The sequence below is a fragment of the Lactuca virosa genome, chromosome 9 (genome assembly GCF_052849685.1).
Source record: "Lactuca virosa cultivar CGN04683 chromosome 9, Lactuca_virosa_CGN04683_v6, whole genome shotgun sequence".
In the NCBI taxonomy this organism is placed as follows: Eukaryota; Viridiplantae; Streptophyta; class Magnoliopsida; order Asterales; family Asteraceae; genus Lactuca; species Lactuca virosa.
In genome coordinates, this window is record NC_136434.1 from 22,754,716 (window position 1) to 22,826,804 (window position 72,089).

Below are 72,089 nucleotides of genomic sequence, written 5' to 3' on the forward strand. Positions count from 1 at the left end.
GGGGGGTAATGAAGCTTCAATGAATTGACAATGGAAACAGGAGGCGAGTAGAAGGAGTTTGTGCATTGGAATAAGTTGACCCGCTCGAATTAAGAATGAGGTGGATGGAACGTACATTGTTGACCCATATGTTCGTTAGTAGTTATTTTTTAAGTTTAAAATGTATGCACCATTTTCAAACAATGATTCACACGTAAGTGTGATCCATTTAAAATAACTTACGATTGTTTAAGAAAACTATGTAAAGTGTACATGTCAAGTGTACACTGAATCCTTATCGAATTGCGTTTAGTAGCACATGGAAAACAATCACATTTCATAAATGTACATCGCTAATGTCACAATTTGTCCACAATGGAGTTTGGTCGAAGACTATTTAAATGTGCGTAGGAAACAAGCACATTTGATAATACCTCACTAATCCCATACATTGCTTGCGATAATATGCGGTTGAAACTAGCTTTATACAACATTTATTAAAGATCAATACATTCATTTATGTAAACATATGTACATGTTTATACCATTTTGCTTACATGGCTATACAATCAAGTTTAAATAGATGAGGGTTTGTTATGTATCACTTACTCAATTGTTCGATATCCTCATCATTTGTCGTAAGCTACAAAATCATGAGGTTGATACAAAAATAGTGAAATCTAAAGGTGTTACTGTAACACTCATAAAATTTACGCCAATTTAAAACATTTTAATCCATTCAAAAACCATTAAGTTATTACAACTTGTTTTCAAAATAGTTTAAACATCCGAGTATCCCCAGAACCAAATCACAAAATCATGAAATATGAGGAGCGGTACGTTCACGCCTTTGCCTTGCCACGATCTCCTGATGTACGTGAAACAATAAACTGAAACTGTAAGCCCGAAAGCTTAGTGAGTTCCCCCAAAATACCCATACACACATAACCATACACATACAACAATGAACAACATACTATGGGTCCAATCAACCGTCGGGTTGGAATACCCCAGGCCCTCAACCATCGGGTTGGAATGCCAACGTACTACGAGTCCAATCATCCTCGGGATGGAATACTCTCGGCCCACAACCATCGGGTTGGAATACCCACACACCTATACATACAATAACTACTATGGGTCCAATCATCCCTGGGGATGGAATACCCCAGGCCCTCAACCATCGGGTTGGAATGCCCACCTACTATGAGTCCAATCATCCTACCGGGATGGAATACTCCTGGCCCACAACCATCAGGTTGGAATGCCCACCTACTATGAGTCCTATCATCCTACCGGGATGGAATACTCTCGGCCCACAACCATCGGGTTGGAATGCCCACATACTAGCAAACATGTGCACCTATTAAATAATCACATAACAGTTTACAGAAACGACATAACAAGGCCCTATCATCCTACCGGGATGGAATACCCTCTACTACTGCTCAAACATGTGCACATATAACAAGTAATCTCCTACCAGCATACAGACAGACAAACCAACTACAGGTCACTAAGCATAGCCACATCCAATCTACCAGGATACCGATGTAACCAACAATACTAACACATAATCATCCTTTCTACCAGAATGCCGACTAACATATCACAGCAGTAACTATCTCAAATAACAAATCAAAGGGTCGGCCTTGGTGCCTTAGACCCTTGGGTATAATGAGGATAACTCACCTTGCAATTGCCGAACTGAAGAGATGAGATCAAAACTCCCGATCACTGCCACGAACACCACCGCCTAAAACTTCATTGAAATCATAACCATCAGAGCCCAAATTACCAAAATACCCCTTTGAAGTCAAACTGGCAAATTCTTGGTCAAAGTCACGGTCCTGGTCAAAGTAAACCTTCCTGATTGACCCTACTCGCTGAGTCAACCCATTGACTCGCCGAGTTCTTAAACTCAAAAAACTCTCATATCACGACTCGACTCGTCGAGTCACCCCATGACCCGTCGAGTCCATCAATCTCCGAGTCCTATCCTGACCAACTCACTGAGTCACCACTCAACTCACTGATCTGAGTCTTAACCAAAAGCGGTTGGGGGGTTTTGCGTTTTGACTCGCCGAGTCCAAGAACAGACTCGCCGAGTCCACGACAATCTTCATCAGACTCGCCGAGTTGTTCATCCAATTCGTCGAGTCCATGCCCATGTTCATATGACTCGCCGAGTCAACCCATGAGACTCGCCGAGTCTCTTCAGTCTTTCATCCATACAGTCACTTTTTGAGCCATGCAGAGGCTCCATGCTGTAGATCCATCCTCCTAGGGCATGACTCTCACGTAAAGCTGCCAACTTTACGTGAGTACAAGGTGCAATTGGCCCAAAACAAGCTAGGGCTAGGGTTTAACGCAAGAATGCTTCACAACCAAACCAAGGGCTGCTGCTTTATGGTTTCCTGGACCAAGGCTAGTCTAGATCTGAAGTTGCAACCTCAGATCTAGACCCATAATCCGAAATGGATCTTAAACATACTAAAATGGCCCCAAATCCATCCATAAGTTGATCTAGAAAGGAAGGGATCAAGGCAACAACTTGTTACCTCAAAAATGTGCCCAAACTGAAGTAGATTATGGATCTATACGAGTCCCTTGATGCTATACACTTGATCTACAAGCCTCCTTTGCTAGAATCTCCTTCCAAAGCTTCCAAGCTTACTCCAAAGGCTCACACACGATTTTAGGGTTTTCTGACTCTCAAGGGGTAACAAGGAGGCTGAGGTGAGGAATTAAGGTCCTTTAAATAAGGTGCAAACCCTAAGACTAGGGTTTTCTCTTCCCAACACCAACTCGTCGAGTCCAGCCGCCGACTCGGCGAGTTGGTCACTTAACTCGCGACCAGAATCCGCTCCGACTCGACGAGTAATCGAACCTACTCGTCGAGTAGCTTCCTCAATTTACACTTTAAGCCCTTAGATCATATTTCTGAAGTTTGGGATGTTACAGTTATTGTGGTGTGAATGTGAAAGCTCAATTATTTAAGTCCCGGACTCCCATTTGGGATGTCTTAAATTCAAGGGTTGTGTTTAAACTCCTAGGTAGGAAGCGTAATAAAGTCAAAAAAAAAAATTCGCTACATTTCAATTTGTTTTTTTACATGACAAGATGAGAGATTGTGAATATTGCAGATAGATTGATAAGGGAATAACTGTATAAAGCTATAAAAGCTTATTTTTGAAAGATACTCAAAATTGACAAAAGTGTAAACAAAAATGATAGCTTGAAGCAGGGAGAACATAATTTTACAAGAGTGTCTTACTTAGGCTGGTGGGTGTGGTGTCACACTTGCTTCGGTCCACATCAGCGCCACATCGTATTCGCCACACTGTTTGCCACATTTGCCATTTAGAAGGTATGAGTTGCCACGCTTGTCATTTTTTTTAATTTTTTTGTAAATTAATTATATTAAATATAATTAATTTAAACAAGTTATTTTAAAACCAAAGAGTATTATAATAATTAATTTATACTTTTGGGATATAATAATAATTAACTTAAATAAAAGGGATTTTTTTAATTAATAAAGAGTATTAAACATTAAATGAAAAGAAATAAATCTAAATGTAAATTTTTATAAAGTTAAAGGGTAAATATAGTATTTTTATTTTAAGTTCAGGGTAAAAGATGTAGCAAAAAAGAATTTTCAGGGACCAATATTATAACTTTCAATTCAATTGTGTTTCTCATCGGTAGATATATACCGAGTTCTATTGCCGAATGTTGCTTGCCACGGTCGGTGTTTGCCGAAGCCATGTCAGCTTTGTCGACCTCTTTGCCGAACCACACCCACCAGCCGTTGTTTTAATTATATGATTTTCATATTGTGCATTGTAATATTTGTTTTGTTTGTAAAATTACTTATAATGACTTTTTCCATTATCCATTTATTAACAATAATGAAGTTTTGGGCTTTAATAAGGCATTTTAGTAAGTTTTGTAAGTTCATGTCAATAACTAATTGAATGCATGGATGTTTAGTTCGATAACAGCCTTTATCATATGTAGATCCTCGGCTTGTATACATAATTCCAACATGTTGGTTTGGAAAAATTCACTTAACATATTTTGGTCAGCATTTTTGGTTAAGGGCGTGTTCCGCAAAATTAACTGTTAGCGGAAAGCGGGTAACTTGTAGCGTTTTGTTAAACGCTACATGACGTAACATTTGAATTTGTAGCGTTCTGTTTAAACTAAACGCTATAAAACTCAACATTTTTATAACATTGTCATATGATTATAATAAAGTGAAATTACAAGAGTTCTCAATGAAAAGCATAAAGACTACAAAGAATAAGGCGGATATAAATACTAGCTAGACAAAACCCTAATGGGCTAAAGACTAAAGAGCACATAAACAAGTGGGCTAATAATATATAGGCTAACATCCCCACTCAAACTCACAATGCCGCAACAATAAGCATTGAGAGTTTGTCACATAAGAACCGAAACCGAGAAGCCGATAGAGCCTTCGTAAAAATATTTGCAAGCTGCAAGGTTGATGAAACAAACGGAAGCGATATGGTCCCGAGCTGCAGGTGATGACGGGTAAAATGACAATCAATCTCAATGTGCTTCTTTTGCTCATGAAAAACCGAATTATTTGCAATTTGTATCGCACTTTTGTTATCACAATGCAAAGGAGTAGATGAAGAAATATGAACTCCCATATCCGCAAGCAGCCACCGTAACCAGATAATCTCACATGTAGTTACAGCCATAGCACGATATTCAGCATCCGTGGAAGATCTTGAGACAACGTCCTGTTTCTTGCTCTTCCATGAAATGAGAGACTCTCCAAGAAATACGCAAAATCCAGTGGTGGACTTACGATCATGGCGATCACCATCCCAATCAGCATCACTATAGGCACGTAACTCAAGAGAAGACGTCGAGGGAAACAAGAGGGTCTGAAACTGAGTGCCACGAAGATATCTCAGAATACGGAGAATAACTCCCCAATGAACAGAGGTAGGGGCAGTAACAAACTGACTGACAACATGAATAGCATGAGCAATATCTGGACGAGTAACTTTGAGATAGACCAAACTGCCCACAACAGTGCGATAAAGGTTCGGATCGGACAAAGGAGCACCATCAGTAGGAGAATATCGTGCATTAGTTTCAAGAGGAGTATGAACAGTCCGATTGTCAGAGAGGCTCGCCCGTGTAAACAAGTCAGATATATATTTAGTCTGAGAAAAGAAGATACCCTTTCTTAGACTGAGCTACCTCAATACCTAAGAAATAACGCAACAATCCTAAATCCTTCATAGCAAAACGATAAGCTAGATCATGCTTCAAAGACTCAATACTACCATGGTCATCCCCGTAATAATCATGTCATCCACATATAAGGACAGAAGAATCCGTCCTGCACTCGAACATCTAATAAACAAAGCAGAATCATGATTACTCTGGACAAATCGAATAGAGGTAATCATTGTGGAGAATTTCTCAAACCAAGCATGAGGGGCTTGCTTGAGACCATACAAATCTTTGCGAAGCCGACAAACCTCACCCAACCGGTGCTGAATTCCTGGGGGAGGAGTCATATAAACCTTTTCATGGAGGTCACCATTCAAAAAAGCATTCTTGACATCCATTTGAAAGATCTTCCATTGTCGAATGGATGCAACTGCAATCATAGTACGGGCTGTCGTCATCTTTGCAACCGGGGAAAATGTCTCCTCGTAGTCAAAACTATACTGTTGGGAATACCCTTTTGCTACAATTCTGGCCTTATACCGCTCAACAGACCCATCAACTTTTGTTTTTATCTTGTACACTCAACGACTACCTATCGTATGTTTCCCAGGAGGAAGGGAAACTAAATCCCATGTATGAGTCTGATGAAGAGCAATGAGTTCCTTAGCCATAACATTCTGCCAAAGAGGATCTAAAATAGCTTCTCTATATGATTCAGGTTCAGATAAATGATGAATACTCGCTATAAATGAAGCAAATGGTCCTGAATATGTAGAGTAAGTAAAATCTGGAAGCTTGGTGGACTTAATAGGACAAGTAGATCTCCTGAGGGGTGGGGGTGGGGGTGGAGGTGGATCCTCAATTTCAACAATCGGAGGAGCAGGCTCAGGAACAGGGGGAGTCGAGGAACTCTCTGAAGAAGTGGGTGTGTAATGAGCTGAAGGATCAGGTGGCGTAGATGGATCTCGAGCCTCTATCTCTTCATTAAAAGGATCAATATGCAGAAGATTGGACTTCGTTACATTGTGTGTTGTAGTACGAATCGAGTAGAAAGGGATATGTTCCAAAAAAGTGACATGTCGGGAAACATATAACTTCTGACTCACAGGATCATATCAACGGTATCCTTTCTGTCCAATACCATACCCCAAAAATACACAAATAGCATATTCCGGCCCCAACTTGTTCCTCTCAACATGAGGACGAAGAACAAAACAAGTACATCCAAAAACTCGTAAGGAAGAGTAGTCTGGTAGATGGCCATATAGCTTCTCGAAAGGAGACATTCCTGAATTCAATGAAGTAGGGATACGATTAATCACATACACAACAGTTAGGACTGCTTCTCCCCAAAATGCACTAGGGATCTGCGCAGACAGGAGCAATGAGCGGGCAATCTCAATAATATGACGGTGTTTTCATTCTGCCACACCGTTTTGCTGAGGTGTGTCAGTACACGAGGACTGGTGTATGGTACCGTTAGAAGCAAGTAACTGAGTGAAATCATTAGAGGTATATTCACCCCCTAAGTCACACCTGAATCACTTAATCACATCCGAATGTTGAGTTTTAACAAGAGCTCTAAAAATACTGTAAAATATCAAAGAAATCAGATCTGCGTTTCATAAGATAAACTCATGTATATCAAGTATAATCATCTATAAAAGATACATAATAGGTTGACCCACCCTTTGTGGATACTGGTGCAGGACCCTATACATCATAATGAATAATGTCAAAATGAGCAGCAGAACAAGACATACTTTTATTGAAAGGTAAAGAAGAGAATTTTGCCAGTTTACAACCACTACAATCAGAAATATCACAAGTGTATAAATGACCCAAAACACCACTAGATGCTAAAAAATTCAAACGTGATACAGACACATGTCCCAAATGAGAATGTCAAAGATAAAACTCAGACGACAAAGGACTCAAACGGAAAGAAGATAAATCAATGCTGGAGACAGCAACAACAGATACTTTGAGAACCTCCAAGACATATAGTTCCCCCACCCTACGACCGATCCCAATCACCTTCTGGTGTGTTGATCCTGTATAACACAGACATAATCAGAAAAGAACACCCATTTACCAGACTTACATAACCGACTGACTGAGGCAAGATTCAAAGTAAGTTTGGGAATGTAATAAACATTATGGAGAGTGATATGAGAAATAGAGACAGACCCAACACCCTCAACTAGCACAGATGTATCACTAGCAGACTTAACATACATAGATGACACTTGCGACAAAAAAGTAAATGATGACAAATGAGGAGTCATATGATGGATTGCACCAGAATCTAAAATCCACAAAGATGAGGGAATACCTGATGTACCAGATGAAGTAGGACCAGAATGAGACATAGATGCAGACATTACAGTGGGATTAGAGGCCAAATATTGTCTGAAACTCTCAAACACCTTGGGATCCAATGCAGATGGTGACATGTTTCCAACAGAATCTGTATCAACTGGTGGTATAGCAGCAACAACAAACTGTGGAGGACGAGGGGTCCTTGGAGGAGTACCAGAGGAACGTGGCTGAAACTTCTATTGACCAGACCTATTTTGTTGTCCCGACCGAGGTTGACCAGATTTACTCATGTTGACTAACAATGGACAATGAGCTTTCCAATGATTTTTCTGTTTGCAGAATGCACACTCATCATAAGCAACCCTTGAAGGTTGTCGAGACTGATTAGAGGAAACAACAAGCACAACAAGAGCGGGAGTAGGAATAGAGGTTGCTTTAAACCCTTTATCCGTATGAGACTTGATATGAGTCTCTTCTACAATTAACTCATGGACAACAAAATCAACTGAGGGAAGAGGAGAGCGATGAAGAATTGTTCCACATAGACCTTCAAAATCAGAACGCAAGGCCATCAAGAACTGGACCAAGCGTTGTTCTTCACTCTTAGCAATGCAAGGCTCAAAGTCTTTTAACTCTTTAGATTTAGTATGAGCCAATTGATCCCACAGATCAGACATAGCAACATAGAAATCTTGAATGCTTTGGTTATTTTGTTGAAGAACACGAATATCATATTCTAACTGGTATTGTTTAGCAAAGTTAGACTGAGTATACAACCTTTCCAAGTGATTCCAAACTTCCTTTAATATGTCATATTTAACTAACTGCATACCAATAGACTGAGTGACATAGTTATTAATCCAAGTAATTACCTTGGAGTTATCAGTCTCCCAAGCATCAAGTAACAAATCAAAATTCTCAGTTTGAGGTATTGAGGGTTTGGCTTTAGTCCCAGTGACATAGCCCCACATATTCTTCCCACGAAGGAAGTTCTTCATAACGTAACTCCAATACGTATAATTTTTTCCATCCAAACGAGTACTGATTGACTGAATGAAATCATCCTTTCCACTCATGTTGACAATGAATAAATAACCACAATGACAATATAGCAATCTGAGAATGAGAGAAGTAACAAACCAGCGGAAGCAATCAATCGGACAACAAGAAATCGAACAGCAACAACGAATCAACAGCAACATCAAACGAAATTCACCAACAAAAAAAACGCATCAACAACGAATCAACAACAACCAACAACGAATACCATCTGCTACAGTAACCCTAGAAAATTTCGATCCGCGCCACAGATGACTGCTACAAAGGCTTCTAACAACGTATCAAACCTCCGCTTTGATACCATGATAACATTGTCATATGATTATAATAAAAAGAAATTACAGGAGTTCTCAATGAAAAGCATAAAGACTACAAAGAATAAGGCGGATATAAATACTAGCTAGACAAAACCCTAATGGGCTAAAGACTAAAGAGCCCATAAACAAGTGGGCTAATAATATATAGGCTAACACATTTAACATATAAGAGGTATCACTTGCTTAATAATAAAACATCGTGAAAATTTATCCAATTATTTATCAAGAAGAAGAGGTACTTTGTAGAATAATACAAAACTCGGGAATACATGGTTGGATTACTTTATAGGGAACTAACTTATGAACTTGCTTTACATTTTCTTAAAAAAACAAAAAATAATAAGTTGTTTATATTTACACACAAGCATGGTATATTGATATTTTAAGGGGTATTGACTTGATATGGTAACACATTATGCTTTGTGTAGATATATGACCACTTTGCTTTTTTATATGATTTACCACTAATATGACACCCGTTAATTTGGGATATGCATTGCGATTCAAGCGGTCTTCAGTTAATTTGGGGTGTGTTTGGCTAGCGCAACGTGGGGTTGCCATATGTGGTGCGGTGCACCCAAGTGCTAGGCGTGGCTTGTCCTTGTTGTTGGGAAAAAATCCCATGCCTCAGGATTTGGGCCCTATTTAAAGACATTAACCTATAAGGTTTCGTCATTTATCAATCTTCAACCTTCTGGAGCAAATCCTAACCCCCATTATTGCATTTTGGAACCTTAGTGACCAATTTAACAAGTTAATCTTACCAAATGACTTATAGTCCAATGATATCAGATGTTGTCTTTCCTCCTTGAAGTTGAGGATTCAAGTCTCGTTGGAGATATAAATGGATTTATGAGTAATAGGAATAGAATAGATTTGTCACTCAAAAAAAAAAAAATCAACTTCAATCCATACTTAATCCATATATAGCAACGAAGTTGGATATTTTATGTTGTCTTCGTAAGGTTGCACCTAACACCTTTAAATAAATAATCATTAACCACTTTCTAGAAGAGTGTATAAATCAAGGCTCATTTCAATCTCCAAGATATAAGGTCTCTCCTCCTAATAGGAAATTAACGATATCAAACAAGACCAATCATTCAACCATCTCCAAATAGAAAATAACATAGCTACAACTAAGGTTCTAAATAATGAACGATCGTAGTGTGACAACCTTACAATGTTAAATCTCAAGCTTTCTTAAGACGTGACATTAGATTCAAGTGTTGAAGATATGACACATCATGACAAACTTGTTAGAACTATAACTACAACTTAAAAAAAACAATCTACTCCTTATCAAATAAAAGAAATGAAGAACAAATAAATGGCTTCAAAATATATTACAACAAACCTCTTTTTTTTTTTTTTTTTTCTATTTTGTTTTGCTTTTGTTTTTGTTTTTTTTTTTGTTTTTGTTTTTTTTTTTTTTTTTTGTTTTTGAGAAAAAAAGGAATCCAAATGAGATGATATATTCTCGGAATTTCTAAAAGATTCTTTAAGAAAAATCGGACCGGGGTTATTCATTATTCAAGCGCAGACCGTCGGATTACGAAATTAGAAATGAAACAGCAATACAGCATTGGTCATTGGTCACGCGCACCACACCGGATCACGTGCTCTCACAAGATCTCGAGACTATCGTCAACGTGATCTCTCTCGAACCATCCTGACCCTTCGTCGCTTCTTCCTTCACAAACCCTTTCGAACTCTCTGGAATCCCTAACTTTCTCCATACTTTCACTTACCCGCTTCTTCATATAAAATCCATTCGAACTTAATTCTACTTGTTGATCTTAACCCAACTATTTATCTCTTCAATTTGCTTGTTTTAGAAGAAAAAAATTGTGATTGATCTTTTTTGAGTGAAAATGGATGAGGACTTTGATATTCCGGTAGCTGATGAGATGAATGATGAATTTATGGATGATATTGAAGCTCCGGTGACGTTGAAAGTCGGAGAAGAGAAGGAAATCGGTAATCAAGGTTTGAAGAAGAAGCTGCTCAAGGAAGGTGAAGGTTGGGACACTCCTGAAAGTGGGGATGAAGTTGAAGGTATTATCGTTGATTTACGTTTTGTAATTGTACTGTTTTGTGGCTAAATCGTATGATTGTATTGATCGCGATGTGGATTTGAGTTTGTGACAGTTCATTATACTGGAACGTTGCTCGACGGGACTCAGTTTGATTCAAGTCGTGATAGGGGAACGCCATTCAAGTTCACTCTTGGTCAAGGTGAGGTTTTTTCTCAATGATGAAACTGATTACATTCATTCTTTACATTCGTGCATTCATATTGGTCATTCTACTGTTTGGATTTCCTCGTTTTTGTTAATACTGATCATTAATTTGTTGATGTCAAACATGCATAGTGTGTATTTACAACGTTCTTTCTGCATCCAAAATAGCATGTAGTGATTTGTTCATTGGTGCTTCTATTCCTGCTTGCTATGAGTGTATTAACACGCATTATACAGTATCATAACGTTACATTAGGTTATGGATCGCATAATTAACATTATTTTCTTGTATTATGTGACAACAGGGCAAGTGATCAAGGGATGGGATCTGGGTATCAAGACCATGAAGAAGGGTGAAAATGCACTTTTTACCATACCTGCTGATCTGGCTTATGGTGAAGCTGGTTCTCCTCCAACAATCCCTCCCAGTGCTACTCTACAGTTTGATGTACAACTGCTCTCATGGGTTAGTGTAAAGGATATTTGCAAGGATGGTGGGATTTTCAAAAAGATTGTAAAGGAAGGAGAGAAGTGGGAGAACCCCAAGGACCTCGATGAAGTTTTAGGTACTTTCTTTATATCCACTTTTCATGTTTAAGATTCAATTTCTGCAACTCTTTGTTCACTTCTAAACACGTCCTTTTTTTTTTTGTGTGTAAATGCAGTCAATTACGAAGTTCAACTCGAGGATGGGACTGTAGTTGCAAAATCAGATGGAGTGGAGTTCAAAGTAGAAGATGGTAACTTTAGCACATAGCTGTTTTCTCGTTTAGCTTTACAATATTTTTTGATTGTTGCTTACATATTTGGTTTTGATCAGGCCATTTCTGCCCTGCTCTGGCTAAGGCTGTAAAAACAATGAAGAAAGGGGAAAAAGTCATACTTACAGTCAAACCAGAATGTAAGTTTACTGTCATCTTTGTAAAAACTCTTGGCCTCAACAGCTACAAAGGTCGATTCACTTATAAAATTTTTTGTTGCAGATGGATTTGGAGAAAAAGGGAAACCCGAAGGCTCCATTCCTGCAAATGCTACACTACAAATCACACTAGAACTTCTGTCATGGAAGGTGGTCACAAATGTTACAGATGACAAGAAAGTTATCAAGAAAATCTTGAAAGAAGGGGAGGGGTATGAACGCCCGAATGAAGGAGCTGTTGTTCAGGGTCAGTTGGCTTATTCTATTTGATTCTTTAAATTTTTTATAACGTTATGTCTGAAGTTGCTTCTTGTTGTGATAATGAACAGTGAAGTTGATTGGTAAGCTACAAGATGGTACAGTGTTCATCAAGAAAGGTCATGATGATTCTGAGCCTTTTGAGTTCAAGGCAGATGAAGGTATATAAACCATTGGAAATTCTTTATATCTTTTATTGTTTATGACTTTATGTTATGTAATCTTATTTTCATTAATCCTCACTTTGGTATTTGCATAAACAGAGCAAGTGATCGATGGACTTGATAAAGCTGTGATGACAATGAAGAAAGGAGAAGTAGCTCTTCTGACAATTGCTCCAGAATATGCTTTTGGGTCTACTGATTCAAAGCAAGAATTAGCAGTGGTTCCCCCTAATTCCACTGTCACATATGAAATTGAGCTTGTTTCTTTTGTTAAGGTAAGTTGTGCATAAAAAGTTTAGTTTTTTATGATCATATTGTTTATTTAATGTCAACGTTTATTTATTTTCATTTTCAGGACAAAGAATCATGGGACATGACCACGACTCAAGAGAAGATTGAGGCTGCTGGGAAAAAGAAGGAAGAAGGAAATGCGTTCTTTAAAGCTGGTAAATATTTGAAAGCAGTAAAACGATATGAAAAGGTAAAGATTCAGTTTAAATAAAGCAGTGGTTTGTGTAATTGTTTATGACTAAATCTGTTTTTTTTGTTTTTAACATTTCCAGGCTGCTAAGTTTATCGAGTATGATACTAATTTTGAAGAAGATGAGAAGAAACAAGCAAAAGCATTGAAGATTACTTGCAATCTTAATAATGCAGCATGCCAGTTGAAACTCAAGGATTACAAACAGGCTGAAAAGCTTTGCACTAAGGTTATAGATACAAATAGATAATCCTACTCACAGTTTGGTTTTTCTTTTTCTTTTTTAATAAATATATGATGTTTTAAAAGGTTTTAACAAGGGTCTGGAAACATGATCTGTACAGGTTTTGGAACTTGAAAGTACAAATGTAAAGGCTTTGTACAGAAGGGCTCAAGCTTACATCAATGTAGCTGATCTGGATCTTGCAGAGATTGATGTAAAAAAAGCCCTTGAAATCGACCCTAATAACAAGTAGGAATCCTTTTTTTTTTTTTGACACTTTTGAAGCTTATAGCAAGTGATGAATATGGTTTTAATGATGATATGATTAGGGATGTGAAACATGAATATAAATTGCTCAAGGAGAAGATAAAGGAATACAATAAGAAGGATGCTAAATTTTATGGAAATATGTTTGCCAAGATGACAAAACCCTCTTCCAATGTGAGAGCTTTTTGAAAATATGTGTATCTGTTTATAAAATAAAAATCATAAAAAAAGGGGTGTAATGAATGGTGATTTGATTATGATTGTGTGCAGAAGGCAGCAGGGACAAAGGAGGCAGAAGAACCAATGAGCATAGACAGCAAGGCTTAATCAATAAAAAGATAAAAGATAAAAGATGTGTTTAATGTAATGCTGTGCCATAATAGGGGTTTTCTGGTATTTTTTTTTTTCATGGTCTAGTGATCTTATTTGGTTTTAATTCTTCAGATAGTGTGTGTGTGTGTTTGTCTGAAAAAAAAAAGGTAAAAGTTAGTGTGACGACAGTCGAGTTTTATTTACTTTCTTTTTATCTTCACATTTAGAAGTGAAGATGTAGACAAACTGTATTGGCATAACATAATCTATTAAAACTTTTAACTTTGTTTTTGGTTTTCTCTCTCTAAGTGTTATAAAACAAAAGCATATGTTCTTTTTACAGTCAAGTTAAAATGACAGAGAAAATAAGAAACTATTGTGAGAAACAAAAAAGAATGCATTGTATACTCTGGACGAAGAACATATGAAAAGCAAAAAAAAACCTCTTTCCTTCACCTTGCTCTCTTTATTTGAATGTAGAAAACATAAAAACTCCAAGAAAATGGACCACAAATTTGGATGCAAAACCTAAAATAAAATCGGAGTATACGACCATCTTCCTTATTGCACAAGATTATTGGTTTGCTGAGATTGCTATCTTTCACCTGTGATATTCCTATTTATTGTTTAAATCACATGTTTCGTGTATATTTTGAATTCTTTTTATCTTAACCTTCTTAAATTTAGAATTTTTTTTTCCTATGAAACATCATAAAGTATTTTTTTTTACTATGAATCTTAATTATCCAAATTGTGAAACAGCATAGAGTTTGAAGATTTAAAACGCCAAATAGATATGCTGAAAAAAGAGCAAAACGGAAAGTGGTGTCATGTTAGTGAAGATTGTGGAACAAATCATAGAAAAATTTCCACGTAAGCAAAAGTTTGTAAAAGGTATGATTGTCAAGAGCAAGATAAATTGTTAAACGAATAAATATAAATAAGAAAATTTGTTCAATTGTTCACGTAATTTAAATGAACCAATACCAATAGCAAATAGTTTAAATGAACCAATGCCAATAGCAAACAATTACAACTATTTCAGTCTTCAACTATGAAAAAACTTCATAAACAATAAATTAATATAATTAATTTTTTACTTTTCATATTTTTTTTATCACATGTTTGAAAACGTTTATACTTTTAATAAAAGTTTATAATTTGATAAGTTTAAGCATGTGTTTGACATACTTTTAATAAAAGTTTATAATTTGATAAGTTTTATTTAAGCATGTGTTTGACAGACTTAGTTTTTGCATTATTGAGATAGCTAAATAAAATAATAATGTTTGATAAAAATTCTTATCAAGTTAAAGGAGATATAAAATGACAGTTTAATATATAACTAAACCTGATGATAATTCAAAACAACTAGAATCGAAAACCCAAGAAAATTGAAATAACCAATCACTTAAATAAAATTCAGAAAATTCTACAAAGGAATGAAAACAAAAGACCAAGTTGTTTAAAAAAACAAAACAATGTAACTAAAAATCAAACCGTTTTAAGAAAACAAAAAAATATCGAAATTAGAGTAAATGAAAATTATTGTTAATGCTAGTAGTAATAATAATAATAATAATTTTAGTTACGATGAAGAAAGGTCCCCTCAATGTTCTTGACTTATTTCCCATCAATCCCTCGGAATCGAAAAGACGCATCCCACATCGGCTGCTACTGCAAACGAAATAGCATATATAAGAGAAGCGGAGAGAAGATGAAGCACGACCTTACTTGAACAGGATCTGTTCTATAGGCTCGTACCTCTGTATTCTTGATTCCTAAGAAGACAGAAACCCATGTCTGGTTGATGAACCACGACCATGTAACCAGAGCGTGATTAACAGAGTTTCTCATGGTTCCGGCCATGGCTCAGTAGATGATCGTTGCCAGTCCATCTTGATGGTCTTGGCATGGCTACATGGTTGTCTGACAGACAATTTAACCTTTTTTTGATACCATTTTTGAGATGCAAAGCAACCGTTTGATGAAATGTCTGAAAGGCGCAACTAAATCTTTCTTTAATTAGTTGCTCTAAAATTAAAACCTCAAGTTTATTTTCTTGTTTCATTCAACAATCTCCATGTATATCTATTAAGAAGATCTAATCTGTACTGGCTTTTACCTTGTGACCCCCTTTCTGGTCCTTTTGTTCCTGACAAAGTCTTCAAAAGGTCTTGCCCCACATCGAATACTAGATGAAGGCAAATTGCATTTTGTAGGTCTTCAGCGTTAAGGTCAAATATGGGTTCTATAAGTTGTGATTTTACATGGGAAATGTCAAAACTCAGAGATGCAAATCAAGTGTTCAATGAATTGCCTGAAGGAGATTATGTTTCTTCTTTCTTGGGTCAGCTTATGACTGACTCATCTTAATTTGATCTCCTACTACTTTTCACCCTTATCAATTTTATGTCTCCCATAATTCATAAAATATGGTCTTCAATGAAGTTGCTGAACTGAACATGTAAAGTATACTATAGTTCCAGAGAAGTCGAGTGGGTTCTTATTCGGTTCAGTCGAAAGATTGCTTCTCAGATTTCAGAAAGAAACTACTACAAAATCTTGTTGAACAAGCGAACCTTAAGCTGATGTTAGCTAATATGTAGATGCATATATTGAAGGATGCATGCCTGGTTGACATTTTGATGTATTTATATATTTGATTACATTCTTAATGATCTTTCCGTTTTTATCATATATGATCACGTTGACTGCTTATACTTAAATTCACCAAAGAAATTTCCAGGTATTTGTGACATTTGAAGACCTTCTTCTTCATCCACTAGAATATTGCACACCTTTCCCTGTTGTAATTATTTAAATTTAGGAGATATAATATTTAAACAGCAAATCTTTTGTTTAAACACTTGAATGATGTAAGCCAGTGTGTATTGGTCAACTGATTGGCTGAATCTCTTTTTATGAGTTTAATCAATAAAAGGAGAAAAGAGCAAAGCTTATTTTTCATATTTGCAGCAGCAACATGAGCATTTTTTACCATTCAATAATGAAGATAAGTAGCAGGGAGAGAACACACCTTTCATCTTTAATGTTGATGTTGCTCTGCTTGCAGATATATACAAAAGCTCAAGAAGATTTAGCCTACAAGGAGATCCCAGTGGGAGTGATTCTAGATATGGGATCATCATATCCATATTCATATTCTGGGGTTGGAAAGGCTGTTCATAGCTGCATCACCATGGCAGTGTCTGAGTTTTACATGGTCAACCCTCACTTCCAAACAAGGATAGTTCTTCACCACAGGGATACCCACTGCATGCTCTCTCTGCTGGTAGATAACTATTTCAGACTTCATTTGGAACACATCATGTAACATATGAAAGGCCTGTAGTTGTCATACAAATTTGTCAATTCACGGCTTTCACAACATGCACATTAGATGTTTCCTTTGGATATTATTTCATTGTTTTAATTCATTTGTTTATGATTGTCTTTTTTGCCCATCAGCTCTTGATCTTTTGGAGAAGCCAAAAGTGGAAGCAATCATAGGTTCAGAGTCGACAGCTGAAGGGATATCATACAAGGGGCATTGAGTCTATGCAAGGGGCAGTGGGTTTTAAATCATACATTCCACAATCAAGGGATATCCACAAATTCACTTCTAGATGGAGAAAAGAATATCATGCTAAGAACCATGTGATGGTGAAGCTCAAGGAGATTAGTACTTATGATATTTGGGCGTATGATGCAGTTTCAGCTCTAGCAATGGCTGTTGAGAGGATACAAGCTGATCAACTGAAGATTAAAGATTTTTTCAAGAGGAGTCAGTGTGACAACTAATTCAATGCATAATAGGAGGAGGATGCTACTGCTACTACAAGTAAATAAGGAAATCCTGAGAATCGGCGTTCCACCAAATGGAGTTTTTCAAGTGAAGCATGATCCTGAAACTAATTCAACAGTCGTTTCAGGGTTTTGTGTTCCAAACTGCCTTCGCTGCATTAGATCTCAACGTATCCCTTCAATTTATTCCATTCATGGATGCATATCGAAACTACAACAATCTTATACATCGAGTCTATACTGGGGTATGCATCTTTTTGTTTGATGCTCAGGAAAAGCATGATAATTAATCTGTTTTATTGCATTATGTTTGTTTGCATCAGGAATTTGATGCTGCAGTTGGAGATATAACAATCACAGCTAACAGAACTCGATACGTTGACTTTACATTACCATTCACGGATCTTGGCATTGGACTGCTGTCTCAAAATGATGATGTAAGCATGTGGATCTTTATGGAACCACTGAGTTTAGATCTGTGGCTTGTATCTGCTTGTTTCTTTATGTTACTCGGTTTTGTCGTTTGGATTCTTGAACATCGGGCGAATGAAGAGTTTCAAGGTTCACTATCAGAACAGATTGGAACAACCTTATGGTTTGCGTTTTCAACCCTTGTTTATGCTCATAGTAAGCTCCCACATCTCATTTTAGTTTAATTTTTACACAACCAAGTTCCACTTTCTAATATAATCCTATTATTATTATTATTTGGTTGGTGAATATGCCAATCTGGTGTATTACTCGGTATTGGATGTTTATTTTTCCACAATCTTATGAAACTATATTTGAGTTGGTGGTTGAAATTTGAAAATTGCAGGGCAGAAGCTGAAGAGTAATCTGTCAAGATTTGTAGTGACGGTGTGGTTGTTTGTAGTGCTGCTACTTGCTTCAAGCTACACTGCAACTTTGAGTTCACTGTTAACCATTGAACAAATTCGGTTAGCATCAAAGAGCGACTTAATAGGAAACAACTTAATTGGAAACAGAAATGGTTCCTTTCTGCCATATTCTACTTCAGAGGATTTTGCTAATGCTTTGTGTTGTAAAATACGACGGATCCAAATTGACTTAAATAATATTAGCTCAATGCGGAATGGGATCAAAAATTATCAAAGCGTAATAATCACAACGTAATACGAATAAAATAAATAGAATAGAGACACAGGAATTTACGTGGAAACCCAAATCGGGAAAAAACCACGGGCGGAGGAAGCCGAGAAACAATTCACTATAATTTGCAGTGTTTACAGGGATTATGAAAGAGATTACAAAATAGAGTGGGAGAGCTAAAATACACGGTGGTGTATCAGTATATATATGTAATGCTTTTTTATATATACTTGGATGATTTTTTGGTTGTGTTCTATTCTCTGGTTCATGGCTTAGGCTATTTATAGCCAAAAGCAATATAATATGAATTGTAGAAAAAATGTACCGTCCGAATTCCAATTGTAGGCGCCTACCAAAAATTCACCGTCCAAATCAAATTCACATATATATACTACTATTCATAGTCAAGCTATGAATAGTGAAAGATAGACGTCCAATTTCATTTCAATTAACATATATATTACTATTCATAGTCAAACTATGAATAGTAAATGATAAGTTACTGAAATAACCCCTGAACTATTTGCCACTTGCTAATTTTGGAGGCAACTTTTCCACAATCTCCACCTTGACATCAAAATTAAGCAAGTCATGCTTTACGATTAGTCAAAACCTATAGCTCACCAAACTCTAAAACTTCCATAAGAACCTGCAAATTTTATATAGAGAAAAAATTGTTTCCGAAAAATAAATAATACTTCCTCCACCTACGAGCCTTCAGGCTCAACTGCGATCAGAAACACCCACCATGTCCAAACATAATTTGAACTTGGCTATAGGAAGACTTTTAGTGAACATATCAGCGGGATTATAATCAGTATGAATCTTGTCCACAACACAATCACCTTTTTCAATGATATCCCGCACAAAATGATAACGAATATCAATATGCTTTGTTCGGTCATGAAACATTTGATCTTTACTCAAGAAGATAGCACTCTGGTTGTCACAGAAAACTGTGGTCACCTTTATTCTATCATCGAGTTCTCCAAATAACCCCTTCAACCAGATATCTTCCTTAACTGCTTCTGTAATCGCCATGTACTCTGCCTCGGTAGAAGACAGGGCAACTGTAGACTGTAACTGGGCTTTCCAACTAACAGCACAACCATTTAGAGTAAACACATACCCTGTAATTGATCTTTGTTTATCCAAATCTTTGCCATAATCTGAATCAACATATCCGAACACCCCAGTGTTAGATTTACCAAAATTTAAACACATAGAAGACGTACCGCGTAAATAACGAAAAATCCACTGTACTGCTTTCCAGTGTTCTTTCCCCGGGTTCGCCATGTATCTACTAACCATGCTAACAGCATAAGCCAAATCAGGGCGCGTGCAGATCATAGCATACATCAAAGATCCAACAGCACTAGAGTATGGAACACGTGCCATGTAAGCCATATCAGTCTCATTAGTAGGACTTAAAGCGGATGATAGCTTGAAATGAGCTGCAAAAAGTGTGTTGACAGACTTTGCTTCGTGCATACTGAAGCGTCTTAGGACTTTCTCAATATAATTTTTCCGAGAAAGATGCAAGATCCTAGACTTCCTGTCACGAATAATTTCCATACCTAAAATCTTTTTGGCAGCTCCTAAGTCCTTCATTTCAAATTCAGCTTCCAACTGGTCTTTTAACTTCTGAATCTCCTTCATATCTTTCGCTGCAATCAACATGTCATCCACGTACAAGAGTAAGTAGATCTTTGAACCATTGTCACCTTTCTTAAAATAAACGCAGCTATCATAGGTGCACCTGCTGAATTTGTGACTGGTCATGAAAGAATCGAACCTCTTGTACCATTGTCTAGGAGACTGCTTGAGGCCATAAAGAGATTTGTTCAACTTGCATACGTAGTTCTCCTTTCCAGGAACTACAAAACCTTCAGGTTGTTGCATAAAAATCTCTTCCTCAAGCTCACCATTTAGGAAAGCTGTAGTGACATCAAGTTGTTCTAACTCAAAATCGTTAGAAGCAACCAACCCCAACAACACACGAATGGAAGTATGTTTGACAACTGGGGAATAAATGTCAGTGTAATCAATACCAGGAATCTGACTGTAGCCTTTAGCTACTAACCGAGCTTTGTATCTTGGTTTATCATTTGGGTTGACAGGTTCCTTGAGCTTGTAGACCCACTTGCATTTAACTGGTCTCTTCCCTTTCGGAATAGGAACTAAATTCCAAGTACTGTTTCGCTGCAAGGATTCCATCTCATTTTACATAGCGAGCATCCAATCATTTGAGTCTTCAGATTTGATAGCCTCGTCATAATTTGCAGGCTCCGTTGCAGACTCAATATTATCAGCAACAATAAAAGCATAGGCAACCAAATCAGATTCAGCATACCTCTTCGGAGGAATAATCTGTCTTCTCGGTCTATCTCTTGCAATGCTTGGAGTAGTAGCTTGTGGTTGTGAAGGTGTTGAATCTTCACCAACAACATGCTCATCCGACGAAGAAGAATCTTGATGCTGATTTGTACTCTGATTAGTGGTGGGTGAAGTAGGAAGCTCCACCTCCATTTGAGCATTCTCTTTATTTGCTTCGGATGATACATCTGATGCATCTGTTCTTTTAGAAGAGTCAGCAACTGGTTGAAATATAGCAGACTCATCAAAAGTAACATCTCTTGAGATGATAATTTTCTTCAAATCAAAGCTCCATAACTTGTAACCCTTTACACCTTGATTGTACCCAAGAAAAACGCATTTGATTGCTCTTGGTTCTAGCTTCCCATTGTCAACCCGTGCATATGCTGGACATCCGAATGATTTTAAATCTGAATAATTTGCAGGTTTACCGGACCATAATTCAAACGGAGTTTTCTTCTCGATTGCTCGTGACGGTGATCGGTTGATAACATAGCAAGCAGTCGAAGCAGCCTCCGCCCAAAAAGACTTTGGCAATTTGGAATTAGAAAGCATACACCGGACCTTCTCCATAATGGTGCGATTCATTCTTTCAGCTACACCATTTTGTTGAGGTGAATGGACTACTGTGCGATGTCGAGTAATGCCTTCCTTTTGACAATAGACATTAAACTCTTCTGAGCAAAACTCAAGTCCATTATCCGTACGAAGATACTTTACCACCAGACCTGATTGCTTTTCAACCTGAACTTTCCAATTTCTGAAGGTAGAGAAAACGTCTCCTTTATTTTTTAAGAAGAAAGACCACACCTTCCTGGAGAAATCATCAATAATAGTGAGCATATAAATAGCTCCACCTTTTGAAGCAACTCGAGCCGGTCCCCACAAATCCGAGTGAACATAATCAAGTGGTCCTTTCGTTGTATGGATACCACTTGCAAACCTCACTCGTTTTGCCTTGCCATATACACAGTCTTCACAGAAATCCAAATCAACAATCTTTTGTTGACCAAGTAAACCTCTTCGACTCAATTCTGACATGCCTTGAAAACTCATATGGCCGAGTCGAAGGTGCCAAAGACGGGACTGATCTGGATCAGAAAAAAGCTTTGACACAACAGCAGCATCACTCGAAATTGTTTGCCCGTCAAGAAAGTAAAGATCTGAGGTTTTTCGTTCGGCTCTCAGTTTGTCGGAACCGTCTTTGAATACCCTGAGAACTCCACCTTTACCAGCAAACTCGTATCCCTTTTTGTCAAAGGAACTGAGAGATAACAAGTTTCTTCTGAGGTCAGGAACATATCTAACATCCCCCATGGTTCGAATAACTCCGTCAAACATACGGATCCTGACTGAATCATGTCCAAGAACTGGACATGTAGTATTGTTACCCATCAACACATAGCCCTGGTTAACCTTTTCAAATGTGTAAAACCAACTTTTGTTGTGACACATATGAAAAGTACAACCAGAGTCGAGTATCCAATCACCAGTGGAATCCAGTTTATCTGAATAAACTGTCAAAAGTTCTCCAATACCTTCGACCTCAGCTAGATCGGCTTCACCCGAAGTGCTAGCTTGTTTACCATTTGCTGTCGTCTTCTCTTTTTCTTTGTTCTTCAACTTGAAGCATTCTTCAAGCACATGTCCCTTCTTGTGACAATAGTTGCAAAACTTTCGTTTGCCTTTTGACTTGGATCTGGTTCTGTTGGAAGATTGAGAAGTTCTACTTCTCTCTGTTGTTCTTCCGCTGGCATTCAAACCTTCGGCTTTAGCATCACTTGAACCACCACCAGTAATATGCTTCATCTTCTCTTTTGAATCCAAAGCTGTATAGACTTCATCTAAAACTAGAGTGTCACGGCTATAGATAATAGTATCACGAAAATGGCTATAGGATTCTGGCAACGACGATAGTAAGAATAGAGCCAAGTCTTCATCTTCATACTGAACATCCATATTCTCTAAGTTATTTACTAACTCTTTAAATGTGGATATATGTTCAGTTAAAGAGCCTCCTTCAATCATCTTGAGATTGAACAACCGTTGCTTCAAATGCAACTTGTTTGGTAAGCTCTTGGTCATCAACAGTTGTTCCAACTTTAGCCATAAAGAAGCCGCTGACGTTTCTTTTAGAACATCTTGCAAGACATCGTTTGACAAGTGCAAACGAATTTGGGATAAAGCCTTCAGATCTTTCATCTCCTTTTCTTCTTCGGTCCATGTATCGGGCATCTTATTGAAAACCCAAGAGCGCCTTGTGTAAATCCATCTGAATGAGAATGTCTCTCATCTTTACTTGCCACAACGGAAATCGGGTGTTACGATCCAGTAGTGGAATATCGTATTTTACCGAAGACATGATTAATTACTTGATAAAATGATCCCAACGAGCTAATATCACAACCCGGATGCTCTGATACCAATTGTTGTAAAATACGACGGATCCAAATTGACTTAAATAATATTAGCTCAATGCAGAATGGGATCAAAAATTATCAAAGCGTAATAATCACAACATAATACGAATAAAATAAATAGAATAGAGACACAAAAATTTACGTGGAAACCCAAATCGGGAAAAAACCACGGGCGGAGGAAGCCGAGAAACAATTCACTATAATTTGCAGTGTTTACAGGGATTATGAAAGAGATTACAAAATAGAGTGGGAGAGCTAAAATACACGGTGGTGTATCAGTATATATATGTAATGCTTTTTTATATATACTTGGATGATTTTTTGGTTGTGTTCTATTCTCTGGTTCATGGCTTAGGCTATTTATAGCCAAAAGCAATATAATATGAATTGTAGAAAAAATGTGCCGTCCGAATTCCAATTGTAGGCGCCTACCAAAAATTCACCGTCCAAATCAAATTCACATATATATACTACTATTCATAGTCAAGCTATGAATAGTGAAAGATAGACGTCCAATTTCATTTCAATTAACATATATATTACTATTCATAGTCAAACTATGAATAGTAAATGATAAGTTACTGAAATAACCCCTGAACTATTTGCCACTTGTTAATTTTGGAGGCAACTTTTCCACACTTTGTCACGTGGGAGCAAGAATGGTGGTGGTGCTGATGCAATTATTGATGAAATTCCATACCTAAAGGAATTCCTTGTGCAGTATCCATCTGGCTACTCCATGGTCATGTATGAAATGATCACTAATGGTTTTGGTTTTGTGAGTGTCTTACCATTTATTTAATCTGTCATTTCAATTTATAATTTGTAACTCTACCTGTTGTTGTTGTTGTTCCTAGTTTAATGCAAGCTGTAATTGATCATTCGCAGGCAAGGTTCGCCCTTGGTCCCTGAGTTATCAAGAGAGATATCCAGACTACGAGAAGATGGGACTTTAAACATGTTGGAGAATAAGTGGTTTAAATCAGATTCACAGTCAAAGGATTCTGAGCCTGTATTGAAGATCCTAGGCCTAAAAGAGTGTCGTGGTCTTTTTCTTATAACTGGGGTTTCAATGACTCTGGCCCTTTTCCTATTCTTGCTCTATTTTATTCACGACAAACTGTATTTCACATACACAATGCTCTTCCGAGGAAAGCTTGCATTCATCATGAGGATTCTCAGCCCTAAAACTGGTGGTTGAAATTAAGAAGATAATACAAATAACAACTACAACTATATCTGGCATTTGTCTTTTCTCTATTTATTCATTCGACTGCTACTACTCTTTATTTGTTTTGCTCTTCCTAGCGTCTTGTTAATTTTGGGTTTAATGCAGATTCTCTGGTAGTTGTTATTTTTATTATTTATTTGAAAAAGTCGGTTGCTATATTATTGGTCCGTTTCCTTTTTTCTTTGTGAAAATAGTTAGGGGTAGGCTCACAGATTATCAGTAAAGTTGATTATCTCTTGTGGCCAATTTCTTCACAAAATCTTTATATGTGTAGTTTTTCAGTTTTCATCAATGGTATCATAGCTGTAAACAGCTTAAACCCACTTATGATGGGTTCAAAAATTCTCAATGTGCAACCGACAAATATGACACTGCTGGAAAGTCATACTCAAAGCAATGTGAGATACATATGACAAAAAAAAATGTCAAATGTTCTTACAAGTCATAACATGTTCATTATGCAAACAAATATGAAAAAAAAAACAATGAAAAAGATGCCTACATCCTCTCTAATAAATGAAAGTTTTTTTTGTCACTTGTCAAATTCTCAAGAGTTTTGCCACATGTAATTTTATGGGGGTTTTAGAATTATTGTTTTCCACTTGTCATTTTTTGGGAATTTCCATTTTTTAAAATAAAATTCCATAAAATTCTAACGAATTTTATAAGGAAAGAGAATCGTTATATTAATTTGATAATAAAGTCTCATAAATGTTATAAATAATATTTAATTTTTTTTATAAATATTTCAAAAGATTACATTATGTTATGTAAAAGTGCTATTTTATAAAATATTTAACGTTTAAATAATGATATTAAATTTTTATTTTTAATAAACCCGTGTACTACACGGGTCTCACACCTAGTTGTGTAAGATACCAATGAGTAATGATAATGAAGATACAGATCACCTAGTTGAAAGGTTTCCATAATCTTTTGTAAATTGTTCAAGTTTTTTAATGTAGTCCAAAGCTTATTAATATCTAATTTGAAATTAAAAATAAAAAATTATTCAACATTTTTAATATTCAATTCAAGTAATAGAAAAATAAAATAAAAAGATAGAAATAAAACTCCCCCCCCCCCCCCCCCCCCCCAAACGGTCCTAAAAAGCCCGTTCATGTCCAAAAAAAGCTAGATATAAGCATGCCTTCGTCTAAAAAATTGAATTAGTAAGCCGAATGGATTGGAAGGCCCGATTCATCTGTGCACATCTACAATCACAGTTTTTGTAACAAGGTAACAAAGACAATAATCCTACTACGAACATCTACTCATTATCCAATAGTTGTATTTTACTTATGATTTGAGCAAAATCATCTCTTTGTATCTACTGATTTGTGAAAAAATTCATGGCGAAATACATATAAGACCTAAATAAAATGAATATTTTTCTTTTTCATTCGATAACTAGGTGTGAGACCAGTATACTACGCGAGTTAATTAAAACAAAAGTTAAATATGAAGGGTACACATGTTGATTAAAACAAAAGTTAAATATAAAGGCGTAAATCTTAAACATTTTTTAAATTAAAATTTGGAAATAAAGATAGTAAGCAAAAGTAATTTATATTCAAAAGTCATTACTTGATTATAATGATTTTTATACCCTTCAACACAATGCACCAAAAGATGACAATTTGTGAACTACAACTCAAAAAACTCACTTGCTGAAGCAACTTATGATAAATTCAAGCCATCATGCTAACACTTAATAATACAAACAACCTAGTCTAAAAAAGTACTTAAACATTAATAAATGGTGTTCTAATTTGTTACTTTTTACTCATTTTTAGATGAGAAAACCTCAAAAAAAAAAAAAAAAAAAACTACCTATTATATGCCAGTCCTTAAAAAAACTTTTATATTATTTTTTAATACACTTTAACTAGGGGTGGAATTGATAGGTAACAATTCATTTTTTCACTAAACCGTGTACCGTACCAATTATACTTGGTAGAAAAAAAATTTATACCACTACTGTACCAAGTATAGTTGGTACCAACTTGTTTGGCTACCAATAAGTTCGGTTGGTACATATTGGTAATGGTATATACCAACATGTATGAGGGGTTTTGTGAATGACGATGTTCATGTTCTTGAGCATGTTGAAACTTCAATGGAGAGTTTTGTGAATAAAAGCTTTGTAAAGGTTTTGAAAAATCAATCCAAAATGATTTTATTAATTTATATCATGAGTTTATAAGTTAAAGCGGTGGATGAATATTGGACACGCTAACATAAGTTTAAAACTTTAAACTTTACTAATTCAGTAAATGCTAATATCAAAGCTCGAAAATCATAAACACCAAACATACTAAATATATATATATATATATATATATATATATATATATATATATATATATATACACACACACACACACTAAATTGGTTGGTATGGTACTACCGTGGTATTGAAAATTTGTACCACTACTGTACCATGATTTCGCAATTGGTATGGTACTACCAACCAAACATGTTGGTTAACAAACATATTGGTTACCGGTATTCTTGGTTCGGTTGGTAACATGTTGGTTTGTTTCCGTGATACATATTTGTCAGCCCTAACTTTAACCATTATTCTTTCTTACATTTCTTGTTATCATTCTTTGTAACCGGTTAGCCCTAAGCAACCTATAATATAAATGACATGGTTGTAAATAGATGATGTGGTTTTAATTCTTTCTAACATTTCTAATAGGAGCATCATCGAGATAAGACTTGAACATAAATTCAATTAGATGAAGTGAATCGAAATACAAGAACAAATCGAGATACAAGAATGAATTGAGATACAAAAACGAATGAAAGTATCCGATTAATCAAATGGAATGAAACTTGGATTCCAATAAACGGATCTATGAACAGTAAAAGATCATATAATTTGGGCTCAAGATTAGAAGAACAATGAACAATAATGGATCGAAGTTGATTAGGTTGGATCAAAAACAATTTAAGCTAATCTTTTAATTGAACTAACAAAAATGATTGGACCAACAATGGGTTAGAAAATGAAATGGATCCAATCAGAGTTAAAATGAACAAGTAATCGATCATAAGAGCACAATTCCAAAAGATTTCGAGAGATCATCGAGAGACTCACCAAAAATTGTTCATATTGTGTTGATTGTTGCCAAATCGAGAATCATTTCTTCAAAAATTACTTCAATCTTCGAAGATCCACTCTGATACCACATGTAATGAATTATGAGCATTTGATTTGACATGAGGAATTGTAAGAACACAATGAACATGGTGATTTGGATGCTAAAAGATGTATTCGATCATAGTAATGACTACAAAAATAGATCTAGAGAGGATTATTGCAATTATTACATCAAAATATTATGTGGAATTTAATAAAATAAAAAAACTCAAAAAATGACATGTGGAAAAAAAATTAATTTAAAATAACCACAAAATGACATTTGACAATTTGAATTAGAATGTGACAAATGGCAAAAAAAAATTCATTTATTAGAGAGGATTATTGCAATTATTACATTAAAATATTATGTGTTGCTAAGTTATTTTTCCTATAAATATGAGATTTTCATATCTCAGAAAAGTGTACATAAAAGAAACCTTCTTAGGTACGAAAATAACCCATTATTTCGTCCTAAAGGCAGAAGGAGTTGCAGAGGTGATATCTTGAAGAATTGTTGAATAACGTATTAGGTTTGCAATGTTTACCATACTTTTTATTTGTTTTTTATGTTTTTCTGTAAAACATGAGAGACTAAAAACATTCTCTTTCATTTAAATGTAGACGAACTAAAGTATGAAAATATCTATATACTCAATAATCATTAAAGAATGATAACTGCTAATAACATATGAACATATAAGGTCACATCTTATAGCAAGTAGAAACTTATTGATTATTTATTAAGTAATTTGATTATTAATAAACATTATCAACTATTGTATTTAATTGAAAAATTATTATTTTATGAAAATAATATTTTATAGAGAGAATAACAACAAAATGAGAAATTATTGTTTCATGGAAATAATAATAAATGAGAGCATAACTAGATATATTCATATGATATGAATATATAAGTTATGTAAATTTATTTTGGACACTTTGTAGTTCATTTGAATGTTACTAGAATATATTAGTTATAATATTGAGTAAAAGACACACCAACTCTCTCATCCTCTCTCCTAATCCCGTGGATCCCTTAAGGGATGAGAAGGTTGCTTGTTTGACATAGTCTTTCACCCCATGCTTTCTTATATATCCATACTTGTGCATTTAATTAAGGTATGGCCTTTACTACATGCATGTAAGTATAAAAGAGATCATTGACTTGAAAAAGATAGTTTTTTTCATCTCTTTTACTCTCAAAACTGTGAGCTTCAAGATCTCTTTCCTTCTCTTATTTATAGCAAAGTGTTGTGTAGATTTGAGTGTTTTTTTTCTTTTCCTTTAAGACTAATTTGTTATTGGGTTTTAGAGGTTTAAGAAATGCTTAATACAAGAAAAGACTAGCATATTTGGTAGCCATCATTTGCTTGATGGATACTTCTAGAGAAGCTTTACCTTGACTCTTTTTCCATTCTTATCGACTTCCAACTTCCCAAAAGGATTCCAGGTCTTCAAATCTTGTAGTTCTTTTTCCTTCTATGGCTGTTTTTATCTTTCCTTTGGTTGCAAGCTGATCCTTAATGGGAAATAACTAGTTTATGATATTCATTTTAAAATTATTCTTTTGCTAACATAATAGCTTTTGAACCTATTTTTGAATATAAACATAACAATTGGTATCGGAGCCATGTTGCAAGTTTGGTTAGATTATTTGGATAATCTTAGGTTTTGGAAAATATGGATAATTTGTTCTTTTTTTTTTGTTAAAAATGAGTTCATACATATTTTCTATGACAACTTTATAATTGTTATTTTTTGTGACAAAAGTTTACATGCATAGTTTTGTTGGGTTTTTTTTATTTAAAAATTGTTTCAAGAACATAAAGATGGCAACGAAAGACTTTAATTTTGAACAAAATAAAACAACTTTTATTCCTACCAAAAGATCATTTTGCAAGACTTAGAAAGATAAAAAAACCATAGAAAGAAAGTGTTACAACCTTCGAAGACTTTGGTTCCTTTTGACAATTAGGAAGTTGATGAAGATGACTTTAAGCTCCAAGGAAGATGCTCTCTAGAAGTATCCGCCAACATTTAGCCAACTTAATAAGATGTTAGTCTTCATCTTGTAATCAAAGAATCTCTTAAGCCTTTAAGAACAAAACAAAGCTTTTGTTCTAAAGGAGAGTTTAAGTAAAATATCAACTTCTTCCTACTTCAATCTTAACACTTTTAAGAGGCAAAAAATAGAGAGAACATGGATATGGGAAGGCCAAAATTTCGTGGGTTTTGGATAGTAAAAGAAGAGATACACGCAAGCCTTTTAATAATCTTAATCAAAGTCCTTACCCATTGAGTATTGATGCTTTAATACACCATGCATCTAGCAACAAAAGGCTACAAGTGTAAGAACATGGATTTATGATTAAATAAATGCAAGCATATCTTCTTTTCCTTTTATGGTCTCCTTGAATATTTTATAAAAGGAAGAAGCTAGTTTTTCTATAAAAACTCTTCTAATTTTATAACTTATAAAACATATAAATCCATATAAGACAAAAACCCCTTTTGGTCTAAAAAGTTGTACATGACATAATAAATCATACCTTATGATATATTATGATATATTTTGATACTTAGCATTGTAAATCAATATTTCAACAAAATGAATAATTTCTAATTAATTACAAGATATATATTTATTTATCAAGAATCAAATTCTTATAAATAATATATTTGCATCAAGTTGTTGTTAGTGTGACCATTTAGGTTCATTTATTATCTAGCAATATCATTCTATAATGACTCTTTGGCATATAGATCTTTCAATTTTGCCGTTAAAGTTGTCTTAGAAAAACAAATGTTGTTTTAATATGTTAGTGTATTTTAAAGTGTATAAACAAGCCATGGACCATTTGTGTTGTTGTATGTATTGATTGATAAAAATGTTTGTAATAATATTTTATTCATATGGTATGTAATAATAAATAGCTAGTTTTCATTTTTGTTATTTTGTAAAGTAATATATGAAGCCTGGATTAGGCCGTGAGCTAAAGAGGCCTGATATGGATATGTACATTGATATGTTCTGATTGGTTGAAGCTGATAGCCTTTTTTTGTATGCATTGTATGCATAGTGGAATATGTGGTATACTGGGGAACTCACTAAGCTTTATGCTTACGTTGTTAAGTTTAATATTTTTCAGGTTGTTCAAGGGAAAGGCGCATCGTAACTGTACATTCACATCAAAGTTTTGTTGTTACTGACTTGCGGTTTTTTTATTTTTTTATTTTTTGTGTAATTCAACTCCGTTAATCTTATGCTTCTGGAACAAATGGATATTATATTATGTTTTCAAAATTGGGTTTTGAACGTTCATCGTGTTTTTTAAATGAAAATTTTGGTTTATAACTTGGGACGTTGCACAAATGGAAATAAATTTGTATTTTGTGTTCCCAATTTTGAAAGAGGTGAAAGGAAAATTAAACATTTTCTTTATTTCTCTCCATAGAAAGTTTTCCTTCCATTTCCTTACATTTATTTCCACTTCCATCATTTAATGAAACTCGGGAACACCAATTTCTTTTATTTTCTTATCACTTTTATTTATTTCTCTTATTTTTCCTTGTAAATCTAACTCAGGATGTAACGTCCCAAAATTTCATGACAAAATTTCCTTTTTAATATAAAAGAAGCCACCCCAATACCATTCCACAGATAGGTAAAAACCAAGTATAAGTTTAACAATTCAAAAATAATTATCAAAGTATCAAAATAGAAGTCATAAAGCGCGGAAGTCTCCAATGGATTCAATGTAATCAAACTGCGCCCTTGCCCTTGCTACTAAAACAACTTAAAACATTTTAACTTAAAACCATAAGCAGAAAGTTTAGCGAGTTCTCCAAGATACCATATACAACACAAAATAGCGTGTCCAACCCAACAGTTTATTTCAACCAAGCGGGCCCAGCCCATCAAGCATGTAATCATTCAAGCATGAGTCACACATACAGTCAAGCATATCAATACCTACATACATTGACACCTAGTGCCCTACATAATATAGTGAGAGGACTCACCTCGCTGATAAAATCAAATAATCACAAAAGCTCGTGGATAATATAAAGGTAGATCTCACAAACCACCTAAACATTAAATAAAATCTCAAACCTCAGTCTATGACCTAAAACCCTAAAGTTTGACCAAAGGTCAAACTTAGTCAAAAAGTCAACATTTGGTCAGTGAGTTTCCCCGCGCCCTCTCATTGGTGCCCCGCGTCTACTATAGGACAAAATAGTCGGGTTTCAAGGATAAAATAGGCGTGCATCAAAGTTTCCACAAATGTGTCGTTTCTAAAAAGACACTTTGCGTCCTGACCCATTCCAAAAAGGTATTTTGACTTAATCCATTAAGTTAAAGCTCAAACTTCCAGATACGATCCTCAAAAATCTATTAACGGATAAAGCTTCCAACTTTATCCATTAAGACATCCACTCAAGCAAGATGTAGACTTTAATACACCAAAATTACCTAAAGGACCAAAATAACTTGCATGACTTAATGGGAAGACAAAAGATCATAACTTTCCTAGTCCATAAGGTTCAAGGAGCATCCCAAAGTGCTTAAATGTGTTGGGGTTCTTTCAACCGCAAGATTACAAACAAAATAAAACAAAAAGTGCAAAATATAACATATAGCGAGACTAATGAACCAAAGAGCAAGATCAAAGCTTTATACTCACAAAGGTAAAAAAATGATGTAACTTGGTTGGATATGAAATTGGATCTTACTTCTTTGCAACAAGAGAAACTTCTTGATCTTCAAACTTCACCCAAAAATGAAGAAATAAGCTCACAAATGGAACAAAGGCTCAAAAACTAGAGAGGTGAGGTTAGGGTTTCTGGAAAATCGCTCAAAGGGCAATAGAGGATGAAAATGAAAAAAAAATCCTAGGGGTTAATGACCTTTAAATACCCCCACAAACCTAAATAAAACGTTCAACACATGGGCCTTGGCGCGCCATGCCCTATAATAGGCGTGTCACACCCCTCACGAATAAATCTAGGTTTTTGGATCTTTCAGCAAATGCGATTAATGACTTCCTGCTTCGCTCCATCCTTCTACTTTCTTTTGGACCATAAAACTCCCAATTAAAGAATGAGAAAACATAATTGAAACTTGGATGTTACACGGGAACAATGTGTAAATTATGAACCCTAAACTAAAAGAAGCTGTCGTAAACAACCCTTGTGGGAAACCTCCGACCTGCCGTCGACAACCTTTTACCCACCGGAAACCACTAGTTGTGCTGGTAAACCTACAATACCAAATCTTAACCAAATATGGAATTATGAGACTGTGTTCATACACTTATTGAAAAGATTTCCAAGTCTCATGTTCTACATCTACGTTAATCTAAAATCAAACCTGCAACACCCTTATATCCATGTGTATACTTGTTTAATGAAACCACTAATAAAGATAGAATGTCAAATCTTTCCCTTACTGTTGAACGAAGATGAAAGGAGTTCAAGAGCATATGAATACATGAGAGGATCGAAGATAACAATTAAACGACAACAAAATAGGGAAGGGTTAAGTGATATTCGGTAGTAGTATAGAGGAAGAAAGGAAACGAGGACGATATATTTTAATAATTCTTTTTACTATATTCTTAATATAAAAAAGGTAAATGAAAACCAGTAACAACAAATTGGTCTTTTTACATTGACAGAGACCTAAGGCGCAACAAAATCATATTATAGGAATTTTCTAGATTTAAAAAAAAAATAGTTAGAGACCAAAAGACATATTATCCGAAACCATAATGAAATTTATTCTACGAAAATCGAATAACAAACATTAACTGCAATTTTTTTTAGGGTAAATTACATGAATGGTCCATGTCGTTTGGGGTGATCTGTGTGTTTGGTCTCTAACAAGTTTTTAACTCGAAAGGTCCGTGTTACTTGAATTGACTATATTGCCCTTAATGATATTTTCTATTACTTATAATTAAAATTAAAAAGAAATGGAAATTAGCTTTGTGGGACCCGTACAACCTTCTATCCCTTCCCTTGACTTTTCTCTCCAGTCAAACCCAAACCCACGTTTCTCTCTCTAGCTCTCCTTACTCTTTTTGCTCGACAACAATCCTCCATTACCATCACACATTTGTCGGCAACGCTACAACCTGAAGAACGTTACCAACTATACCATCACCCTCATCCCCTGTTCCAAACTTCGATTATCCCATTTCACATCTATCATCGGTAACCTACAACACACATGAAAACCCCATTGAAAAAATCAAATTTCTTGTGTTGATCCTTCCATATCGATTTCTTCCTACTCGGATTGCAATGGCGGAGCTAGTGGGGTGGCTTGCCGGTGTGTGGCCTCCCCCAACATTTTCAAAATACTACCCCACATTATATAATTTGCATAAAAGAAATAAAGCCCAATAACCATATCTCATATAGAGTTAAAGTTGGAGTTCCTATCATCCAAGTTAATGCGTCCATAATTCCAAGCCTTTTTTATTTTACCCACTTACCCCCAAGTTCCAATTAAACATATTTTGGCTGCAACGTAATTTTTAATTGTATTATAGATGTAATTTTTTTTTTGTAATTTACAATAACTAATATTATTAAGATTGTTAATTTGTTTTTTGAATAATCACACGACAAATCATAAGTAAAAAAAGAAGTAATTGATCTTCTTACAAATGAAAAGAAGACGTTTATAACCAATAATTGTATCCCGTTTGTGGTATTATTAAGGAATATGTGAATAATACAAGTCAACAACATCAAAAAAATAGTATTATGGAAGAGTTAATTAATATTGAACCTCATTGAAAAAAATTGAAATGTCGGATTTAAGAGAGATAAAAATAAAATTCTTTGATTCGTGATTTTGGAGAATGCATTCAATCTTAAGAGTAGCGTTTAATATTTTATTCAATGTAAGCCCCCCTTATTCTAAAATTCTGGCTCCCCATCTATGGTGTGGTTGGACGAAGGAAATTTCCATTTATTATGCTTTTGTTTCATATTTCTAGATTATCAGATTTAGATCCGTTTTAGCTTACTAGATCATCGGTGAAGATGGAGAGGGTGGATCCATTTCAGATTTCTAGGTCGCTGGCAACCCTGTAACATTCAATAGAAACTCGATGAGACCTCCATCTCTCTCTCTCTCTCTCTATATATATATATATATATATATATATATATATATCATCATTACTATATATAAAGACCCTTTCACTGAGATGTCGCAAAAAAAAAAAAACCCGGCTCGATAATCGCCACGTAACCCATCCTCAGCGATCGACGCAATTTATCAGTAGCTCGTCACGTCGATTCAATCCATCTCCTGATCTCTTCAACTTCTACGACTCCCTTCTACCCATCGACTTATCCACCAATTCATCCATCTGTTTCTCACCACGTCCGACTGTATCCCCAACTGGAATCCGAAATATAATCCACCAAAAAAAAAGTAATTCGTTGTGTAAATATTCCACCAAGTCAATTCTGCCGACGGTGGGTTGATGGTTAATTCTTGAATCATCAAAAGAGGTAACATTCATTCGGTTTTCACTTAAATTACATGATCCCCAAAAAGTCATAATTTTTACCGTTTGAAATTATCCGTGAAAGTGTAATGTTGTTGAATACGGAGCCAAAGAGGGACAACACAATCCTTCCATTTGCTGTCAACATGTTTGCTACATGTATATTATCTTCACGAACCCTAATTTGATCTTGATCTTATCTATTTCTTAGTGTTAACCCAATAGTTGGATTTTCCTGCCCCGTTCAGGTTTCTATTGACAATTTTGCCCTAATTCTTATTAACATTCTCTCCTGTGTCACCAAGTATTGAAATCATGTCCTGATTTTGTGTTTTTGTTTAAATTAGAATGCAGTTTTTATTGTTTAATTGTCGTTAATTTTTAATATTGTGAATGTTAATGATTTGCATTGGGTCATCACCGTAGTCCTTCAATTGAAGGGTTTATGTTACTTTTTACTTTGAGGGTAAAATTGACAATTGCTACTAACATGCTTCAAAGGCAATCAATCAACAGTTTATGCTCTAATATGCGTTTTCAAGTAAATAACCCTACATCCCTCTCTGAAGCTTAGCTTCTCATACAGAACCTTTCAATAAGAACATAAAATTAATGGTAGAAGATATGTTTACAATTTGTTTTACATTTTCTATTTCTATTTTTAGGCTATTATTAGAATTTAGTTTTAATATTTCAATTTTGCCCGTGGTTTGACTAAATGGGATTTATTTTTCCTACCCTGATCAGGTTTGAACTGATATTTCAATCCTTTTTCATTTTTAGAATTCCTTCGTCCTGTAAAGAATTTAGTAATTCCATCCATTTTTAGTCAATTTGTTCGTTTATTATAGTTTTAATTATAAATTCACAATGCTTAACATCCAATAAATTGTAAAGATAAAGATATAGGAAATTTATAATGTATATAAATTTTATAAAGAAATTAGACTCTTTTACTTAAAAAGATGTCAACAAATAGACCTGAAAGATCAAGAGGTCATTTCCAGCATTCCAAATGACAGCATACGTTTGCATACTGCCTTCGATTAAAGCAGACCAGGCTTTGACTAGATGTCTTTATAATGTGTTGTTAACAATTAGTTAATGTAAATATAATATAATGTGCTATCAATAAAGTTTATGTTAGTTTTTAATGGTTTTTAGTGTTTTTTAGAACAGGTTTTTACAACAATATTATCTTTTTTGTTTATTGATGTGTGTTCTTGTTTGATATTAACAGGTTATTCACATGCTGATCAAAGGAATTCAAAATTTATGTATTAATGTACTTGCATTTAGGTATAATCATAATCCTTTTTAATGAAATTACAATCATAATTTATTAGTTAATTGAAATTGATGAACTAACTATTTGTAATGAACCAGATCAGATCATCAACTACTCAAATGTACCAGATTTACAATTGAAAAGTGATTCCAACCAAAACAACCCACACATGTGTCATGTATGTCATTACTTACAAAGTATCTCAATTTTTTTCATGCACAATATTATAATCTTCATCAGAAGTGACAATAAAGTGACAATTACAAGTCTCAGATAAGAATAACACATCCATCAGTATAGTTATATGATATACCAATTAAAATTATTAAACAATTATCATCAAATTTCAATACAATGATTGGTAATCATCAACCATCAACAGATCACACAAATATTACAATTGGTGGTTGTTCGAAGCTAGATAAGAAACTATATAGGAGGATAGCTATCATAAATTGGAAAAAAAATTTGATAAATGTGATGAGATAATAGAGAAGTTGGATATGCTTAATGCTGCTCCTGCTTATAAGAAACAATTAAGAAAGGAAGCTGTTATAAAATGGAAAAAGAAAAAAATTAAAAATGACCTGCAATACAAATGTTACAATAAACAAGTCAAACGAACAATTAATTGATACCATACACACAAGTATATGCAATTTAAATGAAAACATCACTGAAGAAAGCAAAAGACATAACAAAAGAATACTTAAAGATTTAGGTCCATCAAATGAGAAATCTACAAATCTAGGCAAAAAAAATAGCAACAGAAAAGGAAAGCATCTCTTACAACAAGTAATTTTTTCTGCCGATGTTCTTCCAGAAGTAAGGTGTTGTGTCTATTGTCATGCTGTGAAATTTTTTTCCGAAACATCAAATTTTTGTTGTTCAGAAGGTCGTATTGTTTTATCCAGTAATGAACTCCCACCCGTCATGCGAGATTTATTGACATCTAACTCTGATGATGCGAAATCATTTAGAACATATATAAGAACATATAATAATCATTTCGCATTCACTTCATTGGGTGTTAAAGCTGATAAAAAACTTACAAGACGAAATAAGGGTATTTACACTTTTAGAGTGCAAGGTCAAGTATATCACTTCATGAACGATCTACAACCTAAAGAGGAAAGTGCAAAAAACCTTCAATTATATTTTCACGATACAAACAATGAAATAGAAAATCGACAAATATCTTCTCCACGATTATCCAAAGGCATAATTGCAACGTGTATAACTTATCTACAACATAATCCATATGCACGTTTTTTTAGAAATTTAAGAGACATTCCATCTTTGAGTGAATATAAGATTATTCTTAAGACTATTCCGGGACAAGATCAACGAGTATACAACAAACCAGAAGTTTCACAAGTTGCGGCACTATGGGTTGAAGGGGAAGAGAACGGAGAACATGGTCGTAGAAATATACAAGTAAGAACACATAGTGACCTTCAAAGGACTGTTGAGTACTATTATGGTTGTTATGATCCTTTACAGTACCCTTTAATGTTTCCATTTGGAGAACTTGGCTAGCATCAACACATTCCCAAAAAAAATACCAATAAACAAGGTAATAGTGGAATAGGAACAAGCTCTGCAGAAAGGCTTATTTCGCCATTTGATGCTATAGATGCTGATGAATTATTAAATATGGAACAAACAGGTAAACATGTTCCATTAACTTTTTTTTTCTACAACGTAGTATTAAGAAACTAATTAATATTTTTTGGCAGTTATGAACAAATCTATAGAGAACTCAAATTCTGTCTCTGTTAGAGAATATTATGCTTACAAACTTCAAATACGTTTACATGATAAATCATGTATATTGCTTTTCGGTCGCTTATTACAACAATATATAGTTGATAGTTATGTAAAATTAGAGACACAAAGATTAGCATTTTGTAGAAATCAACAACAAGAGTTACGACAAGAGTTACTTCAAGGAGTTGTAGATGCTATGGCAAGTGGTGAGACAAATGCATCAACAATTGGTCAGCGAGTGGTTTTACCAGCAAATTTTATAGGTGGTCCAAGGAACATGAGACGAAAATACATTGATGCTATGGCATTAGTCCAAAAGTTTGGTAAGCCAGACATTTTTTTAACCTTAACATGTAATCCTAATTGGCCAGAAATCAAACAACACATGATGCACCATGAGGAAGCACAAAATAGGGCGGATTTAATTGTTAGAGTATTCCATGCAAAACTTGACCGATTTAAAAAAGAGATTTTCAAAAATGAAATATTTGGAAAGGTTGTTGCATACACTTATGTTGTGGAGTTTCAAAAAAGAGGTCTTCCACATGCTCATTTTTTGCTAATACTTGGAACTCCTTATAAGATGTACCATGCTGAAGAATATGATGAAATAGTTTCAGCAGAAATACCAAATGAAAGATCAAATCCTCATCTATTTCGCATGGTAGTGAAACATATGCTTCATGGTCCCTGTGGTGATCTTAATCCCAAAAATGTTTGTATGAAAAAAAAGGATATTGTAAGAATTTTTATCCAAAAGCATTTTGTGATGTAACAACACAAAATACTGATGCATATCCAGCATATCGAAGACGTGACAATGGAGTTAAAGTTATAGTTCGAGGTGCCAAGCTAGATAACAGATGGGTTGTTCCCTACAATCCCTATTTACTTTGTAAGTTTGACTGTCATGTAAATATAGAAATATGCTCTACAATTAAAGCTGTCAAATACATTTATAAGTACATATGCAAGGGATGTGACAAAATAAGTTTTTCTGTAACACAAGATGATCACTCATCTAGCATAAATGAAATAGATCAATTTCAAGCAGGTAGGTGGATATCACCCCCAGAGGCAGCTTGGAGAATTTTTAGATTTTCATTGGGTGAAATCAAACCTGCAGTTATTCATTTGCCTCTACATTTGGAAAATTACCAACCAATAACATTCAAAAAGAAAGAACGGTTGACTAATATTGTAGATAATATAGGTAAAAGAAAAACAATGCTAACTGAATTTTTTGTTAAAAATAGTACAGATAGATATGCACAACATCTTAATTTAACATATGTTGAGTTTCCTGACCATTTTGTATGGAAACCGGATAACAAAGTCTGGTTACCTAGACAAACTGAAGATTCAATAGGACGAATAGTGTTAGCACACCCAAGTGAAGGCGAAAGATATTTTTTAAGAATACTATTATAAAAAAAAAGATGTCCAAAGTCATACGATGACCTTAAGCTTTGTAAAGGACAAAGAGTTGACACCTTTCGAGAATCTGCATTACTACATGGATACCTACTTGATGATAACAGCCAACAATTATGTTTGGAAGAGGCATCAAACTACCACATGCCATATGAATTACGAAGACTTTTCGCTACCTTACTTGTGTATACAAATCCTAACAATCCAAGAAAATTATGGGAATCATTTGAAGATGCCATGCTTGAAGACTTTGTACACTACAATATTCTTTCACTAACTGAAGCAAAGCGATGCGCATTTCAGCAAATTAATACATTGCTACAGTCTAATGGAAGAAAACTTCATGAGTTTGATATATTGCCAATCGATTTATCATATGCTGATTTAGAAGATGACACAAGAGAAGTAGCAACAGAAAAAAGTATCATTGTATCAGAAATAGATCAAAGAGCAATACAAAATCTCAACAAAAAACAAAAACTTGCATTTGATACAATAATTAGAAAAGTAGAAAGTAACAATGGTGGGGCATTTTTTATTGATGGTCCAGGTGGTACAGGGAAAACTTTCCTATATAGAGCATTATTAGCATATATCAGATTAAAGGGACAAATAGCTTTAGCAACTGCAACATCAGGTATAGCTGCCTCATTACTACCAGGAGGTAGGACAACACATTCTAGATTTAAGATTCCATTAGATTTGACAGATAGGTCAAATTGTAGGATCAGTAAACAAAGTTCATTGGGTATATTGATTAAGACTTGTACGATAATTATTTGGGATGAAGCTCCAATGGCAAAAAGACAAGCAATAGAAGCCCTAGATGAACTTTTACAAGATCTTATGGAATCAACTGAAATCTTCGGAGGGAAAGTAGTTGTACTTGGTGGTGATTTTAGGCAAACATTGCCAGTTGTTCGAAATGGAAGCAAACATGATACAATTGCTGCTTGTATAACTAACTCACACATATGGCCATCACTATGTGTACTACAACTAAATGAAAACATGAGGGCATTACTAGATCCAATTTTTACTGAATTTCTTCTAAGATTAGGTGATGGTAGAGAAAATTTAGAAGATGATGATGTTGTTACTCTTCCATCACAAATTGTCATAGCAGATAATGATGAATCACAAGGGTTAAATGTTCTAATTAAGTATGTTTACCCACATATATTTGAAAATTCTATAAATAACCCAGCATCCTTCAATCGAGCTATTTTGACAACTAAAAATACTTTTGTTGATGAGCTAAATGATATCTTAATACACAAATTCCAAGGAGAAGAGAAAGAGTATATTAGTTTTGATGAAACACTTGATCCAAATGACCAAGCTCATTATGAGGATCTTCTACATTCTTTAACTCCACATGGTATGCCACCACATAAATTGATTTTAAAGGTAGATGCACCTATTATATTATTAAGAAACATGAATCCAGCAGAAGGATTATGTAATGGTACAAGACTTTTTTGCAAGGACTTTGATAGAAATGTTATTCGAGCACAGATAGCATTCAATGATTTTGCTGGAAAAGAGGTATTTATACATAGAATACCTTTACAACCACCTACAGGTGAAGAATACACAGTGCCATTCAAAAGAACACAATTTCCAATCAAGGTCTGTTTTGCAATGACAATTAATAAATCACAAGGCCAAACATTAGACAGAGTGGGCATATACCTTAAGGAACCTATTTTTTCACATGGACAATTGTATGTTGCCCTCTCTCGTGCTAGAAGTATTGAAAATGTTAAAGTTGTTATCAAAAAATCTCACAAAAATCAAGAAATACATAACACAAAAAATATAGTATATCAAGAAGTATTACAATGTTCCAAACTCAACTAAAGGTATGTATTACTATTAAACTTAATATCTGGTATGATGAAACAAAAACTAAAATCAAACACATTGTTGCACATTGATTAGATAAGATAGCAGGTCATTTTATTTTTCCAATTTTCATCCACTTTAATGAATTGAAAGTCCATTTGTGCAATACCCCTTATATGATAAATTTTCATGCAGTAATTCAATTGAATTTCAGGTATGCATTCCAGCGATGGTAGTTCCTTTCTTTGCCAAACAAATTACAACCATCAACGTAAGTGTTTTTGCAATATCATGGTTGCTTGACAGATTACATGCTTTTTTATATAAATTTAGACCATGAATATTTCCAACAGGTAAACAACTACTAAACCAAAAATAATGATTTCGGATCATCACAGGAATACACTATTCAGTGATCTGGTAAGTGCACTTTGTTTTCTGCATTACATTCCAAATTTCATTCTTTTCATTTAATATTACTTGATTTAAATGATATGTCAATGGACTATCCAAAGAAATCCATTTAATTTCTATATTAGCAATTAATTTTTATTACATACTGTAATAAGCAATATTTCAATAGTAAACAACATGCAAACATTCACAACCCTTCTGGAGATACATCTCTTTCATTAATATTGGTATGATTGCATTACTTACAAAAATTATATTATCCTGATTAAAGTGTTTATTTTCATATTTGCACTCTGTTTTAAAATTAATGATATCCACATTTATTAATTTTGCCAAAGTAATTCTTAATCCTGATGCAAGATACCTTCATGCAGAAACAACTTTACTGCAACATCATATGGCAGTACAAAAGGAAAGGGACAAGTTCAATTCATCACGCCAAAGGACAACATGCAACATCTGCAATTGCTTTATTACATACACATTGCAACCATAATTTGTATTGTCATACAGTTTCATTTATGATTTTATTTCAAATTTATTTATATGTATATGGTGAATCAGATCATTTGCCCTCGATTGGTCATTTGAGACCTAAATAGTTAATTTTTAAATTCACTCAACTGTATAGGAAATTACTAATGATCATCATTGCCGCAATTTTGATCATCTTCATGCCATTTTTTGAGTTAAATATAAAATACATCAAATACAATTGTATTGTTTAAAATCATAAAGCGGCAACACTTCTTAAGTTATTATGCTGTTTAATATATTTTAAATTTTATCATATAAGAAACAAATAAATATTTGAAGGTTTTAGATAGGCTAATTATCGGCAAAATACATTTCGATTTTAATCATAAAAGATCAATATAAATGGCCCAGCCCAAAGGTATGTCGTGTACCCTAAATATTAAATAACCGGCCCTAACAAACTTCGCCGTTAACCACACTCATTCTCCGTCCCTTACATATCGTTATATACAACTATATACAGGCCGCCGCAATCACCGTCAACTCTTACTATAGATTCCACAACTTTCAACCAGAACCGACAATTTTAACTGCAAATCGGTTATTATAAACTTCTTCTAACCGACAATTGACTAATACGATTCGTACTCTGGTTCAACTGCAATAACAAAACTACGATATTCTTACATCAGAATCCTCTTTCCACTTCTCTGCACTAACAGGTATGTTCAATGTCCTTTCCAATTTTGCATCGTCGCATACACACAAATTTACTTTTCGGAAGACATTCTTAACTTTCACTATAAATCTTCAATGCATTCCATCTATTTGCAAACACAATTTACAACACCAATTCAGCACAAACCGCACATACGTCTTGGCTGAAATACGAATGTATTATAATATACAATTTAACATACAATTATTAGAATATATGTAACTCCTACAGAATTCTTCAGCGATTTATGGAAATTTGTAAGAATATAATCAACAAAACAACAGACCACTTCCACATACAATTCTAAATCGTCATCATCCAAATTTTGGGAGAAGACGTTATCAAAAACCATATATATAATATGATCAATTTGCCTACCATAGCCCAACATCTGTTTCGGTAAGAGACACTTCTGTTTTAGAAGAAAACATGCTACTATATTATTTATATACATTTAATTTCGATATTGTCAATGTATGTTTATTGTTTTTTTTAACTAATGTTACCTTCATAGCATTTTAATACATGTTATACACATCAAATAATTATATATACAATGTAATTAAAATGAACAACATTAATAAATATAAATCTTAGATACTTAAAGCTATGTAAAGATTTTGTACATCTGTCATGAACATTAATATACCAAAAGTACTTAATGCATTCCAGAACCAATTCATTATTGTTTATTAAGAAACAAGCAGACATAACGTGACTATTTTCACAACACAGTACGCAGCAAACACCAATGTCTGAGAGACCAATACAACATTCATGACATAATTCCAAATATGAAGAAAAATTGGACTGTCTTGATTCAAGTTTTGGAATGTGGACACATACAACTGAGTAGGGAAAAGAAAAAATTTAGAAGGCTCATGTTTGCTGACACACAGGTATACAATAAATCCTTGCATATCTCACAACATCTGCATTAATCTAATCACATTTTCAAAACAGGGAACAAGGGTGGCAGCATTAATCTGGAGCAACGACCTTGACTTTTATGAAAATACTTTCGAACCCTACAAGCGCTATCAAATATCAAATGCTAATTTGATATACACTGAACCACGTTTTCAACTCGATTCATATGAATATTCATGGACACTCAGCAAACTGACACTCATTGAACCTTTTCAAGATGAAACCCCACCAACACTCACATGCAAGTTCACCTTTACTCCCTTTAGTGACCTATACAAATATGCAGATGAGGAAAAAGATTTAAGTATGCAAAAAATTACTTGTTCCATACTTATCACTCAATTTTAATTTGTCCTTTACTAACTTTGATGTTCAAATTGCAGATGTAAGGGGTATTGTAATAAAATGTTTTCCAAGTCAAAGATGAAACCAGGCCAAGAGCCATCATCGAAAAGAGATGTAATCATTGTTAACGAAGAGTATGTGGACAATTGCCCAATAACATAAACGATGACATTTTTATTTTGTTAAATTAAAAAATTATTCATCATATTATTCCTACCTTTTAATTTCAGGAAAAAACTTTTAATATTAACATTATGGAATTACATCAATGAAAATGAAGGCAATACCTTAGACCAAATAGTGGAAACCGGGCCAATGATATTCGCAATGAGAGTAAAGGTGACAACTTTCTACGGTAAGATAATGTTGCTTAAAACACAAACACAATATATATATATAGCAAAATTTTTAAAAAACATCTTATCTTATGTCTTATAATCACACAGGACAATCACCCTCAACAAGTAGTAGCTCTGCAATTCTTATAAATCCACCAGTAACGATGATCTACAGCTAAAAAATTGGTATAATCCAAAAACCCATTAACCAAAATTCAATTTAATTAATTCTATTTGTATTTGACAGGTATACAAATAGCAGAACAGGAATTAAAGAACTACTACGAAAACAAACATATAAGGATACCGATATTCTGTTGCCCCCTCCCCAAGAGAGAGACATACTTCCGATAGCCAAAGCAATTACAAGAATGAAAAATGTTAGTAATAACAACATTTTTCATGACCTTTTGCACAATATTCTATACTATACGTTATCTATATAATTTTTTTTCACCTAAAACAGGGTAAACCAACATGGATAAAAGGAACTCTTATATTGCCTCGTCAAGATAGAAGTTTCACACAAACAGGATGTGCCAACTGTTTAAAACCAGTTGTGGCTGATGTAAAGTGGATCATCACATGCTCTGCCTGCAAAAAACAATCTAAAGTACAACTCATGTAAGTGTATTCCATCATTCAAATATTTAAACCATATTTTTTATACTAAATGATAATTCTATGTGAAGGTCAAGGGCAATAATTGAAATCGATGATGGTACCAGCTCAACTGCAGCAAGCATTTCAACGCCGGAAATTGAAAAGTTCATTAAATTGGACCCCAATGAAATCAAAGATGCGGAAGAAAATGTAAGCCTATTATTTTAAATATACCAATTGTAATTTAACAATCGATTATTTATGTTATCATTTTACAAACCAGGAACAAAGTGTACAAGATATAATTGCAAAATCAATTGGATCATTACCACTTCTAGCATATGTACGATCATATCAGACATCGAATCAAGAAAACCCTATTACAAGATTCGTCGTTGTGAAGGCACATAGACTCCCAGATCATCAAAACGAAAACAAACAACAACTCCAACTATCAAATGAAGATGAAACTTTGTCAACAACAAAACCACGCTCTCCTAAACAAACACAAAAGCAAAACCAAACAGACGATGGGAAAGCAAAACTAACTGAAACATCAACAGCTGGAACATCAAGACCATCAAAAAAAATGAAATAGATATTCACACCTATCAAATTTAAATAAATATTCTAAACTATTATTATATTTGATACCGCTACTTCCATTAGATATTATATTCATCAATTTCGTATGATGTTTTGCATATGTAATTAACACCAAGAATGATATATAATTATATTTTAAGTTTGTATATAAATATTTTTAAACTCTTATTAATTATTGTTGCTTCTAAACATAGATCATATTATAACATTCCATTACATTAGTAATTGTATAATAGTTTACATCTCTTTAGAGCATCCCATGCATCTCTTATATCATAACCACCACGCGTCCTCCGATCTCCTCTATTGTTCAGGTACGTAATTGATGCCTCCCCTTTTTGCGTTTAGTTCTTTCCTGTTCCCAGAATCCAATCAACACCCACCCCAAATCGTACTTCTTCCTTTTTGAATCAATTTGTAGCTCTGGGTTCTCACGATCGCAGGTAAGCTTCCAAATTGGTTATTGATTTATACTTTGAATGTGTGCTTACATCCTTCCAACTGTATTAAGTATCTGTAATCAATCATTTTTATAGAGATGATTTTTGGGCATTAACCGAATTATCAAATAACATAAAAATCCATCAATTTATATTTTGATACTATCTAATATAGTCCATACCTTATAAACTTTACTTTTACTTTTATAATATCCAATATATATTATAAGTTTTTGTATAACATTAATATCATCTACTTTTCTTATGTCAGATAATATTTTTTTGGATAAAATAAGAAATAAGTTGTTTTGAATGAGCTATTAATAAACAATATTGAACTAATAAACTTTGTATTACACTATTTATATTACACCAAAACATCCAAGGTTTCATATATGAACTTTCAAATATTAAACATTGAAATTAAGAATGAAGTCATACAAAATATATCATTATACATAAATGTCATCAAGAGTTTTAAAATAAGTCGATTAATAAATATGATATTTAATTTTAATTACATATTTTGTAATGCGTACGTTTGACTTTATGTTGGTGCGCCGAGAAATATCTTATTCCTTAATTTGTACGTAAAAAATTAAGGTGAATAGGAATATAAAATAGATATTACTAAGCATTAATATAAATAATTAAAAAGGATATGTGGATCTCCTACCACCGGTTAAAGACAACATACCTCTCTAGTGGTATCGATTCCTATGTGAAATTGAAGTAATCATTCTATGTACATCTTGTTTTCTAATTACATAAACAAATATGAGTAACCAAAATGATCTCCTACCACCGGTTAAAGACAACATACCTCTCTAGGTATGATGTTATAATTGAAAGAAAATGATACAAAGGGTAAAATGATCATTTTTATCATTCAGCACAACAATTCAGAGGTTCCAACCAAACAACATTTAAAAATTCAAATCTTAAAAATTCAGACCCTCTTAGAAATTCAGACCTCTTAAAAATTCAAATCTTAAAAATTCAGATCTTGCCGAACAGCCCCTTAGTTGTGGTAACTTAGTAAGACATATGAAATATATGTAGGACAAATTATTGACCTATATTTAAATTATCACACCACTCTAGGACATAATGCATAACTTTATATTTGCATCTAGGGATTATTTGAGCATGAAACCCTTGTTAAGGAAGTTCTCTTTCCAGAAAAAAAAAATTATAGTACTCACTATTTTAATTAACTATTGTTATAATTTATTAAATTTTAATTTTTTTTATGATGTTTTAATTTCATCATGAATATTATTTAAATTATCAACTACTGTTTGTAATGTAACATAATTTATTTTATAATTTCATGTTATTTTTAACTATTACTATTGTTATAAATTAATTTAAAAACAACTTAATTGAATTTTAGTTATTATATTTATCATATTTAGTAATTTCCTTTCAACTATTTTAAAAAACATATGTTGGATTTTTATTACTTTAGTTTTTTAAACTTTACATTTTATTTTTAAGTTTGTTTGATATATTAATTTAGGTTATGTATTTAACACTATATTGAAGTCAACAAATTTAGTATATCATATTGATAATTCAAGAAGTCTTCAACTTATGATAATGTTTATAATTAACAACATGTTTAATTTAATTAATTAAATATATTATGTGGAAATATGAAGAGTTAGGAGTTCCAAAATTTTATCTTTAAAATGATAATGGTTTACATCCAATATTATATTAAAACTAATAAATTAAGTATAATATGTTAAAAGTTAAAAGAAAAACATAATTTTATAAGTAGAAGTAAAGATATTATTTTAATATTGAAATTTAGTTTATATATGATTACACTTTAGGTTTGATATTTATTTAACCTTATTAACCAACTTATAATTATTATTAGAAAGAAATTTGACATGGGAGTTTCAAATGAATGTGGTGGAAGGAAAAATGCATGAGAGTTTCAAATGAATGTGGTGAATGAAAAAATGCTTCCTTTATAATATAATATGATATGATGATATAGATTTTTTAATATGGTTCTTCCTAATGAAAACCTAAATTGATTCACCCTAACAATGTACAAAAACAAAAATCCAAAAGTAATTTATTTTGCATCATAATTATGCATCGACAATGACACTAACTAAAAAATATAAACATAAACATAAATATACCTTATCATCAACAATGACCATCTCCAAACCCATTATGTCGTTATCATTTTTATGATTGACTGCTTCCCACATCCTACATAATCGCACTTTGATAACCCAATCATTTTTGGATAGATTAAGGTCACTTATGTTTGTATATGCCATCGGTCAAACTTGTGAGTACAAATGTAGTTTTTTATGTAAGTGAAGTTCACTATTTATATTAATCATATTTGAATTGTTTTCTAAAATATTATGTTTTCCACTAACAACACATTAATTATGATGTAACTGAGATAATAAATATTATTTTTCACATTTAATTGTTGTATAGCATTTGTGGCATTTAATGGTTTTAATACCAATTAAGCTTTCTACTCATGAGTTACTCGTGAGCTACAATTATTTTTAACATGGAGTAACTAAAGAGCCAAATATTTTTTGATTTACAAATATTTTATACTAATAAAGAATTCAAGATAATTATTCCGTTATTATAGATGTACCTAGTCTTATTAAAGGTAATGTTTCAAATTATATTTAAAAATTAATAATCCACACTTAATTAATATTAGTATAATGTAATATAATGTCACACGCATGTGAAAGAAGAGATAAATGTTTATATATAGCTACATATTTCGAATTTTTCTGTAGCAATAATAAGACCAAGTTTTGTTTTATGTAACTTTTTTTTGTTGAAAAATAAAAAAAAATTATATCTTCTTTATATTGGGATAAAACTTTAATTCTTGATTCCATTCTTTTAATACTTGTTTAATCTAATGCAACTCATGAATATTTAAACCGTTGGACATATTTTTTTAATTGCTTAGTGGTTCGAAGAAAAAGGCAAAAAGTTGTATATTTATCTCTAGATTTTTTGTATGGTATTTTCGAAAATTGAATATATTTAGCCTTTGAAATATGAGCTTCATGGAGTGGCTTAAATTTTTAATGTGATTATCATTATCTCATATGAATTATCATTGATTATGTGCGATTAATTATTTTGAAGGTGAAAGGTGTGGGGGTTTCAAAAGCATGAGGTTTTAGCAAATTATTGTGGGGGGTTTCAAATGTGGTATTTTCGAAAATTGAATATATTTAGCCTTGAAATATGAGCTTCATGGAGTGGCTTAAATTTTTAATGTGATTATCATTATCTCATATGAATTATCATTGATTATGTGCGATTAATTATTTTGAAGGTGAAAGGTGTTGGGGTTTCAAATGCATGAGGTTTTAGCAAATTATTGTGGGGGGTTTCAAATGCATGAGATTCAAGAAAAAAATGCAAGGTTTATAAGTATATATATATATATATATATATATATATATATATATATATATATATATATATATATATATATATATATATATCCTATCAAGCCACTACGAACTAGATATTTCCGATGAGGACTTGAAGAACAAAATTCTAAAGGAGGTGAAAAGTTTGATTTTGGGCCTTTGATTTTTATACATATTGATTTTCTCGAATCCATCTTCTTTCTGGGTTTGTGAGTAACTTTAGTTTCGCAAATTCATCTGCATTTTCAACTTTGAATTTTAAACGTGAAAAGATCTGGATTTAGTGATGGTGGAACAAGAAATCAAATATAGATGAGGGTTTTATTTATTTATTTGTATATGGTGGATTTCTAGAGGTGGCAAGACTAAATTTGTTCGAACTTTGCTTTGATTACTTGTCTCAGGACTTTTTTTTTGGTTTCATTTGTTCTTGAATCATTGGTATTTGGGTTAACTCAAGTTCGTCGGATTTGCTCTCAAGGATTGTATTTATTGTTTCAAGTTCATGAATTGCTACAAGATTGCTTCAATTACGTGTCCCAAGGACATTACTTTGATTTTATCTGGTTTGTTTATACTTGGTAGTAGGTATTATTGGAGAAGATAGCCATTTGTCCATTTGTAGAAATGAAGAAGATGCGAGGGGATGGGTGGGCGGGACCAATATTTTATCAAACAACTGGTTTAAATATCAAAATATCATATTTATCTAGTTTAAAATATAAATATTATATTTACCCTTTATAAATATTCAAAATATCAAATTTACCCAAATCTTTATTTATAATATTTTAAAATATTTTATTATCATTCAAAAATCTTTACTTTTATCAATTTACTATTAAACCCCTTCTATAATAAATCTATAACTTCATAAACATATTATAATCAGAGGTAGAAATGTCCATGGACTCGTTGAAGTTCTCTCCATGGACTCGTTGTCAGAGGTAGAAATGTCCAGATTAGTTCATCCTCTTATGGAGTTTTAACTTCAGCCATGTAATTCGTCGAGAGTTATCGAATTCAATCCATTTACTTTGTAGTTTTGTAAGTTTTCGTGAGTAATTCAGAGATTTGTGCATAGTTATATGTAGAGTTCTGATTACAATTGAATTTTCACAGATTAGGATTTGGAGTGGAACTTGTTCATTCTCCAATTGCATTATTACCAAATTCATTCCCAAGAGTCATTGTAATCAATCTTGTGAGTTGGCCCCATTTCCAGTGAGTTATTGGATCGAGTTAGTTTGGATGGCAAGTTTTTGCAGGACACTCATTGAAGGTTTTTCTCACAAATGATTTGTTCAAAGCTAGTTTAATTAATATAAAAATGAAAATGATCACATTCTCTTTAAATTACAAAACTGAGAAAGTGGACACCTTTACCTCCAAGATTCTAAATATACACTCCAGGAAGCTACAGATTTGAAAGAATGAAGTTTCTTTATATCGAAATTAACATTTGTGATAATTTGTGTGGAAATGTCAATAAATGTGACCGGAGGTGGAGGTGGGAATGGATAAAATGTATGTCGATGTTGATTTGGCCGGGCAGTTTAATGGTGATTATGAAATGTTTATGGAGATATAGATTTTTATAAAAAGGGTATAATAGTCAATTGTTAAAAATAAGGATTTTTAAATGATTATAAAATGTTTAAAAATAAGGATTTGGGAAATTTGATATTTTGAATGTTTATGAAGACTATATACGATATTTAAAAATTAAATTGGATAAATATGATATTTTGATGTTTAACAATGACATATACGAAATTCTCCCTTAATTTATTAAATAAATAAACAATAAACATTAAATTAATTAGAAAAGAAATATACATGGGCAATATAGTTTATAGTTTTTTTGCGCAACAAAAACATATAATAGGGACGGTCCGAATTAAAAGAAGATGTTAGGATTAAACATGCAAATTATTCCTAACCACCATTCATGTAATTTACCCTTACAATTCCGTATTCGTTTCTTCCAACCCCTAATCTGCTTACACAGACTTCTATCTCCTTCTTTCACGAAACACGAACCTTTCTCCTTCTTGCAACAATGGAGCCTTGGAGTAAGTTTCTATTTTGGTACCTAGCTAGACGCTCTGTTTGTGTCTTCCTTTTTCATTTATGTCGTTAAGTTAGGGTTTTTTGTTACGATGAAAATTCAATTCATCGGGTCGTTTGTTTCCCTGTCGTAGAATTGTGAATATGTTTTGTTTGTTTATATTTTCATGTAATTGTTAGATGCTTCGTATATATATTTTATTTTCACTATTGTTATCTGTGTTGGCTTTTCGTCGTCGAATTCAATTAGAATGTAGCTTTATGTATCTCTTGGAATACGCTTTGGTCCTTTAGGCAATATGTGCTTCAGCTTGCTTGTTTGATTCCTTTTCGTTTGAAGAGATTTGTATTTGTTATTGTGAAAGGAGGATGTTTAAGCGTTGGTCTAGATTTATAGTTCTGTTATATCTTTTTCATGTGGGTTAAAGGAAGACTGTTAGCAACTACTATGCAGGATGCTAGAACTCTTCTTTTAGGTACACTATGTGTTATTATACATGAATCAGAATTTGGTAGATTTTATATTTATGCATTTATGTATATGCATATATCCTTTTAAATGGGTTAAATGTTGGATTTATAAGATTGTATGGTCTTTGCAGTAATGGTCCGGCTATTCTTCAAATATTCTGATTTGGGGTATTTATATATGCATTGTGCTTATGGTTACCTTCTATGAGCACTTTGTTATATGCATTCTTAAAGTATAATGTTAAAATTTAGTTGGGTGTCTTCATATAAGTTGCTTTTAACATTAGTTTTCTGTGTTGTTGATCACGATATAATTGTTATATTTATTTAAGCTGTTGAATTTTATCTCTTCTTGCAAACACTTATATTCTCTTGATACAGCTGTTGAAGTTAAAAGTGGTCAGTCATATCCTGTAAAACTTGGTAAAGGCAAGGTTTTGTTTCTTTCACAGGTATAAAACAATTTGCTACAATATATGATATGTTCATATCTAATTAAGTTTCTTGGTACTCAGGCTAATCTTGGAGTATCGAAGAAGAAAACAAACACAAACGATTATGTTTGTTTGCAAATCACTTACGATAACAAAAAATTTGTTATAGGAACCCTTCATACTAAAAGGCTTTCAATACAAGTATATGGTTTGTTCTTTGACAAAGACATATATATCTCACATGACTGGAAAGATGGAAGTGTGTACTTTTATGGATACACATGTGAACAACCTCCCGACGAACTATCTGGAAAGAAGAGAGAAAAGGAATCTGCAAGCAAGATCCATGGTACTGACAAGAAGGCGAAGATTACTAATACTACCCCTTCCACGATTGGACAAGTGAGAGTGATGAGGGTGAAGGATTTTGTTGGAGAGGGGGATTAGTTTTTAATAGGGGAATACTTCGTCTTCATTCATCCTCAAATTGTTTGGTACATGTAATGACACATCTAATCTTCTCTTGATAGTATATTATGACTAGCCTTTCCTGTAGCTTTTTATACAAGTTGTCACTGTTCATTGCTGTTGTGATGTTTGCTTAAATGATATGTCTACCATTTCTTAACCATATAAAATCTCTTTCGTGTTTAGGGTTATTCATACTCTTTACAAATCTTAACAAATTGATTAAAAATACATTTGAATTATTATTTCAATTTTACATCTCTAATAATAGGAATCCACAACAAATGATAATAAAATGGTTTAAACATAATACATATTACTTGTGTCACAATGTTAAATGCATGTTTATCTAATGCAAAATATATTTAAATTATTTAGTCCAACCATAAGCACTTGTGTTTTAACAAATATTTTATAACCTTTAAATAAATATCATTTAAGACTCAATACATTTTTAAATACAAAACGTAAATTTTTTGTTTAAAACTATTAAATTCTCAACTTTTTATCTACACTATTATTCTTTATATTATCTAATTAAATTATGAGAAAATTATTAATCTAGCCCAATTTTTTAATCATTTTCATTTAATAGCCAATAATTAGCCAATAGTAAAGAATAGCGACCGAAACCACACCAGAGAGATATCAAGGATGCAAATTTTACCTACGGATTCAGGTATCTACGAGTACCCGACCCTAATGAGGTGGGTATATCCGTCTTAACGGGTAATGAGGCGCGAACAGGTCTTGATTTTCATGCCCGAAGCGGGGACGAGTATTGTAACGACCCAAATTTTTTCTACAATAAATATATGGGGAATTATCAGAGTTTTCTATAAAAATGCAGAATTCTGGTCTTTTGAAAACATTTTACCTCCTAGGATATTATTGGGTTTACAATGAATCATAACCACAATTTAAAGCAACAAGGAAAATACCAAATAAAAATCTATATCTAGTCAAAGTTCTTGTGCTTCTATCTCCTCTCTCATACAACAACTACTACCTAGCTACTACCTGAACTTGCAAAAACATGAAAAGTTTACATCGGACATATGAGTAATATCATAATCTGTTTTCATGTTATCATATTCTTCTTCTATACTTTCTTTCTGTACATACTCTAACATTTTGTTCTTTTTTTTCTCATACTCTGTCATTCTAATCTCATACTCTTCTTATTTTTTCTCATATCCTTCTCAACTTACCACATACTCATCTCATGCTCTATCTTCACCTATTCTCATCTCTCATTTCATCTCTATACTTTTCTTATCATCTTGCTATGTCATCATCCCATCTTATCTTATGGCATGCCCTTCCCATACTCTTACTCCACTTTCATCTCATCTCATACTCTTTGTATGCCTTTCTCATACTTTTCTTACATTTTATCTCTTTATCCTCTACTTCTCATGCTTTATCATTTTATTCTCATTTAGACTAATGGTCCAATCATAAATAAGAGAACTTCATCTATCATATATGGGGACAACATAACTTTGACCTTACCGAGTACAATCATCCATACTTAGTCCCCTCTTTCTGATCCCTCGCGAATCCTTTAACATTCTTCTTCTTGTAAATCCCTCGCAGATTACAATGATGCCTCACACTTGATCCATCACAGATTATATCAGGGTTCTTAAAAGAACTGTCTTACTTTGTCCCACACACGGAACCCTTTCTCTATATTCTCTGACCACACACAATCTCATTCCTATAGTAATCATCTATCTATATTCCCGAAGGAATCATAATCTCATTTAACACTTCCTCTGTTCCAAGATTCTCAAGATCCCAAGCATCAGATGGTTTCCTCTTGCGAGATGTCGTGGTCTTCACAGTGAGGTCGAGCCGAGTCTTCTTTGAAGGAGGGATCTTTTACTTCTTCACCATGAGCAAACCGCTAGACATGGCATCTTCAAGCTCAGATAAGACGAATCGAGCACTAGAGCGAGTGTTTTTGGATCCTACACAATAAGAAGGATTCCTATAAGTTCAGGATCTTGATGATAAAACAAATAAAAACACTAAGAATGATCCTTACTGTAACACCCAAATTTTCAAAACAATTTTTCACTTTTTAAAACCATATAAATTCATCCACAATTGCTTTCAAAAACAATGTATCAATTTTATCTCACTACAAATCCCAAGATCAAATCATAATAAACTCTGCGGGTGTGTGTACAGATCATGCCGGCGCCTTCCCGCGATCACCACTGGTACCTGAAACACATAACACATAACACCGTAAGCATAAAGCTTAGTGAGTTCCCCTAAATACCACTCTAACACATATTAGCCACTCGAGGCTATGACTCTGCTGACCCTCTGGTCAGTGTGTCTCAGTGGGACCCTCCAGTCCCAACTCTCTGTGGGCTCTCTAGCCCTAACTTATGGACCCAAAGGTCCTAACTCTGATAACTCTGGATCATGCATATCACATATCACAATAAATCTCGACACATAAATAGCATACAAATACACTGGCACATAACTATAGAACATAACACACATTAGCCACTCGAGGCTATAACTCTGTGGGCCCTTGGGCCCTAACTCTGTGGACCCTCTGGTCCTAGCTCTTTGGACCTTCCGGTCCTAACTCTGGTATACACACAGCATAAATCACATAGAAATAATGCTGTGCCACAAATCACATAGATAGCATACAATAACTCTGTCACATAACTCTGTTACCATTCTAGGTAAAGTATAGTGAGAAGACTCACCTCGGGTAACTCGGTAAAGCTCGAACTCTGTAAAATCAGGTCTAGCCTCCGCCTAATCATGTAAAATAAATACTCTCAATCAATACATCTCTCAAGGCTAGACTATTCCTCCTCTTAGTACTCTCAGAAGGGTAAAAGACCATTTTACCCCTCTCATAACTCAAAGGCCCCACTATAGACCAAACCCTAAAAGTCAACCAAAAGTCAACCCTCCGGGTTACGCTGCGCGTACCAGATGTGTACGCTGGGCGTACCCGGCAGTCTCTCAGAATCGGGGAACGCCACCCCGTATGCCGCGCGTATTGGGATTACGCGCGGCGTAAATCCCAGTTTCAGTCCCTTAGCTCTTGAGGTCTTAAACAGTTAAGACTCACGTCCAGCTTTTAGATCTGACCATTTTTAAGCCTCTTAATCCATAAAGTCGATGACTTTAAGCCTTTGCATGGCTGAACAAGTCACTAACACCCAAAATATACCATTTCCTAACACTAGAAAGCCCAATACTCAAGCATGATCTCATATCCACGACCAAGATGGGAACTTTATGGATCTATAACACAAATACCACTGAAATGGGACAGATCTAGGTCCATGGAGCACATTACACTCATAAAGTCTCCACCTTTGGGACTTTTAACCCTAAAATGGTCCATGAAGCAACAAACCAAATGAAGAGGAAAGTTTTGAACTTTATACCTCCAAATGCAGCTCCTTCCTCTGTAGATCTCAGATCCAAACTTGCACTTCAAACTCTAGTCTCCACAAACTCCTCTCCTTCTTCTTCACTAGCACACCAAGGCACTTTTAGCTCCAAAATCACACACACTCACTAAGAACGATGAAAAGTTCTCTCTTAGGGTTTTACTCACTGCTATGGAGGCTGAGAAATGAGCCTTAGCATCCAATATATAGGGCACAAGTCAGAAATTAGGGTTTGCACCTGGACACATTACGCCCAGCGTAACCCTGAGTATGCCCAGCGTACTCAGGCGAGTCCGCGTCCAAAATAAGCGCATGAGTACGCGCAGCGTACTCTTGAGTACGCCCATCGTACTCATTTGCTACCAATTCCTCTTAAGGGCTTAACTTGACACTTTGAATAAAAGAAGGGCTAAATAGTTGTACCTGAATTTCGGGATGTTACAACTCTCCCCCACTAGAACTAGACTTCGCCCTCGAAGTCTCACTCAACAAATAACTCTGGATACTGCTCGCGCATCTCTAACTCCGGCTCCCAGGTCATTTCAGAACCCTTCCGATGTTGCCACTGGACTTGAACCAATGGCACCTCCTTGTTTCTCAAAGTGTTGATCCTTCGATCCACAATCGCAACCGGTCTCTCAACATAATTCAGGCTCGCATCCACCTGAATGTCCTCTAACGGAACCACTGCCGACTCATCAGCGATACACTTCCTCAACTGAGACACGTGGAAGGTATCGTGAATCTGGCTCAACTCCGTAGGTAGCTCCAAACGATACGCTACCCTGCCCACCCTGGCAGTCACCCTGAAAGGACCAATATACCGAGGTCCCAACTTACCCCTCTTCCTGAATCGGATCACCCCCTTCCAAGGAGATACCTTCAGGAGTACTAAATCACCAACCTGGAACTCAAGCTCGGATCGTCGCCTATCCGCATAACTCTTCTGGCGACTCTGAGTGGTTCAACAACCTCTGTCTGACCCGCTGAATCTGCTCAGTCGTCTGAAGTACTATCTCTGTACTACCCATCACACGCTGCCCGACCTCACCCCAACAAATGGGAGTCCGACACCTCCTCCCATACAACAGCTCAAAGGGTGGCATACTGATGCTCAAATGATGGCTGTTGTTATAGGAAAACTCAACCAAGGGTAAATACGTGTCCCAACTTCCTCCGAAGTCCAATACACATGCCCGAAGCATGTCCTCGAGCGTCCGAATCGTCCGCCCGCTCTGCCCGTCTGTCTGTGGGTGTTAGGCGGTACTGAAATGCAACCTCGTACCCAACTGGAGATCGACTCAACCCCGACCTCTATCATCTGATACTCATCGTTGGACCCTTCGGTCCGGTCTATATCGTTGGACCCTTCGGTCCGGTCTGTACAACACATCACCAGGACTCAACTCAACTCAAGAGTTTGGTCCGCCCGTAGTTGGAATCGCTCGTTCCAATGACTCATTCAACTCATAGCTTGGGGACCCGCAACCCATGTGTACTTTACTTATCCAATCCCTTCGGATTGGATGTCCACACTTACTCAGAATGTAATGATTCCCTATCATTGAGGAGACCCCGGTCTCACCCCTGGTCCGACCACCAGGCTCCCAAAACTCATGCGTAGGGCTTTTCAAGCCTAAAACCCTCCTGTGTCATGCTCAGATCAAGAAGGCTTCCTCATAACAACCTCTCGCTAATTAGTGCGTATTACGGCTCCCCATAACATCACCACAACCTCCTACTGACTAGTGAGTACTACTGCTCCCCATAGTATCACAACAACCTCTCTCTGACTAGTGAGTATTACGGCTCCCCGTAATATCACAACAACCTCTCTCTGACTAGTGAGTACTACGGCTCCCCGTAATATCACAACAACCTCTCTCTGACTAGTGAGTACTACGGCTCCCCATAGTATCACAACAACCTCTCTCTGACTAGTGAGTACTACGGCTCCCCATAGTATCACAACAACCTCTCTCTGACTAGTGAGTACTACGGCTCCCCATAGTATCACAACAACCTCTCTCTGACTAGTGAGTACTACGGCTCCCCATAGTATCACAACAACCTCTCTCTGACTAGTGAGTACTACGGCTTCCCGTAACATCACAACACCCTTCCCTAGTAGCTCCTGAAGCTGCGAGGATAACTACTGCGTCTCTGGCGGCGCAAGGCGATAAGGCGCCTTGGCGATAGGCGCTGCCCCCGGAACCAACTCGATGCGAAACTCTACTTGCCTCTCGGGAGGCACACCCGACAACTACTCGGGAAAAACATCCGGGGACTCTCGCACTATCGGAACGTCATCCATCGAACTTGGCCTCCCAGCGGCCTCTCGTGTGTCCATCACATAGGACACATACCCGCTGCAGCCTTGCTGAAAACTCTGTCTCGCTCTGGCGGTTGAACAAAACGCCGACCCACATCGGTTACCCTCGTTATACACCGTAAGTACTCCCCTACTGGGGTCTCGTATCGTCACCAACTGTCGCTCGCAGTCTATGACAGCCCCAAATCGGCTTAACCCAACCATGCCCATTATGACACACACGTCCCCCATCGATATCGGGACCAGATCTATCGGGGACTCAACACCGAAGATCTCGAGTACACATCCTCGACTCACATTCATAACATACTCCGCTCGCTCGTCCGCTATGGAAACTCGTAGAGGTCGACTCAACGCCTCTCGTCGGCTACTGATGTGCTGACCAAACGTTATTGACATAAATGATCGACTCGCTCCCGAGTCAATTATCACCAAAACAGGTACGGAACCCACAAAAAGTACCAGCCACAACATCGGGCGATGCGCGGAACTCCTTCGCTGTCAACTGTAAAGCTCTCCCGCGAGCCTTCGGTGCCTCGACCTTCGCTGGCCGAACCTCGGTAACTCTAGCAGCAGGTGCGGATTCCACAATTCAAATACTCGGTTCTTCCCCGCTTAGGGTTCGAACCACCACCAATTGGTGCACCAACACTCTATCCCTCATGCTGTCTCCACCAGTAACATCGCACCTAATTCCGCAAGGTGCTATGCAACGCTTGATGATTTCTCTGACAAGGATCAAACAACTCCAGATACCAAGGTCTCGTATGCAACCTTCAGAACTTACCATCATGACTACCTCTAGTCATTCAGGACCTCACACTATACTCTCACCGGACCTCCCAACTGTCCCGTGTTAACACTAACTCTGGATCTGGAAATAATGAACCATCATACTCCTCATCCTTGACTCCTTGCCCAACGTTCCAACATGCTCCTTATCACAAGAGCCGAAACCACATTTCCACCCCTTATACCTCTCAGAAATAATAGGAGTCACTGCCCTGATATACCCTTCTTGATCGCCCAATACCGCACCTAACACCTGCCCTATTATACTCAATTAGGGTGCATCCTGATCCTTGACCATTTCAGTCTCCACTGTCAACCTGCTCAAACTATATCACTCCCTCGCGGAAGACCTACTGCCGGATACTCTGATTGAAAAGTCACCATCAGTGCGATCCCACAGGGTTCACTCCAACTCAGAAACCGAAATCTCAACACCTCTTACGCCCCCCACAAGAAACAGAAATAGCACCACTCGGGTCACGGGAAGTGACATATCTACTATCGGCCGGCTCTCCAGCTCAGACCGTATCCCTCCATAACGCACCGTCCCTACTCTACTCTGATTCTTGCGACTCGAATGGCATATCACCAACAATCCCTTGGAGCTAACTCGGTTTCCCTATCATGGGATGCTCCACTAAAACTCGTTCTTCCTGGCCTTCTGGGCCCATACTCCTTCACATCCGACCTTGGTCTAGATAATCGCTGCGGAATAACCGGCAAAACCAGAAGCACTCACCGCCACATTTCATGGTACTCGAACCATGTCCTCTCTTCTCAACCCGCCTCAAATCATGGTACTCGAACCACAAAATCACCCCTCGATCTGCCACCAATCATGGTACTCGAACCATGACATCACCTATTGATCTGCTACCAATCATGGTACCCGAACCATGACATCACTTCTCGACCTGTCACCAATCATGGTACTCGAACCATGACATCACCTCTCGATCTGCTACTAATCATGGTACTCCAACCATGACATCACCTCTCGATCTGTCACCAATCATGGTACTCGAACCATGACATCACCTCTCGATCTGCTACTAATCATGGTACTCGAACCATGACATCACCTCTCATTTTGCCACCAATCATGGTACTCGAACCATGACATCACCTCTCGATCTGCTACTAATCATGGTACTCGAACCATGACATCACCCCTCGATCCGCTACTCACAATCCTCCGGATCGCCACGGTCATTTCGTCAAAATCATACTGCGAATCTCTTCATCGCTAATACCGCTGCCCTCCGGCGTGTGCGGTGTTCCAACCATGATGTCTCTGAAACACAATATGAAGATACCAGAGACTCGATCGAGTATACTCGCACTCGATAACTCAACCCTACTTGTTCCTGAGTACCCAATGGATTCTTACTTAGGGTGCGCGCTGCTCCGGTGTCTTCAGTAGTACGGGCCCTATACTACCGTCCACACCGCATCAGTATTCACTCTAAGTCCTCCTCCTTGGATCCCAAGTCCCAAGTACTCTACTCTCTTTAACCATATGCTACTCACTAGCAGCTCTCTCATAACTCCTCGCTGTTATCTAAACACTCTCAAGTATCCCTAGCAGCAAAACTCCTAGACTAAGGCATCACATATCAGGCCACTCTAGTCCTAATAAGAATACCTAGTCTACTCTAGCATGCATAGCATAACTCATCGCATATCATAACATAATATATCTCATAACACTAACTGCAAGGGTATTTTGGGAATTCACCGTTCGGGCGCTAGCTGATCGTACACACGGCTCTGCTCTGTTTGTCTCAAAACTCTTTTTACTCTTTTAAAAAGTTTTTAGTCATCAAAATTTCTCTCAAATCCTCAGTTTGAGTTCAGATACTCCCGAAGATGAATCCGAATCCCTCAAACCAAGGCTCTGATACCAACTTGTAACACCCAAATTTTCAAAACAATTTTTCACTTTTTAAAACCATATAAATTCATCCACAATTGCTTTCAAAAACAATGTATCAATTTTATCTCACTACAAATCCCAAGATCAAATCATAATAAACTCTGCGGGTGTGTGTACAGATCATGCCGGCGCCTTCCCGCGATCACCACTGGTACCTGAAACACATAACACATAACACCGTAAGCATAAAGCTTAGTGAGTTCCCCAAAATACCACTCTAACACATATTAGCCACTTGAGGCTATGACTCTGCTGACCCTCTGGTCAGTGTGTCTCAGTGGGACCCTCCAGTCCCAACTCTATGTGGGCTCTCTAGCCCTAACTCTATGGACCCAAAGGTCCTAACTCTGATAACTCTGGATCATGCATATCACATATCACAATAAATCTCGACACATAAATAGCATACAAATACACTGGCACATAACTATAGAACATAACACACATTAGCCACTCGAGGCTATAACTCTGTGGGCCCTTGGGCCCTAACTCTGTGGACCCTCTGGTCCTAGCTCTTTGGACCTTCCGGTCCTAACTCTGGTATACACACAGCATAAATCACATAGAAATAATGTCGTGCCACAAATCACATAGATAGCATACAATAACTCTGTCACATAACTCTATTACCATTCTAGGTAAAGTATAGTGAGAAGACTCACCTCGGGTAACTCGGTAAAGCTCGAACTCTGTAAAATCAGGTCTAGCCTCCGCCTAATCATGTAAAATAAATACTCTCAATCAATACATCTCTCAAGGCTAGACTATTCCTCCTCTTAGTATTCTCAGAAGGGTAAAAGACCATTTTACCCCTCTCATAACTCAAAGTCCCCACTATAGACCAAACCCTAAAAGTCAACCAAAAGTCAACCCTCCGGGTTACGCTGCGCGTACCAGATGTGTACGCTGGGCGTACCCGGCAGTCTCTCAGAATCGGGGAACGCCACCCCGTACGCCGCGCGTATTGGGATTACGCGCGGCGTAAATCCCAGTTTCAGTCCCTTAGCTCTTGAGGTCTTAAACAGTTAAGACTCACGTCCAGCTTTTAGATCTGACCATTTTTAAGCCTCTTAATCCATAAAGTCGATGACTTTAAGCCTTTGCATGGCTGAACAAGTCACTAACACCCAAAATATACCATTTCCTAACACTAGAAAGCCCAATACTCAAGCATGATCTCATATCCACGACCAAGATGGGAACTTTATGGATCTATAACACAAATACCACTGAAATGGGACAGATCTAGGTCCATGGAGCACATTACACTCATAAAGTCTCCACCTTTGGGACTTTTAACCCTAAAATGGTCCATGAAGCAACAAACCAAATGAAGAGGAAAGTTTTGAACTTTATACCTCCAAATGCAGCTCCTTCCTCTGTAGATCTCAGATTCAAACTTGCACTTCAAACTCTAGTCTCCACAAACTCCTCTCCTTCTTCTTCACTAGCACACCAAGGCACTTTTAGCTCCAAAATCACACACACTCACTAAGAACGATGAAAAGTTCTCTCTTAGGGTTTTACTCACTGCTATGGAGGCTGAGAAATGAGCCTTAGCATCCAATATATAGGGCACAAGTCAGAAATTAGGGTTTGCACCTGGACACATTACGCCCAGCGTAACCCTGAGTACGCCCAGCGTACTCAGGCGAGTCCGCGTCCAAAATAAGCGCATGAGTACGCGCAGCGTACTCTTGAGTACGCCCAGCGTACTCATTTGCTACCAATTCCTCTTAAGGGCTTAACTTGACACTTTGAATAAAAGAAGGGCTAAATAGTTGTACCTGAATTTCGGGATGTTACACTTACCAGTGGCCATCGAAGCTGTGGAAGATAAACCTTCTTGAAGACTAGGACACTCAAACTTGAATGATCTAACGTTTGCAGGTAAAACAAGAAAACTAGTAATCTTGTCCTCGGTATCCTTAGCCACAGTAAAAGCTTCTCTAAACTTGAAAGTTGCATCTAAATAAACAAAATAAGAAGAGTGATTCTTTGGATCCTCAAGATTAACAAATAGATCCTACGCTTTTCAACCCAAGCTTTGGGCAAAAGATCTCCACCATCAGTAGAATCGTGCCTCCCGAAAAAGTATTTTTCCTTCCAGGCTCCTTCGTTATGTTTTGTTTTCAGAATGAGAGGAGGTTTGTTGGTCTTGACCTTAAGCAGAAAATGTGAATTCTTAAAAGTAGAAAGTTCATAAACGTAAGCCAACTTAGGAAGGCCTATGTCTAAATTGTGGGAACTGTTCACTCAATCGATCCATTATAAGATACTCCAGATGATGGGCATTGCTTTGAATATACGAAAGGGCGGTGGCTTGAAAGAAGTCAGAAACGATGCCTGAAATGGGTATTTGAGACCCAAAGAAAAGGGATATTAGGGAAGCATACCCAAGAAGGAGAAACGAAATTAGGCTGAATAGAAGCATCAAAGGACCTGAAGATTGCATCAGAGGAAAAAGCTTCGTTGGCTTTAAGGGACTGCATGTCCTTGTCATTGAAGGAATAGACCTTATGATAGGCCGGAATCCCCTAATCAACGAAATCATTCTCTAGAGGAGCAATAATGTTGGCACGAGAACAAGTCGCTTTCTTGCCCATGATCGGAGAAAATAAGAAAACAAAAGGAAAGCAAGAGAGAGAAATTACATGTGAAGGTGGCTAGAGACAATCGTAAGGAGTGTTGGGGAAGGTAAAAGAAGTTAAGGCAATTACCCCTAAGAGGATCCCAGAAATCTCGTACTTCTTGTTGATTAACTTAGACTATAAATAACATATGTAAATCACACACTACACACACAATTAACTCTACCATTACACTTGTACTCATATTACCTTCATCATCTTTGTAATCTCATATTAAAATCAATAAAATATATCAAGGCAGGTGATCATTATCACCTACCAAGGTTTTATGTTGGAGATCCCATAAAGGATCAAGGGCTTTCCTTGTAATTCACTTGTCTTATTTTGATCATTGTTCTACACTTGCATTGCACTAACACCACAACCTCTCACACATCTTGTTTGATATCCTCTTAGTCGATTTTTGACCAAAACACTCAACATCTACAAGTGATTAGTTGAATAACTTTGTTTTCTTAATCAATCCTATCTAATTTAAAATCAATAGGTTATTGAAGGAATCAAAAAGTAAAATTTTCCTATACATGTTTTAAACTTCTATACACACATGTATATAGAAAGACAATCCCATATTGCCCATTTTTAGAACACAGTCTCCGTATTTCATGCTTACATATCCCTATGCTCATATCTTTGCAACATAGCCTGGTCTACTCAAATTTATTAATTTGGTTTAGCTTGAAATATGTTACTTGTCTGGACTTTATCAAACAAACCTTTAAACACTAAGAGCCAAAGCATGAAATGGTATAAATTTTGATAGAAAGGTCTAATGTCTCACAACCTTGTCATTTCTCAACAATTTTTGTAATGAAATTTATTTCTCCACAATAGGATGAAAACAAACATTGAAACATCCCAAAAATACAGTCCGAAAATTTCGTTTTTAAAGCCATAAATAAAACCATAAATATCTTCATCATATAAAGTCATAGGTCACATGTCAAATATATCAGAGTATAAACATCCCAGGTTAAACAAATGGTGTGTGCACTGCAATCTTCCCGAGCTCCTCTTTTGAAAATTGAGTACCTGAAACCAAAACTGACTGAGATACGGGCCCCGCCCACACTCGCATTCCTAACAACACATACAAGCATCACACAGACAACAAGTATATCAATCAAATAATCTGACTGATATCTATACTCATATAATAATGAGATACGGGCCCCACCCACATTCTGCTACTATCACATCTCATACACGGGCCGACCTTGGTGCCTTAGACCCGTTCCTACTGGAAGAGCACCCACCTCGCACTGCTGAAGTCCCGCGAATAAATCTCGGGCTGCTGGCTGACATATCATCAAGCTGGATGACAGATTCCCGATCTGTCAATATCAAAATAACACCCAATTAATGATTGGGTTCCAACTCATAGTCATAAGTCCATGCTTGGGGGTAAAAGACTAATTTACCCCTAACTTGGCTTGATTCAAGCCCAAGGCCCAATCCAAAGGCCCAAAATTCCAACTATGGCTTAAAGCTCAACATATGGCCCAATTTTCCAAATTGGGCCCAAACCTCTACGTGGACTTCCCTTAAGGCCCAATTGTTCAGTCCAGTCCAACATGTCTCATTCTAAGGGCCCGATATCATACAACCATCTAGGCCCCAAACTATGACCCAATTTTCCAAATTGGGCCCAATCCTTCATATGGGCCTTACCCTAAAGCCCAACTAATTACTCTAGTCCATTTGATTATTCTTGGATGGTCCATCAATAGCCCAAAACATCTAGGCCCAACAGGAGGCCCAACTCCAAACCCAATAAATTAGGGTTTTCACATGGAATGGTGATTAGGGTTAAGTGTTTCTTACTTAACCCATTAAGAACTTAATCCATTAAGTCCTTTACTCTACTAGATAAATGATATGGAGAAATTGGGCTTAATACACGATCCAATCTCAATGGCCCAAAGGTGGGTCCCACTGAGTCCAAGGCCCAAATACTCACAATTAGGGTTTTCTAAACCCTAATTAGTGTTTCCACCCAAACATGGCCCAATAGGCCCAAAATTAATCTTTAAGCCCATTAGGGTTTTGCTAGGTCCATTAGGGTTTTGCTAGTAGGGCACCACCCATTACCACCTCGGGTAGTGGTGGTCAATGGCGGCTCACGGCGGCGGCCACCACCTTACGGTGGTGGTTTGAGCTTCTTTTCATTATTCTTTTGGCAATTACAATTACAATGCTTAATCCAAAAATAAGCACACACACACTAGCTACTCTAACACACACACAGCCACCCTAGTGGTGGCCGGCGGTGGCTCATGGCGGCAGCCACCACCCTATGGTGGTGGTGATGCCTCTTCTGTGAACTCCGGCTACCCAAACCACCCAAACATACATATAACTAATTGAAATACAACCACACACACCTACACATAGTAAGACATGCACATATCCACCTTCCATGGTGGCTGGTGCCGGCGGAGGATGGTAGCAGTTCATGGTGGGACAACAACAACCCACGAACACAACATCATCTTCGAATCAGCCATCCATGAGGAACCGACGACACTAAACCTTCCCTGAAACGCACCGCGACGGCGTCAACAGTCGGAGTTAGCGGCGGCAGTGAACGAAAGGAAAGGGGGGTGGGGAGTCGTGACCCCGACTGGAGAACGACAACGGTAACAATCACGCTCCACGACTGCCCACTGCCCCGACGACCGAGGGCAGCTTCTACGGTCACGGAATGGATGCAGCGGTGGCGCTTCTGGTGGTGCTATGGTCCCAACTTGACGACAACTTCCCCCATCCGGTGCCCAATCGCCTAACACGATGGTTATTTCCCAGCTACGTGCGACTGTCAGCGAGAGAAAGAGATGGAGAAGGACGGAGAGGGTTTGGTGGTTCTTGGCGGCGGCTGAAGGGGTTCCACGACCCTCCTGTTGGCGTTCTCGGCTTTACCGACGGCAGTAACCACAGCGGTGACATCTCGGTGGTCCTCCGACTTCACAGACTAGGAACAATGATCGATGATGGAGGAGTTGTGACGTGTGGCCGCAAACGGGAGAGATAAGGTGGGTTGGCGGCTGACTCAAGGTTCCTAAGGTTAGGGTTATGTTCAGCTAAATACCCGACACCCTTAAGCACATTACCATAATGTCACAATTAGTCCCTCCCTTCACATTTCTTTCAAAGCAAAGCCAATATTTACCATTTAGACCTTGAATCCATAAATTTCTTTCATAATAAGTCCTTAAATTACCAATCAGCCCCCTTAGCCTTCAATTCTTTTCAATTTAAATCCATTAATTACCAAATGCACCCTGACTTATGAAACCTTTCTCAAATTAAGTCCAGAACTTACACTCTTAACCCCCAACTTAAAAATTATGACAATTAGCTCCTCGAAATCACACCTCGCTACATAATTATTGATTTTAGGGCTACAACTCGATCATTAATTTATTTATTTTTCTAATAAATAAACGGGGTGTTACAACTCTCCCCCACTTAAACTAGATTTCGTCCTCGAAATCATTCCTTACACGCCCAATGTTGCTACATGAAATTCCAAAATGTCGTTACTGCTTGCGACACTAAACATGTCGTTACTGCTTGCGACACTGAAAACTGTCTGAAGCACTGATCTGCCTGAAACATTGAACTGCCTGAAACAACATGTTGCTACATGGCTGCTTCCCAAAACCTACTGAGGCCTTTCTGGTCTCAATTCATTCCTCAGTCATCTGAAATACCGGGTTCCGGCCCGGTCGCTGAGCTAAAAGGACTCCCACTTAGTCGCCTCACACAACTTCCGAATGAAATCCTTCTCTGGAACTAGCTGCCACTAGTTATCATGCCACTGATGCCCTAATAACCTTATGGTCTAATTGATCGGGTCCATACGTCGGATCCGAGCATCCTCCAAATCCAAAGCTAAAAATGATTGCTACCTGACCAAAGGTAGCCTGATGTCGTAAATGACCTTAAGCAGTCCACTGCTTCCTTGCTCTCATAGCTGTAGTGGCGCTTCGACAGTCTTATTACTGGCTTAACCAGGTCTAATCCGTCTGGGTAATTCCGAAATCCAATCCGTGGATTTCCATATCCTCACTACTACACCCGAACTGGTGGGTACTACTGTTCTTTCCGCGTCCTAACAACGCACTCACGCTATCTACCAACCTAGTGAATGCTACTGCTACACCCGCAGACTTACAACACTTTATCACTATCTGGCCACTAGTGAATGCTACGGCTACTCCCTCAGACTTACAACACTCTAATACTATCTGGCTGCTATTGAATGCTACGGCTACACCCGCAAACTTACAATACTCTAACACTATCTGGCTGCTAGTGAATGCTACGGCTACACCCGCAGACTTACAAAATTTTCCATACTGGATCGAACACGCGCTTGAACCGCACTCAGCTGAACTCATGTCCTGACTGGAATCCCCAAACTGATTCCCTCAGGCTTGCTAGCAAACATTCCGAGAACGCGATCTCATCTTTGGCAAGTTTTTCCGAACTTCCATCTCACACTATCCTCGAACCATACAGCCGCTTGGGCTGTCTTCCTTCCAGACAAGGATGCGAAACTTATCCCAGTTTCAAAATTGCTCCTACTTCCGAATCCTTGGATGATGCTCCCCCACTTTGATTCAACTAACATCTTACAGCACACAATACTGGAAGGATTCTCAATCCTTCTTACCATTCTATGCCCAATCAGCTGAAACCACACTTACCATTGTTAGTGTTTCAATACTAGCCAGTCCAAAAGATCACACCACCTCCAAGAACCCGAATAAATCTCCGGTAATAACCCGCTAAACCCAGGAAGCTCCGAATCTCAGTTGGAGACCTCGGAATCTCCCACTGCATCACGACCTCTATCTTGGCCGGATCGACTAGTACACCCTTGTGGTTGACAGGGTGCCCAAGGAATTGCACCCCGCGCAACCAGAACTCGCATTTGGAGAACCTTGCAAAAATTCTCTCACTTCTCAAAGTCTCTAGCACCTCCCTCAGGTGCTTCTCGTGCTGCTCCTCAGTCTTGGAATAAACCAAGATGACGCTGTACTCTCCCAATCCCGTAATTTGGGGAATTGCTCTATCACTATTCGCTAATGCTTCTCGATATGCAATTGGCATATGACATCTCTTGAAAATATAAATCAAACACAAACAGAGGATAACCCAGAGTCACACTTACTCAAACCCTTGGAACGAAAGGCTCCCTTGTGCAGTTTCCCGCACATGCTGTACTGAATCTGACCCTGCTGGCCTCTCAAAAGTTGGTCTGAAATCTACGGTCTCCTCTCGTGACCCCTCAATATAAGCAACTGATTTGATTCCCTCTTACCAATGTGCTCCAAGTTAACATCCCGTTCTCAAGCTCTAGAAGTCATATCATTCAGGGTCTTGCACCCCGAGATACTCACGATCTCCCTACTATCATTCTACGGTATATTCTGATACCTTACCTTCTTCATTGCCTCATCTGTTGCATACCGTGATACCATATAAGCTCTTTCCCGAGACTTGGCAGTGATCTCTGCCACAATCTCATTCGTCTGGTGGAGATCTAACAACTCTTGCGCCAACTATTGCGCCTCAATCGCCTGAGCACACTCTGCCCAGAATCTGGTCTAAAAGTCATCCCCTGACATAGCATCAACCGCATCATCACTCAACCTTATACCAACCTCTTCCTATCAAACTCGTGCTCTGTCCCTCAGGAGACAGGAAGTAAGTCGGATCTTGTCTCCTCTCGAGAAAACGTCTGGTACGAAAAGTGTTGGCGACATCTGCCAACCATCTGCTGCTAACAATGGGGTCCCTATCATGACTGCTATCTCAGTGCAGAGTGCACTCATCCTCTCGTCACAAATCTCTAAAATGCCCTCCTTGATCATACTGAAGATCACATGAGTCTAGTCAATGATACTACGCGTACTATCAGATGGAATGAACTCCCTCATCCGACCATCGAGCTGCCCGGCTACAGAGTCCGAGCCTGATCCCTCGTCGACACCAGAACTGCCATCTGGCCCTCCACGTAGCGTCATTATAGTCGGTAATATACCATCACTAACATCACAATACTCATCAAAACTCGAGGGATCTCACACACTACACGTTCCCTGGACTTATCTCATCCTTCCTTGATTCGAGTACAGATCTTCTACTTTCAGTAGTATGGGCCCCTACTACCTTCCACATCTATCCGTACTTTCCTCAAGAACTGCCTCGACTCCACCAAGTCCCTTCTACTACTACTGCTGATCTCATGCTAATCTCACCCTAGGCTTGCCCTAGGGTAATCACCAACCCACTCTCCGCCATCAGCTGCATAAGAAGTCCCTGCTTTCTTCCCCTAACTAGCTCGCGAATACTATTACATATTACTCAGACTAGATAATTCTTCGAATGAGAGATCCTACCCTACAACGGTTGGACTCAAACAAGAGCTGTGAAATAGAGCTAGACCTAACCTTCTGAAATTATTTAGTCCTTGCAATATGTAACTTAACATATTCGTTTACTAGTTAGTGAAAGACAACTAGAACTCCTAAAAGCACAAAGCACGCAACATTCAGGCATGGAGTAAACATATAACAGGCACATAAGGCATCCTTCCTAGATCCTTAGCCCTAAACTAGCATGCAGTTCTCATAAAGCTGATACACATATAATAGGCACATAAGGTATCCTTGTGACATCCCCATTTTCACGGCCAGAAAAGACCGATTTTGTTTATGCTTTATAAAAACCAGAGTACCTCTTTTAATAAAAATGTTGCGGAATTTGTTCCCAGAAAACATGATAAATACGTTATCAAAGCATTTCCGAAGAAATGTATTTTTATCCATTTTAAAACATTTGGGATGTCATCGTCAATACAGAAACATAAGCATAAACAGAACTTACATTCATTATCACTAGTGATTTATATCTCCTTAATCTCTCAGTGTAATGTAACTTCATATCGACATCTATGATACAAATAAACTGAGTGGGTCAGGTTGAGAAACCTGGTGAGTACATAGGGTTTCAACCCACAATAATATAGTTAATTTGTTTCTTCACATAATACATGTCAAACAATTAACCCGATTGCCCATCCCCATTTTCTTCATTTAATATTCCCTAAAGAATTATCTTAAGGGTCATCTCCTATATCGTATTTACCTCTCATCTCTTTACATCACATTTCCTTATATGTTCGTTCCTAAGGACTTTTCCTTAGAATCATTGCCTACATCACATAATCGGTAATGATTCGGGGATTACCCCCTCAATACGCGCCTAGTAAGGGTTGGAGTATCATCGCATGAATACGTAGTTACAACATCGCCTGAACTCGTAATTCATAGTAAGGGTTAGAGTATCATCACATGAATACGTAGTTACAACATCGCCTAAACTCGTAATTCATCACCTACATGTTATGAGCCTGCTAGTGTTT

At 36.2% G+C, this 72,089-nt stretch overlaps 5 protein-coding genes and 1 non-coding gene across 8 annotated transcripts; 5 read left to right on the forward strand and 1 right to left on the reverse strand.

The window, feature by feature from the left end:
* Positions 1–7,760: 7,760 nt before the first annotated feature.
* LOC145139019 (uncharacterized) lies at positions 7,761–8,600 on the reverse strand. The gene has a single exon (XM_079072985.1). It carries the CDS (start codon positions 8,598–8,600, stop codon positions 7,761–7,763), a length of 840 nt encoding a protein of 279 aa, XP_078929111.1.
* Positions 8,601–10,498: 1,898 nt separating this feature from the next.
* LOC145136835 (peptidyl-prolyl cis-trans isomerase FKBP62-like) lies at positions 10,499–14,068 on the forward strand. 2 transcript variants are annotated; one of them, XM_079070946.1, is made up of 13 exons: positions 10,499–10,958; positions 11,052–11,138; positions 11,449–11,709; positions 11,809–11,883; positions 11,964–12,044; positions 12,127–12,309; positions 12,392–12,481; positions 12,584–12,759; positions 12,840–12,965; positions 13,048–13,194; positions 13,310–13,437; positions 13,518–13,629; positions 13,729–14,068. In XM_079070946.1, exons 1-13 carry the CDS (start codon positions 10,775–10,777, stop codon positions 13,780–13,782), a joined length of 1,704 nt encoding a protein of 567 aa, XP_078927072.1. In that variant the 5' UTR covers positions 10,499–10,774; the 3' UTR covers positions 13,783–14,068. The 2 variants fall into 2 exon arrangements, with proteins under 2 accessions (XP_078927072.1, XP_078927071.1); XM_079070945.1 differs by having other exon boundaries at positions 10,501–10,958; positions 13,726–14,068.
* Positions 14,069–15,367: 1,299 nt separating this feature from the next.
* Positions 15,368–18,952, forward strand: LOC145135515 (glutamate receptor 1.3-like). 2 transcript variants are annotated; one of them, XM_079069782.1, is made up of 5 exons: positions 15,368–16,117; positions 16,844–17,062; positions 17,239–17,819; positions 17,898–18,201; positions 18,392–18,952. In XM_079069782.1, the coding sequence occupies exons 3-5, from the start codon at positions 17,670–17,672 to the stop codon at positions 18,706–18,708; spliced, it is 771 nt and encodes a 256-aa protein (XP_078925908.1). In that variant the 5' UTR covers positions 15,368–16,117; positions 16,844–17,062; positions 17,239–17,669; the 3' UTR covers positions 18,709–18,952. The 2 variants fall into 2 exon arrangements, with proteins under 2 accessions (XP_078925908.1, XP_078925907.1); XM_079069781.1 differs by having other exon boundaries at positions 15,368–17,062.
* LOC145141502 (small nucleolar RNA U3) lies at positions 15,492–15,706 on the forward strand. Its single transcript, XR_013722710.1, has one exon. It is a non-coding gene; the product is annotated as a small nucleolar RNA U3 (small nucleolar RNA).
* An 18,312-nt stretch (positions 18,953–37,264) lies between the features above and the next one.
* Positions 37,265–46,157, forward strand: LOC145139021 (uncharacterized). The gene is made up of 15 exons (XM_079072986.1): positions 37,265–38,119; positions 38,222–38,351; positions 38,422–39,171; positions 39,255–39,665; positions 39,714–39,831; positions 39,892–41,518; positions 41,949–42,005; positions 44,307–44,518; positions 44,657–44,752; positions 44,899–44,973; positions 45,065–45,082; positions 45,204–45,336; positions 45,423–45,580; positions 45,649–45,769; positions 45,843–46,157. Exons 1-15 carry the CDS (start codon positions 37,265–37,267, stop codon positions 46,155–46,157), a joined length of 5,076 nt encoding a protein of 1,691 aa, XP_078929112.1.
* A 5,833-nt stretch (positions 46,158–51,990) lies between these two features.
* LOC145135517 (histone deacetylase HDT1-like) lies at positions 51,991–53,691 on the forward strand. Its single transcript, XM_079069783.1, has 3 exons — positions 51,991–52,132; positions 52,980–53,050; positions 53,114–53,691. The coding sequence occupies exons 1-3, from the start codon at positions 52,120–52,122 to the stop codon at positions 53,477–53,479; spliced, it is 450 nt and encodes a 149-aa protein (XP_078925909.1). The 5' UTR covers positions 51,991–52,119; the 3' UTR covers positions 53,480–53,691.
* Positions 53,692–72,089: the final 18,398 nt, after the last annotated feature.

Bases quoted from the DNA above. Each gene is read 5' to 3' on its own strand.
- LOC145136835 (XM_079070945.1), top strand. From the start codon at position 10,775: ATGGATGAGGACTTTGATATTCCGGTAGCTGATGAGATGAATGATGAA. The intron at 12,310-12,391 runs GTCAGTTGGCTT...GATAATGAACAG, and splicing joins TGAAGGAGCTGTTGTTCAGG to TGAAGTTGATTGGTAAGCTA. The intron at 13,630-13,725 runs GTGAGAGCTTTT...GATTGTGTGCAG, and splicing joins TGACAAAACCCTCTTCCAAT to AAGGCAGCAGGGACAAAGGA.
- LOC145139021 (XM_079072986.1), top strand. From the start codon at position 37,265: ATGACCTGCAATACAAATGTTACAATAAACAAGTCAAACGAACAATTA. The intron at 45,581-45,648 runs GTAAGTGTATTC...TTCTATGTGAAG, and splicing joins CAATCTAAAGTACAACTCAT to GTCAAGGGCAATAATTGAAA. The intron at 45,770-45,842 runs GTAAGCCTATTA...TTTACAAACCAG, and splicing joins TCAAAGATGCGGAAGAAAAT to GAACAAAGTGTACAAGATAT.
- LOC145135515 (XM_079069781.1), top strand. From the start codon at position 17,670: ATGATCCTGAAACTAATTCAACAGTCGTTTCAGGGTTTTGTGTTCCAA. The intron at 17,820-17,897 runs GTATGCATCTTT...TGTTTGCATCAG, and splicing joins TACATCGAGTCTATACTGGG to GAATTTGATGCTGCAGTTGG. The intron at 18,202-18,391 runs GTAAGCTCCCAC...TGAAAATTGCAG, and splicing joins AACCCTTGTTTATGCTCATA to GGCAGAAGCTGAAGAGTAAT.
- LOC145135517 (XM_079069783.1), top strand. The intron at 53,051-53,113 runs GTATAAAACAAT...CTTGGTACTCAG, and splicing joins AGGTTTTGTTTCTTTCACAG to GCTAATCTTGGAGTATCGAA.
- LOC145139019 (XM_079072985.1), bottom strand. From the start codon at position 8,600: ATGAGTGGAAAGGATGATTTCATTCAGTCAATCAGTACTCGTTTGGAT.